We start from the raw sequence: 72,089 nt of genomic DNA on the forward strand, positions 1-72,089 counted from the left end.
AACTCTTAAATGACACAGGTTGTTTGGGCACCAAAGTTTCCTCCACTCCTATGGAGCCAAATACAAAACTCAGTAAGGATGAAGGTCCTCTCTTATCTGATCCGACAACTTATAGACATCTTATTGGTAAATTAATTTACTTAACTATAACTCATCCTGACATCTCCTTTGTTGTGAATCATTTAAGTCGGTTTTTAACTTCTCCTAGAATCCCTCATATGCAAGCTGCCCAATGCATCCTTCAATACTTAAAGGGTACCTCGGGCCAAGGAATTTTCTTTCACTCTTCATCTACATCCCACTTAAGTGCTCATGCTCAATCTAATTATACTTCAGATTTCAGTCTTAAATTTTTTTCAGATGCCGATTGGGGATCTTGTCTTGATACCAGGCGCTCGGTCTCGGGCTACTGCATATTCCTTGGCCAATCTCTCATTTCATGGAAGTCCAAGAAGCAAAGCACAGTGTCTCGCTCTTCCGCTGAAGCTGAATACCGTGCTACGGCTAATGCTACTTGTGAAGTAACGTGGTTGATTGCCCTACTCAAAGACTTCCACATCATTCACAACAATCCAACTATCTTATATTATGACAGTACAGCTGTAATCCATATATCAGAAAATCCTGTTTTTCATGAGAGAACAAAACACATTGACATAGGCTACCACATTGTTTGCGACAAAATACAAGAGGGCTGCATCAAACTCATTCATGTCCCTACAAAGCACAATATCGCTGACTTGCTCACCAAACCTTTATTTCCATCTCAATTTAAGGACTTAATCTCCAAGATGAAAGTTAAAAACTTGTAGATTTCATCTTGAGGGGGTCTATTAGAATTAAGATTATGGTTGGTTAGTTAGGCTTGGATTATGTTAGCTTTCCTTTTAACCAATTCTGTTTTGGTTAGTTCAGTTGGTTACTTTTTCGGTTTTGGCCCTTCTCAGCCTTTATTTACTCTGAGTTGGCCCTCTTGTACAGACACTTTTTTGCATCTGTTTTGACTGAATGATAAGACGACTTCTTTTTCTAATACATCTAAACACAACATTGGCATATATATATATATATTTACATGGCTACATGACATATATATAATTACAATAATATTTAAAAAGAAATTAATAATAGAAATAAAATAAGAATACAAAAAGTCATAGTGTAGACAATAGTATACATGCATAAACTATTTTTAGTTTCTAATGTATCTCGCAATGTCCTTTGGTGAATTTGATGAAGAAAAAGATGTCCAATCACTTGATATAAAACAAACTACCACACAAATTTATAAGATAAAAAAATGATATGTATGTCTTTATTATTGTTAAATAAATATGATTTAATTATTTAAATCATCATAAAATATCTAAACAATATCATATTTTAATTAATTAATTAATTAGTTTTTATCTAAGTTTATGTTTTTTCTAATTTTTTAATTTGTCAGTGACAACAAAATATTATATATTATATGTTTAATATAATATTAATATTATACGTGGATTTTAAATTTAAGTTTATTGCTAGTTGAAAGTAAATTATATTATATTATATGTTTAATATGATATTATTCTAATACATAAAGTTTAAGTTTAATTAAATTTTATTTAAGTTATAAATGTACAGTTTCATTATTTTTAAATAATTATCATTGCAAAATATCTCAAAAATATCTTATTTTAATTTGTTTAATTATTTATTTTTATCTAAGTTTAAGTCATGTTTACAATCTACCATTAAATATAAGAATATTCTGTTAAATATAAAAATATTTCGTTAAAGTTAACGGAAAAAAAATAAAAAAATTGTTAAAACAATAAATTTTCGTTATCTACATACTTTTTATATAGAAGAGATATACTAGTTAGTGGGTACATGCTTATAAACATGTGTCTATGAAAAAATAAATCCTTTCAAATTTTAAAATATAATTGAAATGAAAATAGATTAGACATTTTTCATGCTAATAGTTCATTTTAAAATTATATATGGTAGAGTTATTTTTTATTAGCAAGTTATTTATATGATATTTGATAGTTTTCTTATAATAACTAAAACAATTTATCTAAATCATAAATCCAATTATATTGTTAAAAAAAAAGAATAATATTTTTTTTGTCTTAAAAAAAGTTATAGAAACAGATATATAAGTTAAAAATACATATACAAGTAAAAATTAAAATAAAGAAGTTGAAAACTATTTGTAAAAAAAAAAAAAAAACTTAAAACTTAAAACTATAAAATGAAAAAAGAAAGAAAAAGATAAGATTAAACTTATATAAAAATTATATAAATGGGATCTAATGACCCACAAAATAAATTATTTTTAAATACTAAATAACCTACTCAATTAATACAGATGAAATATATATTAGATAAAAAAAATGGGTATAACAAATACTAATCTTAAAAAATAACTAAAATAAAAGTAAGAAACAAAATGATATATAGATATGGGAGCTAAAAAAATAATAATTCATGAAAAATACTATTACACTCAAATTTATTATGTACATTAATGATAGTAAGATGACAATAGTATAAATAACATAAACTAGCATAAATATGTTATTTTTGTTTATTTGTGTTCACCTCAACATAATTCAAGAAATAAACTTCAAAAAACATAACAGATTAAATTGAAAATGAGGGATTTTATTTTTACAAGACTTAAAAATATGAATAAATGAATAAACATGAATGATTAAAACTATATAAATTTATAATGCAGAAAATTAGGTTTTTTCTTTGTGAAATTTATAGTAAACCTGATGAGCCAAGTAATTAAATAGATTTGTCTTTTATGAAGTAAAAAAAATAGGCTTTGTTTATATTTTTATATCAATTAGATTTGTGAGAAAACAAATATATAAATATATATATATATATTAATACATAAAGAGAATAGGAATAAGTCTTTTATATAAAAAAATGTATAGATAACGGAAATTTTTTGTTTTAACGGTTTTTTTTTCGTTAATTTTAACGAAATATTCTTATATTTAACAGTAGATTGTAAACCTGACTTAAACTTAAATAAAATTAAATAAATAAATAATTAAACAAATTAAAATATGATATTTTTGAGATATTTTACAATGATAATTATTTAAAAATAATAAAATCATATATTTAATAACTTAAATAAAATTTAAACTTAATATTATATTAAACATATAATATATAATATTTTGTTGTTACTGCCAAATTCAAAAACTAGAACAAACATAAATTTAAACAAAAACAAATAAATTAATTAATTAACTAATTAAAATATAATATATTTAAGATATTTTATGATAATTTAAATAATTAAATCATATTTATTTAAAAATAATAATGATATATATATCATTTTTTTATCTTATAAATTTGTGTGATAGTTTGTTTTTTATCAAGTGAATTTAGCTCTTTTTTTTCATCAAATTTACTAAATAACATTGTGAGATACATTTGAAAATGACTTTTTCTATTCTTATTTTTTTCTACTATTAATTTCTTTTTAAATATTATTGTATTTTATATACATATATCATATATTCATGTAAATATATATATTTATGTCAACGTTGTGTTTAAATGTCATATATACTATAGAATTATAATTCATTATATTATGTATATTTAAAAAAAAAACATTGAATCAATTTTTATTAAAATTATAGACAATATTTATAATTTTAAAATTAAATAAATATATTGGACATTGCTTCTACCTCTCTCTATGTATATAAATGTAAATATAGAATAGGAAAGAGTAATGAAAATTATTTAAAAAAAACAACAGTAATAACAAAAATAGTATCATAAATAAATAAAAGCATAATAATAAAAAAAAAAAGTAACGAAAAGATATAAAAAGAAAGAAACACTGATTTTTTATTTTTTTTTTTATAAATTTATTACATTAAAATATTATTAAATAAAAAATGATAAAAGGAAAAGAAGTATATATATATATATATATATGAAAGATTTCTCAATGGTTACTACTTATAGATGGGTACTAATAATTATGATGATTTGGCAACATAGTGACTTGGTATAGCAAGTCACAAACAAGTAGATATTTTTTTCTACATTAATTTCGAATTTAATTAATTTTTTTTGTTATAATTAATGGTATTTCGAACTAATGAGAAATAATAGCTATATTTTGAAATTGACATGTATTTTAAAAATGAAAAGCTTACAATATTATATTTTCATAATAAATACACGTTTTTCATCAAGTAATATTTCTAAAAATTTGAAAAAAATCAAAATTTACTTTTAGAAATATTAATTAACAACTATAAAAATAGATCATTGATCTTAATCCAATAGTTAACATTAAAGTAACCATGGTAGTAATGCACTTTTATATATATATATATATAAAAGTAATGAGATAAAAGACAAAAATAAATGAAAAAGAAGAATAAATTGTTCACAGTTTACAAAGGTAATCATTAGATTTTGGTAAGTTTTATATACAATGAATGGTTGAGACTTAGTAAGAATTTATGTAATACCAATGGATGGAGAGAGAGAGCCGGCACAAGTGTATGGAGAATCTAAGAGCAATAGAAATTAAGTGGAGGTAACAAATCAGTCCCTATTATCAATTAAATTAAAATCAAACGTGCAATGTTAATTTCTTTATCAATATGGAATGAAATGTATATATATATTTATATATATACTAGGTATATAATACGTGCAATGCACGTTATATTTTGGTGAAGTAAAATATAGAACACGATGTTTCCATTTGGTGCATTGTTATGTGCACGTACAAAGCACGTGCTATAGTATTATAAAATCATCATCATTATAAAATTATCATAATCATATATAAAATCCAACGAAATCTTTAATAATTTTGGGCACGATCGAAATTCTACTGCTGTTTGACAATATCATAAGTCGTCTGAAATCGTTCATTGGGACGTACTTTCTCCATGTCAGTGAAGAATTGAATCAGGTCATTCTTCAATGGATTTTCATTGCTAAACACCCCTGCCTCTTTCTGTGTTATATATAACACATATAATTAATTATTATCTTGTTAAAAATATATAAACAATTAAATAAAAACAAGAAATGGTGGCGAGGATTGTTTTACCATCTTAGTTACCGAAAAATCGATTTCAGTGTGAAACCTATCCCAGACCTGAAAAGTAAAAGAAAAAAAAACATCAACACTTAAAAAATAAAAAATCAAATAATTTTTCTTTTTCTTTTTCTTTTTCTTTTAAGATAATTGGAACATATATATATATATACCCTGTCACAGAATTGGGTTTTACAAATATCAATCAATGAATGATTTTCTAGATGTAAATGCGCTGCAACTTTCTCCACATGAGCAAATATTATCTGAAGATATCTTTTGTATTGTTCTAGCTCTGTCCATTGTATCACAATTTCAATCATGAACTCTTCGCCGTACATATCTTCCAATGAAGGAATCACCTACACCAACACACAAACTTAATAATATCATGTTTTTAATAAAGAATCTATATGATTTCATTTTTATTCTAGGTAAAAAAAAAAACCTATGAATTAAATCACGGAGCTTACATAGTTTGAAATCCTTTGTGTCAAAATGCTCTCATATTTATCATAAAACTCACGAATTACATAATGCCAAAAACCATGTATGTCTTTCGTACAAAAAACGTTGTAAATAGCTCTGTATAACATGGAAATGGGTAATATGTTAAAATATAATTAACGCAATCTATTATTAATATATGTTTAAACTTTGAAAATCAAAAGGGAATATTATATTTACTTATATATATATATATACTTACGTGTATGCATTCATTCTGTCCTCCATATTCCATTCGTCTCTAACATCTTCATCAAGTTTCATATGTATTTTACGAATTGATGCATTCACAACCACCATTGTATCTCTTATAATTTTCTTAACCACTTCTTCACGATTGTTTCTTCTAGTCTCTTCATCATCAACAGTAGTAAATATCAATAACTTGGCCATACTTCTTGATTTTGATGAATTGAGTACTTCTTGCTAATCACCAAATATTTATATGAAAACAAAATTAGGGAAATTTTTTATAGTTGTGTACTCTTGAAAGGATGTGTACTTCTGAAGGGTTGTGTACTCTTGAAAGGATGTGTACTTCTGAAGTGTTGTATTGTTTAATTTTTTTAACATTAATTATTTGATTGTATAAAGAACCAATTATTGTATTTTTTGGGAATAGAAGCAATTGTTCAGTTTGGATGACTTATCTAAATTTAACTTTTTTTTTTAGCATATTCTGTTAAATTCGTAACAAATTCTGTTAAACCATACCAAAATCCGTTAAATAACAAACACCAGTAGATAGCCATTTATATAATAAATAGGTAAGGTAAGATGTGTGTGTAGATATTTAAAAGTCAGATGGTATATACAAGAAGATTCTTTTCTCTGCAATTGCCAATAGGTTTCATGCTGATTGTATCAACAGCGACTGACAGGTTTACCTTCACAAGTTATGTAAGCACACGTTTCATGATTATCTTGTAGAGAAAAGATTTCCACGAGGTGGGAACTCTTGACATAGAATACTACGTTCTTTTTCAGTTGACTATTGGATCAAATTTCCATTGTTAAACTTAAAATCCGAAACAAGTAGATTCTGTCCGGTAGGTAAAAGACAGCCTAGCCTTTTGGTTCGGCTTTTATTCTTATGATCTAGCCTTTAGAGTCAATGCTAAGTTGGCATAACGTAACTTTACAAAAACATTGTAACTAAAAAAACTACAGCTAAAGTAGCTAAAAATTCAGCCTTCCCTATTTTATCATTTCGGTTTCCCTCTTTTGTGTATAGAAACAGAAGACAAGAAAGCTTATCCAATCTCCTTCATAGTATTAAAATATTAATCACCAGCAATGTTGATGACATCGTTGGCTGATGTTGCAGAAACAATTTTAATGAAGGCAAGAGCACTGTCCTCTAATCCATCAACAATGGCAATATCTTCTCAGCTGTTATCCCAAATAGTGAAGAGCATAAACATCTAAGAGCATGTTATTAGTTGATCACAAGCGAAATAGTAAAATCATGTTGTATCTAGTTGTAAGGGTGCACTCACTAACATGAAATCTCCATTATCCACTTTGTACTGCGAGCGTTAGATAAGGCTCTATATCCAAGATGAGGGTCTGGACGATAGAAAAACCATAGGTAGACATGGCCTGTAGTATGAATTGGTTAGGATATAAGGTCTTAAAAGAAACTACACAACTATGTTCAAGTTAAACTGCCTTCTCAAGCTCATCTTTAACAGCTTTTGCTAAGTGGCTTTTCTGCTCAAAGACAGCATCCAGTTCCAGTTTCAGTGCACTTGCTCTGATAACTGAAAGAATAACACGAGTAAGCTAAGCTAGTCAAGCAACAAGTCTAGATAAAGATGATGAACCACAAGGATGAATTCAATAGGTCGTAATCTTGTACCAATAATATCAAGTCTTCAATCCACAAAAGCAAGGGTTTTTTTTTCCTTTCCCTCTATTGTTTTTTTGCGTAATTATATTTTTGGATTTACAATCATATAGCACTAGAGAGACCCATATAGGCTTGGATCTATCAATATGCATTTGCGACAGACTAGCATAATCTTGAAACATAAAGCTCCAAGAATCAATAAGTCCAATTACAACCATGTCATAATGATGTATACGGAATAAGATTTCCACACACTTATTGGAAATATAAGTCAAGTTTCAATCAATATATGTAAATAGTTAAGTTTCAATTAGGGGAACAGAAATTTTTTAAAAAAAATCCGCGAACCTTGATCTTTGTCTCACGTGGAACATCAAGTTGACTGACCGCAAAGAATTTCCACCGGCAACTTGGTACTCAAGACACCAAGTTAAGCAGTGACACCCGGGCTCAAGCACATTGTCAAGCTTCCCAAAAATGTACTGTCACAACTGCCTTCGACAGCTTCACTAGAATGCAACCAGGTTCTATAACTCCAACCTAAGATGGTATTTTTAGTACCACAGCTTATAAAAAGCAAAGGACTTACCAATATCTTGGCAACTAATCACATATTTGTGTGTTTATTGCCATGGCATGCTGCTTGTTCTGCTCTCTCTTGCAACTTATACTTATCCAAAATGATATATCTTCTGACACTTATAAGTAAACCAAGTAAGCAAGAGAGTATGGATCTTCGAAAGGACTTACCCTGCTGTGTAAAACGAAAGAAAAATTCAGTCACAGAGAAAGGCAAGGTTTGTCTCTTCTGCTATGGTGGGGAACCAAACATGAACAAGCAGTTTACTTTGACTTGAGAGCTTAGAAGCTCAGCTCAAAGCTCCACGTCATTTCAATTTATAAAATGAATAATTTTTTAAAACAAACATTTTAAATATATATACACACATCATATTATAAAATGGTTTTATGTTCCACGTTCTTAGAGCTGTACAAAAAGATGGCATACTGCTCAAGAAAATAGATCATTTTTTTTTCCTGAGAACGGACCTGACCGCTTCAGAATATAGCATGAGAAGTGTTGCAGCTCACTTTTAAATCCGGAAAATGTTTCGATTGCAGCTTGAAATCGTTGTTAAGTTGGATTAGATTTATACAGAGAAAAGTAGGATTAATCTCAAGTCTGTCAAAGTAAACAGATATAGTAGCATAAAGAAGCATTATTTTTAAGCAACGAATTTCCATAAAACATTATGTTACACAAACTGACACTCCCATATAATAGCTAATCTCTTTACCCAACCACTGTTAACTTAAAGTCTCAACTCCCTCAACTAGACCAGACCAATTGTGTGGTGCAACATCATGCATGCACCCGCTGTTGAGGCTGAGGCTAGCTTGTTTTGGCAGTAGTTTAAGCTGTGGTTGAAGATGTAGTTTTAAGAAGCTACATACAAAATGGTAGTTGAGACAATAGAGATGCAGAAAAAATGGCTGCAATTATTTTTATTTCCTAATCTGAGGAAGTGGTGATAGGCCAGGAAGATGATGGGGAGAAGCTTGAGCACTACTTTGGCTGGACAAGGTTCTCGCTGGCGTTCCTTTCCTTGGTGGGAATCCTACTTGCATCCTATTGCCATTCTTGGCATTCGGCATGGACCTGGACCGTGCAGCTTGCATAGATTGAAAATAATAGGATGAGCTTGCCATGTCCTTGAGTTTTGGCAAAGGTTTTAGGGACTCAACAACTTCACTCATCAAAGGTCTAGCTTTTGGGTCACGGCTAAGGCAGTGAGCAGCAATCTCGATAGCTTTTTGTGCACCTTTGATTGAAAAATGACCTTCAAAACGAGGATCCATCAACCGATAGAACCTTCTCTTGTCTCCAAGAAGTGGCCGTGCCCATTGCACAAGATTGTGCTCTCCGTTTGGTCTATTTTTATCCATGGACCTTCGGCCAGTTAGCATTTCTAGCAAGACTACTCCAAAACTGTAGACATCATTTTTGGATGTCAGATGCCCTGCACCAAAAAAAAAATTGTAAGAATAGAAGCTAAATCAAGTCATAATTAAAGATACATTGATGACACGAGTCTACAAGAGTAATAGAAACGAATAAATACATAAAAGCTTGGCAGAACGAATCTTCCACCCAATGTATTGCTACGAAAAGATATGAATTGATAATAAAGAAACTAGTAGAGCAATACCCATTTAGCTATTTCAATTTCCTGGCAGGGTAAAGAAAGCAGCAAATGAGTAATCCAGAGTCAAGATAGATGATTATTTATAACCAAACTCACCAGTCATTACATACTCTGGTGCCGCATAACCATAGGTACCCAGAACTCGTGTTGAGACATGAGTGTCATTTCCCTCAGGACCATCCTTTGCCAGTCCAAAATCTGAGAGTTTGGCGTTGTAATCCTAAAAAATAAATTCACCGTTTAGAATTGTAGACAAAGAGAGGAAGTAAAGAGTTGTAGCTGTCATTCACTTATAATCACTTACTGCATCTAGGAGGATATTGGATGTTTTAAAATCACGATATATTACAGGCCTTTGAACTTCTTCATGCAAAAAAGCAAGACCCTTTGCAGCACCAAGTGCAATTCTCATTCTGATCGACCAAGGGAGAGGCACCGACCCTCCTTCAAAAAACAAGGCCATTTCATGGTAATGCTAGAGCAATTTAAGATCATGAGCATTTTACTAATTATATCCCAAGCATATAAATGTATTAGCATACCCAAAATGTTAAGATTCATTTTATAAAAAAGATATGAACATTGGTGCAATCATTTAAAATTTACAATGTTTATTCATATTGACTAAATTCTAAATCTTGGTAGACTTCTGTAAAATGGGATATTTTTTTTTCAACAGAACAAAAGAAAAAAGTAACATACAGCAATAGCATGATGCAGTTTAAATTATGGAAACTGTAAGGTTCGGTTAAATACTTCTGAAGAGGTGGTTCTCCAAACTTCCCCGAGGCATGAACTCATAAACTAGTAATCTATGATCCTCCTCGATGCAGAAACCAATCAGTTTAACCAAATTAGGATGGCTAAGGTCACCAAGAAAATTAATTTCAGCCTGAAATACAAGGCACATAAATCATGATAAGAATGAAAGTGGATAAAAGAAACAATAAAAAGACAAAGCAAAGATGAGTAAATAGAAACCGTACAAGCCATTCTTTATGACCCTGAAGTCCATCATGGTTAAGTGTTTTGACAGCAACAGTGAGTCCAGTGCCAGGTTTAACAGGAGCAGTTCCATTCTCTTCAATCCAACCTTTAAACACACAGCCAAATCCACCCTCACCAAGAAGACTCTCAGGTCTGAAATTCCTAGTTGCTAACTTAAGATCATTAAATGTGAACTTTCGGAGCTGAGAAGCAACCCTCAGTTCTTCACTGAAATTAGGTGTAGATAAAGTACTTTCGATATTACTGGTGCTTGTTGATGACCCCACTGGAGCAACTTGTTGATCTCTGTTCTTCTCATTAGTAGATTTACCTACCACAGAACAAAATTACACAAAAGCAATTCATTGAGTAAATGAACAAACAAATTTTTCATTATATATCACGCGCACATTTATAACATCCAGTTCAATGAGCATTCATAATAAATGCTACAACATTTCTCATTTATGCAAGTCCATTAAGTATATTTGAAAACTACAAAGATATTAGGAGTCAGTTCAACACACTCCAGAAAGCCCCACATGTCATAAAATTAATATACGACCGTGCAGTTAATTATGAGAAGAAGTGCCATATTAAGAATGTTAAGCATTAGGAGGCTCCCTTGTATAGGGCATTCGGTGAAATTTTATGATGCGAAACTACCTGAGTTTTACAAATCTTTGGCCACTATCTCAAACAAAAATCCATAGCAACTACAAGAAAACAACTAGTTCTTGTCGTATTAAACTCTATCAAGTTGAGAAAACGAAGGAAAATTTGGGAAATTTGGATAGTTTCCTCAATAATATTCTCTAGGCCCAAAAACGTTCACAAAAAGACGAGACCGTATTCACACAAACTTACTTCCATCTCTATGTAAAAGCCCGTGAATTTATCAGGCATCTTGACTTGGATTAGCTACTCCAATACTTACAAAAACAAAAGAAATAAAGAAAAACCCATTCACAAAAATAGAAATGGGAAAACGACATAAAATAAATTACCACAAGAAGCGGTAGTTCCACTCATGAAGCTATCAACTTTCGATCTCGAAGGCATGCAATTCCTAAAACTGAACCTAACCCAACACCCAGTTTCCTCCACTTCCCCATTTTTCTTCACCTTCTTCTTCCCTACCCTTGATTTCCTCGCATCCCAAGTCTCCACCTTTGAAGCATCAGGCCCCAATCCCATCTTCTCAAAGCTCTCACAATCAAATTTCAAGGACTCACAAGCACAATAATCTCACACATCCCTTAGTTCCCATTTCAGACCACCTAACACCGAATGCTTTAAACAAATAAAAGGCATCAAACAGGTACTAAAAGCTCATGTAAAAAAAGATTGTACTACATGAATAAAAAGAGGAACTTTTTACTTGTATGATGAAAAAATGAGAAATTTTGATCAGACCCAATTGGGCATAACGGGTTCAGAGTGAGATTCGGAAGAGAGAAGCCGAGAAAGAAAGCAAGAAGGCGTGGAAAAAGAGAGCGCTTGAGAAAAAGAGAGAAGGAAAGTTTTGCATCATTCAGGGGCAGGGCAGGTCGGGGTGTTTGAAACAGAGGAGCTGGGCAGGTCGGGCAAGAGAGAGAAAGAGGCTCTCAACAGTGACCTTTAGGCTTTAGCTTTAGCATATTCTCAACCCAAACATCAAATCAGACTAAATGTGTATTTATTACTAATTATGTAAATATTCCCAAAGATATCTTTATTTAGTCTGATTTATTTATTTATTATGGTCCATTCAATATTACTATATTTATTTGTTTTATTCTGATTTCCATACATGGAAATCTTTCTCTATTCACCTTCAATAATTAATAAACATGGCGTTATCTTTTTTTTTTTTAAGTGTAATAATAGTAATATTCTTCAAAAGAAAAAGTAATTTTTTTTAATAATTTAGTATATACTACTAATTATGAAATGAAACATAGATTTTCAATTCGGTAATTCCAATTAAAAAAATTACATCTTTAATAAGAAAGAATAATGGCTCTGCCTACACTTTATCTTGGTGGAACCAATGTAAATTGGTCCTTGATTATTAATCCAAACGTATAATTTAGTTTATGATTCAGCTAAAATGTTCGTTATTTTAGTTTTTAAATTTAAAAGAGAGAAAGAGAGAAGCTGTTATTGGATTTTATCAATAGAGTTTTGTGTACTAATACTAACATTAGCAGGTCAGGTGGCATGTGCGCCAGCATGTTATGGTGATTTAAAATATGTTATATTCACATTTTTTTAAGTGAATTTTTTTTTATTTTTTTTATGATAATATTAATCAATTAGTTATATATTCTTAGTATTCGTTATAAAACAATTTCTGTGGCAGAAGAATCATTATTGTTTTCTTTTGATTTGATTTGATTGAACATTGTTCAGGACATTTCTATTAGTGGATATTTTACAAATTGTATTAGAAATTTTATCAAACGTATGAACTACATACACTACAGATTTTTTTTTTGGGAAAAAAATATACATATTCATATTTATTTTTCAATAATATAAAGTAGCTTTTAATGATATTAAAAAACAAATAGATAAGAATAGTGCTGAAAAAAACAACCAAAAAGGCATATCTGATGGCAGCTGGCAATGGCATAAATTGTCAATTTATTTAACTAAAAAATGGAGATTATTTTCACTTTGTGAACTTATTTCCCAGCCCTATAATCACATGTTACATTAATTTACATGTTATGATTCCCAGCAGAGGAAAAGTTATCTTTTTTTTTTTTGGACAAAAAAAGGTTATCAAATTATTAGTTTAAAAAATAAAATAAAAAAGTATGAGACAAGATCCAATAGTTTGTCTATTCCAAAAAAAAAAAAAAAATCCAATGGTTTGGATGGTTAATTTCGATTTTGACCTCATTTCGATCTTTATCTTTAAATTTAGCTATTTTACCATCCTAAACTACATTACTATTATAAAGTTAGTCATTATCTATCAAAAAATAAAAAAAGAGAAAATTGAGATAACACATCATGATTTATTATTAAATATTAGAAGGGTGTTTTAATTAAAATGAATTATTTAAACAAAACAGAACAAAAATTTCATCCCTAACGTGCAAAAGGACATGTAATAGCAATACAATTTTGAGTTACTTAGGTTTCTATCCTAAAATTCATATATAATCTACATATAAAATGTGTTTCTTTTACAATTTTTATTGACTTTAATGATCTCTTTTTTAACTTTAAACAGAATATACTTTTAAAATTAATTAAAAAATAAGATAGAATGAATATTTAGTAATTATATTAATATAAATTACATTATTATAATAATATTTAATACAAAACTAAATATTTAATAATTATATTAATATAAATTCAAAAATGTATAATACATAATCTTAATTTTTATAAAATTTGGTAGAATAAATATTTAGTAATTATATTAATATAAATTCAAATAGTATAAAATATCATTATTATAATAATATTTAATTCAATACAAGATATTTAATAATTATAATAATATAAAATTAAATATTATAAATACATTATATATATGTATGATTGTACAACTACACAAACTACACAAAGAAAGTAGAATAACATTTCTCTTTTATCAATAATAAAGAAGTTTATCCTCAAATCATTGAGGTGTGCTTTGAATAATATAATGAATATTTTATACATTGAATATAATAGTTTGTGAGTTGTGATCTAAAATGTTATCATATTATTATTATTTTAAAAAACCATAGACAATTTTTTGGTTTAATTTTTCTTTTAATATATTTTTGTCATTCTTTTATATATAATATTGTTTATTTTTTAAAATTTATATGCCAATCATAAAAAACATAATAATAAAAAAAATTAATAAATTTTCTAAATAAAATTAAGCAAACATGCATTGAACTGTTGCTTGCACCTGGTATATATATATTTGTAATTGTAAATAGGATAAAACTCATTTAGTACCCTCTTACAAACTTCATATCCTATGTTTCCAATAATAGTGTTGTTATTTGGCACCTTAAGGTGTCCAACACCACATGAGGTGGCACCTTATAGTTGGTTAGCAATACTTCATAATTATTATTAAAGTCAAATGTATGAGACCCTATATTGGATTGCACCAATAACACTATGTCACCTCCTTGTGGTGTTGAGTACTAGTAGTGCCCCTTAGCAATTCTCTTTCAATAATGATTATCTAGTACCTACTTTGTAATTTCAAACGATACTCATTTGGTAGAAATACATACTTTGGTATGTTGATTTCAAATTTAGTCAACAATTTTTTTAATATGATCAAATTATCCTCAATTAATAATTAAATAATCAAAATAGATTTTAAAAAATAACTTTGACACATATTATATTTTTATTAGTCCAACTTATAAATTTTTTAAAATTACAAAAATAATTAAAAATATATTTTAATTAATAAAAACAAATTAAAATAATTAAAAAATAATAATTAACTGTAACGTCCCAAATTTCATAATAAGACTTAGGGCTTTGATTAGGGGGCTAGGAAGACAAATTATGGAATTATGTGTATTATTATGTGATTATGTGAGTTATATTATAATATGACTTGATATGCATGTTTAGGTGTATTGAATATGCATGTGGGCCAATTTCTGTTTAATTGGGTAATTTTCATAATTTGGCACGTTATGGGTATATTTGGCATATATGTGGTATGTGTGTGGTACTACATTACTATGTGGGTATGTTTGGGTTACTCAGCACGAGACGATCTTAGGGAGCAAGCTAGTTGGAAAGTCACAAACAGATTCATACTTGACTCAGAGTGAGTCAATGGGTATTTTGGGTATTTAGCACATTACTGGGATATTGGGTAATGAGAATGATTATTTGATGATAAATTGAGAGTTAGTGAGATCATTAAGGAATTCTGGGAATTTTGACTATTTTACCCCCGGGGGCATTTTTGGGACTCAGAGCATTAGGATTTGCTTAAGATTACTTAAACTTGAAGTAACATGTCACAAATAAAAAGAACGTTCATAACGTTCTCTCTCTTTCCCGTTCCCTTTTTGACACCGTTCGCATTTTTGAAGGAAACTCAAGTTCTAGGACTCGGATTCAAGCAATGATCGATGCATAGCGATTTTAGGAAAGATTAGAAGTTTATTAGCCATAGGATTTCGTTGGGAAACGACTTAATCAGAGGTAATCCAAGTTTTAAGTTTTCAAGTTTTTAAGCTTTGATTGAATTTTATGTTTTGATGATTTAAGACTTGGGTTTTAATAGTTTTGGATAATTCAGATGTTTGGGAACTTTGATTTTGGGATTTGGATATGTTTGGATAGGTTTTTGGAATGTTTTAAGTGGGAGAATACGCAGGTTATGGCTGGGTTCGTGGTCGGGCCGCGGCCCAGGCTTGACGGAAATGGTGAAGTTGGCTGATGGGCAGTTAGGGTCGCGGCGTTAGGCACAGGCAGAGAAGGGGCTCGTCCCTATTTGGAGGTGGGTCGCGACTCAAAGATTAGGGGGGGGGGGGGGGGGGGGGACACGCTTAAGGGAAATTTTGGCCATTTTGGGTTTTTAATCATGGGAACTTAATTCTAAGGGCTTGGGATCAATCCTACTAGCTAGTTGAATAGGATTCGACGTCCCAAATTCACTAATAAGGCTTAAGGGCCTTGATTAGTGTGCCTGGAGGGCATAATGAGAATTATGTGTGACTTTAATGATTAAGATGCATGATTATGATTTAAAGCATGTTATATGACTAATTGAATATTTGAGATGCATGACTATGTGTATTAGTATGCATGTAGGCCCTGATTAGGTTAGAAGGGCATAATCGTAATTTTGTCCATTATGGGCATAATTGTTTTGATATATGTGATAATTGTCAAGACCACATTATTATTTGGATATATCTGTGATTTGTGACTCGAGACGATCCTAGTGAGCAAGGTAGCGGAAAAGTCATGGCGGGGATTTATACCCGGCTCGGGATGAGCTTAGGGGTATAAATGGGAATGTAGCGAATATACTGGAGTCTATTTGGACATTGAGGAATATTATTGGTGGTTAATTAGGTATCGAGAATTAAGCGGGAAATATTAGAGACACTTGAGGAGTTAGCGGAAATTGGGTAAAATGACTAAAATGCCCCTAAGTGGATTAAAGGGTTTAGAATTAATAGGGAGGGTATTAAGGTCATTTGGCTTTTAAAGATGGGTATTACTGAGGCTTTATGTTAGTGAGATTTGTAGAATATTACAGAAGTCTGAAAAGAAAGAAAAAGGAAAGGAAAAGAAAGGAAGGAAAACAGAGTGGTTCTCCTTGGGTCGGTTTGTGGTTCTCTTACCACTTTTCTCCATTATTTTTGAAGCAAAATTCAGAGGAGAGCTAGTTCAATTAAGCCACAAGGTTACTAAGCTAAGATTGAGGATTTGACAAGGGTTTAGCAAGGTTAGGCCATCACTTGAGGTAAGGTTCTGTAATTTCTTCAGTTGTTGGTTTGGTTTCTGAACTATGGTGTATAAGTGAGTTTGATGGGGAACTTTGGGGAAATTCAGGGCAAAGGTTAAGGAAAAGCAAGCCAAGGAGGTCTAGAGACAGCTTGTGGTCGAAATCCTATCAAAGGTATAAAGCCTAAATTATAACTTTGTTGTTCAATTGGTTTCTGCTGAGTTTTAGTGTTTAGGAGTGGCTATGGTGAATTCTGAGTTTGTGGATGAATGTGCTTGAGTTCTAGGTGTTTGGAGTGCTTGGGATGAGTGGAGTTTGGTCATAAGGTTATTTTTGAGGTTGGGAAAGGTTTGGAAGAGTTTTGGTTGAGGTTGGTTCGGGGAAAGTCGCAGAAGGGAAAAATTGGTGTTGGCCAGTCTGTGACTAGCGCTACAGCGCTAGGCCATGATGCTGAGGGGATTTTGGCTTCTGTTTGTAGCGTTGTAGCGCCCTCCCATGAGCGCTGTAGCGCTACCCTGCCTTCTGAAGGGGATTTTAGGGTTGTTTGCAAGGGCTTTTGACCTAGGGTTTGGGGTTTGTGTAATATCCAACATTTTCATTATACATTTTTTTTATTATAAATCAGAGTTTTAATACATAAAATATACAAGTTTACAAATTTAAGAAATAGTAATGGAAAAATAGTATTTAAAATATCATTTTATGTTTTTAATGAGATTAAAGAGAGAGAAACTTGAATAGTCAAGTATTGGACCCGAATGTCATATAATTTTAATTGGGGATTTTTATAAAATTAAGAAAGTTTTGCTAAAGGGCTTATTTGAAAAGAATTTTAGTATTTTGGGTCCAAGTGTAATTTTTAAAAATAATAAAAAATAAAAAATAAAAAAAAAAGAAAAGAAAAGGCTTCAGCCTTTCTTTTTACCCGAACCCTCTCTCTCTCTCCTCAGAAAACCTCTCTCTCTCTCTCTCTCTCTCTCTCTCTCTCCTCTGCGTATTACTGTTGCCGACGACGCAGGAGTACTTTCCGGCCACCATTTTTAGCCACGCGCCGGACCGTTGGATTCAGAGGCCTCCGAACTATCGACCCACGCGGGAATCTAGAGCTCACTCGCCGATTAAACGCCTCAACCACTCGATTTAAGTTCGGCCACCCCGCGACTTCAAAGTTGCGATTCGGCCACCTCGGGCATCCGTTTGTCGATCCGTCACCACCATCGTGCTCCTCGTGTTGTGGGCTTCAAAACCCAATAACTTGTTCCTACATCTACCATAGTTGGGTGGTGGGCCCACCACGAGCCACCGCGATCCACCGTAGACCGACGGTCGAAACTTAGTGTTCGAGGTTCCGAAGTACGTTTTGAGTCTCAGAAAATCATCGTTTGACTTGTTGTGGAACCCGATCATTTTGGTATAATTTCTTTAACCTATATATTGTGATTTAATTGTGATTGATTAGAGTAATTGTTATTATGTGTATTTATATTATATAATTATATATTATTGATATATGGAATATTTTCTGTAAATTACTGGCTGTCTGGGATTATATATATTTTTGATACAGGTTTTGATTTTGGAATTGTCCACTTTATAGCCGTTGTGCTGTCCAATTTTCTAGAAAATATTAGATATTAAATAAAGTATAAAAATACATATTTAATTGATTTTTCCATTAATATGGAAATTATTATGATTAATTAATTTTAATTATTATTGTTATTGTTTTGTTAAGTAAATCAAGAATACAGTTTTATGTATATATATATCTATGAAAAGTGTGATTTATAGTAAACGTATTATTTAACAATTATTCTTATATGTTAATATTTTGTTAATATTTGAATATTAAAATAATATCAAATATTAGTTTCTTACAGTTATTGATATTTGTAAGACCAGTGAATTTTGGAGAAAGTATATTTATTATATCACTGGAATTGATATTATGACTATTTAATAATAATAGAAATATTTATATTTATATTATTATCATTATATTGATTATTACAACTTTATGTTAAAAATATGATTTCTTTTATAAAATGATTATTTGAATATATACATTCATATACGTATTGCTATTAAAGTATTTTGTTATTAATATCGAAATAAGTTTAATTATAGACGATAATTATTATTTTGTTGGGATTATTATTATTATTATCATAAGAGTACATTATCTTATGAGCAAGGTTTAAAGCATTGTTTTATATGAAGAGTTATTTGCATTACGTTGATAATAATTTATTATTATCATTTATATAGTTTCTGGTATTATTAATATACACTATCAATAGTGTATATTTATGATTTTGATAGAATTTAATAAATGATGTGCATTGAATAGGATTTGTATGGATTTGATTGATTGACTCTTGGTGAGGAATTTTAAAATAAGCTAAGGACCTAAGGTAAGTAAATCTCACCTTTTGTGCTTAAGTGTAAGATGCATGACTACATTGATTGTGTACATCTGATGAGTTAAGTATGGTATGATGATGATGCATATGATAAGTATGTGAAGAATGGTTATATGAACACCATAAGGGTGTTGTGTGATATGTAATTGATGAATTCTGTGATATGTGAAAGATGTCTTACTTGGTTAAGAATGATATGAATTATGTGCAAGTATGTGTTCTTATGTTGATGGATATGTGGATTACTCTATGTTCATGATTTGTTATATGTTATGATATATGAAGCGTTTAAGTTTTTAGGCTGGAAACCTTAGACCTGAGCCATAGCTCTACGTTAAGGTATAACAACGCCACCAACCCAAAGCTTCATGTATTATGACTAAAGATGTTTTGAGTTATATGAGATGTGATACAATGCCTTGATTGAATACCATCAACATCAGTCATGAACACGAACATTGGCATTTCAGCATCAGCATGTATGCATGGCATGTACATTTATGTGATATAAGACCATGCATATGGATATGAGAAAAGTTATGAAATGTCTTGAAAAGTCTTATGTAAAGTTAAACATTTTAATGACACAAGGCTTAAGCAAAGTGATAATAAGATGTTTAAAAAGGGTGCCACTGTTTTGATGAAGCAATCAAGTAAGTTCAGTAAAGAAGACGGAAGTCTATAAGACTTATAGTGGCTGCCCACTAGTGTGGGCTAGGTCAGAGTTGACCATTCAGATATGTTTGCCATGTTTCCGTCTTTCTCCTCCATATGTGTAATAAGTATGGCAGCTATGGCAACGATGAAATGAGTGTTATGATGAGCCTAGCTGAGATGATGGCTAGCCGGAGGAGAACCCATGGGATTCTATATGATATGTGTAACAAGCCCTGCAGGCATTGGCTGAATCAAACAGTGTGCACAAGTGATATTGGGCCCATAAAAATGTGAAACTAAAAGAAATAGCATAAAAGTAAAGTTTGAAAGTGCATGAGCAATAAATGAAATGCATAAGTATATAAGTCAGCATATTAGTATATGTGCACTACAAACTCACGACATTCATGTGTATGTGTATGCATGAGATTTGCTTACTGAGCGTTAGCTCATTATGTTATTTTCCAACATTTTTCCAGGTGTGGCTTTAGCTGTTGAGCAACTTGTGGAGCACGGACTCAGTAGCAATGCAATAATGGTTTAGAGTTTTCATATGGCTGCCTTAAATTTAAAGTATTCATACGTGTAATAATTTCTTCTAATAAGTTTATATAAAAGTTTTAAATTTTTCTGTATTTCTTCGTATCATTTTATTTAATTCTTTTGGTCAAGTGCCTTACATACTCGTAAACCCTAGAATTACGAGTATGTGGCAGACGTACCCTACCTTAGGGACGTTACAAATGGTATCAGAGCTTTGAGTTTGTAGATGTCGTATACTCGTTATGTTATTAGATTTTGGGATCTGAAATGCTACTGAGTTCCGCCACAAGACAAGCCACACGTTAATGGTTAGTATAATTTATCCATATTTTAGTTAATGTATGTTAATGATGTTGTATAATTGTATTAGAAACTCATTGTGTGTTTGAGTTTCCATGATATAAGTATGAGCTTGGATTAAATGAATATTCTCATGCACGGTAGAGAAATTGAAGTTTGTTATTTATCTGAATGCATGGCTTTATTATTGATGTGATAAATAATTGATGATTTATCGATGTCAATGTTTGGATTGTTAATTGATATTCTCAAGCTTTGAAAGTGATCTATCAGTTCAGTTAGTGTGTTAAGGGTTAATATGTCAGGTTAGTGTTTTGGAGAGCAAAGTTTTAGGTTGTTGCTGAGAGCACACACAATAAGAGACTTTAGTGAAACAGTAGTAATATATAGATAAAAAAAAAAAAAAAAATACATAATCTATTAAGGATTGGGGTTTTGGACACGTTCTACCTCGTCAATCAACTTTTGTTGTTCAACTCTAAGGGTCTCCCCAGTAGTTTGCAGTGTCTGAAATTTTTCCTTCATATCGACTGAGTAGTTAGCAAGAAGTGTAGTTAAAGTCCCATTCTCCTTAACCAACTTCTCCTTCTCTCGAGTCAATGCCTTGTTGGCATTTCTAATGGTTATCATCTCTTGTTTTTGTGTTTCTATATACCTTTTCAAGTGGTCAACCTCTTGTTCTCTTGCAAGAACCCGTTGGCCTAGGTTTGAGACCGATGCTGCCGCCTGAGTGGTAAGAACTAAGGAATCTTTTACAGCTTGTAGGTCTGACCTATGGGATAAAATTATTTGGTCTTTAGGGGTGAGTATGCTTTGACCTATACTAATGGCCACCTTTTTATCGAGCATAGCTGAATCCTCCACCGTGACAAGGCCAGTATCAGAATAAAATTTGGGAAGCCAAACTCTGGGAAATTGAGTATTTCGTTCTGGGATGTGTACCGTAGGATACACCATTAGTTGTGGTAGGGGTGCAGAAATTTGTGGTGAAGATTCGATAGTGGGAAGATTTGGCTCAGGTAAAGCTAAAGTTAGGTCTAAGTTCAGCTGAGATGATGAGGATGCCATGGGTTGCTTAGCTTGAGTAATGGATGGAAGTAATAATGACTTGGTTTTCAAAAGCTTGAGATTGATTGTGTTTTAGTGTGTATGTGATGAATTTTATTTATAGAAAAATGTGTTGAACTGTTGGGTCATTGGATCCTTGAATTTGTTTGTTTTCAAGATAGATATCACAGATTTTATCTTGTTCAATGTGTTACGCTATCCTCTCTGATGATGAAAGTCAAACTTATTAAATTTTGTCGACATGGAAATCACTTCTATTGATTTTGCGATCTGATTTGAACATGGAAACAATTTATAAATTGTTGAATGAATCGAGGTGATAAATGTTATTTACTGAATTACTCTGTAGTGTGAATTACTTTCGGCGATTAAATTATAGTATATTAGCTGTTTTATTCCGAAAGTAAGATAATGTATTACTTGTGTGAAGTGATGACTGAGTATTATTGGTATAGGTGTTGAAATGAGACATGTCTAACTTATTAGACATGTGAGAATTATTCGTTTTAGTAGATGAAGTGGTGGATTGGTCAGTCAAGACTTATCCCATGTTTTATTCAATGAAGGGATACTAAGCTAAGTGTGTGAATTTCCGAGTGGCCACGGTTATTTGCATTCTAGCATAGTATCAATATGCCCTTTATTATTTTATACATTTGGAAACAATTTTGATTTTTAAATGTTTTCTTAGAGAAAGAATGAGAGTCAGGCTTTTCTGAACTGGTACCTAATGAATGGCCTATCTCACTATTTCTCATTCAGGGCAAGAAGTCGGTTTTGACAACGAAAGGGTTTCATAAAGACTTGGTTTTAAAGAATAATCTTCATCGGCTATATAATTGTTTTCTAGTTATCTAATTTTATGCAAAAAAAAAAAAAAAAAAAAAAATTGACTGTAAGACATGAAGATCAAGGATGTTTTCATGATGATGGTCATTTTCTCTTCCTACGTTATGTGGTTTGTGTTCAAAAGTATGGATGATGAGGATTCGTTTGTATTTTCGTATACATTCATTGTAATTTATACTATTGTTATAGCTTATTTCCTTTCTTTCTATATTGTAGTCCTCATGTGAGGTGTTTACACATCCTCGCCTTTTTATATATGATAAGGATTACAAGTCAGGAATAAGTTTTGTTTTCGGGGTGAAAGTAAGTGTTGTGTATAAAATCTTATGCTGTGAAATGTTGTTCTGTTTATTTGTAATGGTAGTTCTTGTCTCTGATTATCAAATTTAGTTTGAAATTTCGAGGACGAAATTATTTTAACGGGGGAAGGATTGTAATATCCAACATTTTCATTATACATTTTTTTTATTATAAATCAGAGTTTTAATACATAAAATATACAAGTTTACAAATTTAAGAAATAGTAATGGAAAAATAGTATTTAAAATATCATTTTATGTTTTTAATGAGATTAAAGAGAGAGAAACTTGAATAGTCAAGTATTGGACCCGAATGTCATATAATTTTAATTGGGGATTTTTATAAAATTAAGAAAGTTTTGCTAAAGGGCTTATTTGAAAAGAATTTTAGTATTTTGGGTCCAAGTGTAATTTTTAAAAATAATAAAAAATAAAAAATAAAAAAAAAAGAAAAGAAAAGGCTTCAGCCTTTCTTTTTACCCGAACCCTCTCTCTCTCTCCTCAGAAAACCTCTCTCTCTCTCTCTCTCTCTCTCTCTCTCTCTCTCTCTCTCTCTCTCTCTCTCCTCTGCGTATTACTGTTGCCGACGACGCAGGAGTACTTTCCGGCCACCATTTTTAGCCACGCGCCGGACCGTTGGATTCAGAGGCCTCCGAACTATCGACCCACGCGGGAATCTAGAGCTCACTCGCCGATTAAACGCCTCAACCACTCGATTTAAGTTCGGCCACCCCGCGACTTCAAAGTTGCGATTCGGCCACCTCGGGCATCCGTTTGTCGATCCGTCACCACCATCGTGCTCCTCGTGTTGTGGGCTTCAAAACCCAATAACTTGTTCCTACATCTACCATAGTTGGGTGGTGGGCCCACCACGAGCCACCGCGATCCACCGTAGACCGACGGTCGAAACTTAGTGTTCGAGGTTCCGAAGTACGTTTTGAGTCTCAGAAAATCATCGTTTGACTTGTTGTGGAACCCGATCATTTTGGTATAATTTCTTTAACCTATATATTGTGATTTAATTGTGATTGATTAGAGTAATTGTTATTATGTGTATTTATAGTATATAATTATATATTATTGATATATGGAATATTTTCTGTAAATTACTGGCTGTCTGGGATTATATATATTTTTGATACAGGTTTTGATTTTGGAATTGTCCACTTTATAGCCGTTGTGCTGTCCAATTTTCTAGAAAATATTAGATATTAAATAAAGTATAAAAATACATATTTAATTGATTTTTCCATTAATATGGAAATTATTATGATTAATTAATTTTAATTATTATTGTTATTGTTTTGTTAAGTAAATCAAGAATACAGTTTTATGTATATATATATATCTATGAAAAGTGTGATTTATAGTAAACGTATTATTTAACAATTATTCTTATATGTTAATATTTTGTTAATATTTGAATATTAAAATAATATCAAATATTAGTTTCTTACAGTTATTGATATTTGTAAGACCAGTGAATTTTGGAGAAAGTATATTTATTATATCACTGGAATTGATATTATGACTATTTAATAATAATAGAAATATTTATATTTATATTATTATCATTATATTGATTATTACAACTTTATGTTAAAAATATGATTTCTTTTATAAAATGATTATTTGAATATATACATTCATATACGTATTGCTATTAAAGTATTTTGTTATTAATATCGAAATAAGTTTAATTATAGACGATAATTATTATTTTGTTGGGATTATTATTATTATTATCATAAGAGTACATTATCTTATGAGCAAGGTTTAAAGCATTGTTTTATATGAAGAGTTATTTGCATTACGTTGATAATAATTTATTATTATCATTTATATAGTTTCTGGTATTATTAATATACACTATCAATAGTGTATATTTATGATTTTGATAGAATTTAATAAATGATGTGCATTGAATAGGATTTGTATGGATTTGATTGATTGACTCTTGGTGAGGAATTTTAAAATAAGCTAAGGACCTAAGGTAAGTAAATCTCACCTTTTGTGCTTAAGTGTAAGATGCATGACTACATTGATTGTGTACATCTGATGAGTTAAGTATGGTATGATGATGATGCATATGATAAGTATGTGAAGAATGGTTATATGAACACCATAAGGGTGTTGTGTGATATGTAATTGATGAATTCTGTGATATGTGAAAGATGTCTTACTTGGTTAAGAATGATATGAATTATGTGCAAGTATGTGTTCTTATGTTGATGGATATGTGGATTACTCTATGTTCATGATTTGTTATATGTTATGATATATGAAGCGTTTAAGTTTTTAGGCTGGAAACCTTAGACCTGAGCCATAGCTCTACGTTAAGGTATAACAACGCCACCAACCCAAAGCTTCATGTATTATGACTAAAGATGTTTTGAGTTATATGAGATGTGATACAATGCCTTGATTGAATACCATCAACATCAGTCATGAACACGAACATTGGCATTTCAGCATCAGCATGTATGCATGGCATGTACATTTATGTGATATAAGACCATGCATATGGATATGAGAAAAGTTATGAAATGTCTTGAAAAGTCTTATGTAAAGTTAAACATTTTAATGACACAAGGCTTAAGCAAAGTGATAATAAGATGTTTAAAAAGGGTGCCACTGTTTTGATGAAGCAATCAAGTAAGTTCAGTAAAGAAGACGGAAGTCTATAAGACTTATAGTGGCTGCCCACTAGTGTGGGCTAGGTCAGAGTTGACCATTCAGATATGTTTGCCATGTTTCCGTCTTTCTCCTCCATATGTGTAATAAGTATGGCAGCTATGGCAACGATGAAATGAGTGTTATGATGAGCCTAGCTGAGATGATGGCTAGCCGGAGGAGAACCCATGGGATTCTATATGATATGTGTAACAAGCCCTGCAGGCATTGGCTGAATCAAACAGTGTGCACAAGTGATATTGGGCCCATAAAAATGTGAAACTAAAAGAAATAGCATAAAAGTAAAGTTTGAAAGTGCATGAGCAATAAATGAAATGCATAAGTATATAAGTCAGCATATTAGTATATGTGCACTACAAACTCACGACATTCATGTGTATGTGTATGCATGAGATTTGCTTACTGAGCGTTAGCTCATTATGTTATTTTCCAACATTTTTCCAGGTGTGGCTTTAGCTGTTGAGCAACTTGTGGAGCACGGACTCAGTAACAATGCAATAATGGTTTAGAGTTTTCATATGGCTGCCTTAAATTTAAAGTATTCATACGTGTAATAATTTCTTCTAATAAGTTTATATAAAAGTTTTAAATTTTTCTGTATTTCTTCGTATCATTTTATTTAATTCTTTTGGTCAAGTGCCTTACATACTCGTAAACCCTAGAATTACGAGTATGTGGCAGACGTACCCTACCTTAGGGACGTTACAGTTTGATTCCACCACCTTGTTTGGTGGAACTAGGACTTCCCGGGGGCTCGGGATTGGCCCCGAGGCTAGGTTTTGAACTTGAGGGTTGATGATAACTTTGGTCCATGATTGTGTTTAGGTGAGCGCTAGGGCTCGAGGGGGATCGTGCTCAAGGAGTCGAGGGATCAAAGCTAGTAAATTGAAAGGTAAGAAAACTGCACCCGATTATATGATTATGATAGGACTAAGTGCTCCTGATACTTGTATCGTGTCAATGATGGTATTACGCCATGGGACATGTAAAAGCTGCCTAAGAGTGCCGTACATAGTATTTGCGCACAAGGCGCAGCTTGGCCACTGGTAGCCGAGAATATTCACTGAGCTCAGCCTAAGCGTGCCGGAGTCAGTGGGATAACGGAGGGAGCAGCCTGAGAGCGCTAGCCCTAGTTATCATTTGTGCAGTGATATATGATATGAATTGATATGTTTAACGTGTTGGATACTTGATTATACTGAATGACTATATGGCTGAGATCATGTGATGCAGTGTGAGATATTGATTTTTCTATTGATTGCTTATGCTATGTTGTTGTGTTTTCTTGCTGGGCATTGGCTCACGGGTGCTACGTGGTGCGGGTAAAGGCAAAGGCAAGCTGGACCAACCCTGAGATGGAGGGCCGCGGGGTGGAGTGTACATAGCCAGCTGTTCGATCGCCATGATCCAGGAGTGGATCAGGACAGGGATTACCTAATTACCTGTTTTGCCTTAATATGGCCTGATATTGTATATAAACCTTGTGTCTTTTGTAAACGATCTCTAAACTTGTATTTTTAGGATCCCGTGTAAACAAATAATATTTCTTAATGAAAATGCGGCTTTTGAGACCAAAACATTTTAAACCCTAGTTCCTTAATAGTCTCAGTAACACGACTTTATTTAATTGACTTGGTTAGCAAGTCTGGCACTTTATAAACACACAGTGTAACAGTCTTGGCTATCCAGGGCGTTACAAGGATGGTGCTTGAGGGTCGTTTATTGGTAACCTGTGCTTGGGTCAAAGATAAGAAAACTGTACCCAATATGTGATGCATGCGATACATGTGATTATGACATGGCATGAATGTGAAATATAGAATTGATCAGGGCTTGAGTCTCTGTAAATGTGCAGGATTATGATTACGTTTGTGATCATTGAGTAAGCATGTTGAATGCCTTATATTTGGATATTTGATATATGATATATGTCTAGTTGCGTTGCTTACTTGTGAATGGCACTGACTCATTAGTCAAAAACGACATTGGTGTTAGTATTGGTCATGAAGTCTTGACTTATCAATCATGATCAGCAATAGTACTGAACGCTGGTCATATGGAATTGACCTACGAGTCAAGAGCAGCATTAGCATATTGAATGCAGAGCCAAAATGATTAGATCTAATCAACATGAGCATTAAATGCTTGACCAACCCTAAGGTCAAAGAAAACTAAAAGCGCTTGTCTAGTCTAAAGGCTAGTTACTTCGAGCCAGGACCAAAAGGCTCAGGTGACTGAAACGTCACAGGGCTTAGGGCGCAGAGCCCCAAAGAGTGACTCATTAGTCACCTACCCAGAGATAGACTCATAAGTCATCTATTTAGGGCGCGGGTCCCCATAGATAGACTCATTAGTCATCTATTTAGGGCGCGGGTACCCAGAGATAGACTCACGGGTACCCAGAGATAGACTCATTAGTCATCTATTTAGGGCGCGAGTCCCCAGAGATAGACTCATTAGTCATTTAATTAGGGTGCGGGTCCCCATATATAGACTCATTAGTCATCTATTCAGGGCACAAGACCTCATAATCATTTATTTGGACTTGTCTACATGCATGAATAGAGCTATTACTGCTAGGCATGCTTATTATGATTTAGTGACATATTATTATCTGTTTATGAGCATGTTGAGTTTTCTTGCTGAGCCTCGGCTCACGGGTGTTATGTGGTGCAGGTAAAGGTAAAAGAAAGCTGGACCATCCTTGAGTTGGAGAGCTTAGGTGATGATGCATACATATGCGGCTGTTCAACCACCACGGCCGAGGGTTTAAAGAAGAACTAGAGTTAAACCTTATTTTGCCGCTTAGGTCGACTGGTTGTAAATTTTTTATTGTAATTAACCTTTAAAATATATTTCGGGATCACAATATATATAGTAAACATTTTAGTGAAATGTTGTATTTTTTACTAAAATTTTTAATCCTAAATCTTTAATCACACTTAGTTACACGATTATGACCAAATGACTCATTTAGCAGGTTTACACTATTTGAAATACATAGTGTAACGGTCCCTAAATAGTAGGCCGTTACATTAACTTTCGAGGAAACTAGATTTTAATTTTTGAGTGCATGGTTCGCTTTTTCTCCTTTTTAGTCCAAATTTTGTATAAACAATGACAAAAAGATTGAATCTCCATAATTATCATCTAGACTAGAGTAGTAAAATAAAAATAAATAAAACTAAATATAAAAAGCTATGGGCCAAAAGTGAGAAAAAATAAAACTAAGTGCAAAGATGACTCCAATCCTATTTTTAAATAGTTTGTTCACAATGTTGGAGTCTTTTCAATGTACCCTTTTTCAATTGCATTGCACTGTTTTCCTCTTTCTGTAGGAATTTTTAATTTTATTTCAAAAGGATGATAACAACAACCTAATTGGTATCAGAAAGTAGCGTAACGCTGTAAAGCGAGAAAGGAAACACTGCCATGTTTCATTCACCGCTCCTAATTCAGTGGCCTAATTATTTGCAATTGACTAACTTGCTTTGTATTTACTTCCAGCCCATTATATTTGATTTCAACCAAATTTTCCACAACTACATTGACCAACTTTTCTAAGCATTTTTTTTTTAAAAAACACTGGCCAACTTTTTTTTTAGCCCCACTTTACAAATATAAATAAAATATTAAAAAAAAATTAACATCATTAATTTCCAGCCGGCAAGGCCAACCAACCAACAATGATATTACTGCTTTGTAACTTTGTATACCAAAAGATAACAACGTTCCCGTCATTTGCAGATATTTGTTCTAACAATCTTACCAAACTAAGCCTCTTCATAGTTAAATATAAGTAATCAACTAATCCAGGAAGTGTTAATTGGGATATTCCCTTCTCCACCATCAGAACAGACAGAATCAAGAGTTTGCTATACAGAAAATTATAGAACCACTAAACTAAACTTTCTGTGCTAAAGACATCACTACACTAAACAAAGACTCAGATTATAACATGAAAATCTAATGTCAGAGACATTTGATACATTTTTCTCCTCCATTCCTTGAGCAAATTAGGAGAAGTAATGTACAACTGCAGAGAACTATTAATGATCAACCTTTATCAACTATGATTATGAGGAGCGAGTCAAGAATTCAGTGTCTTTACCATTACGTTTCGAGCCATGTCAAGGTTCCCACAATCAGATATTTGCTCGGGAGATCACCAGCGGATGGTGCAAGATATGTGATCTTCTTCCTGCAATGTCAGATATGGATAAACCAGTCAAAACCAAGACTCAGTTTATTGGTGTTTATAAAAACTATTGAAACTCAAAATATAAACCTCTGAATGTCAATGTCTGTGATGTATATAAACCCTGCAACGTTACTGCAAGAAAAATAAATAAGCAAATAAGTGATCAGCAATCTCAGTAACGCTGCATAAAATTCTACAAGCCACCAATGTTCTTTGTTGTATTAGTATTTATAATTTTGTGAGCAGTATTATAATGGTAATTTGTAGAAGAAAGGAAGGGACCTTGAAAGAATTTCCTCAGGTTCTTTGGCAAATGAAACAGCAAGTACTAGATGGAGCAAATCCTGGTTGATATTCACAGGGACTAATCTTGTAGGATCTGCTGCAGGCTCTGCACCAATTGGCAGGGCTGACCGCGGTGCCTGAGGCCCCCCGCCAATTCGATAGACCAATAAATCACTAAAACTTGCAATATTAGAATGCGGGGAGAGATCGTTTATACGGCCATAAAAATATTCCTGGTGAAAAAAATAGCATTAGCTTGTCAATTGGAAAGAGAACCCCAAACTAGATTATAGAATCTATCAAATTGTGTAACATGTAACAACATTGACCATAAAACTGTTACCCTTATCCTCAAACTCCTGGCCTTCTGACGATATTTTACATTCCTTGATACAACCCCTCCAGATTTTTGAAGTTTTACAACATCCACATCAGGTTTGTTTTTCAGAACATCTCTGAGCATACTGCAAAGTTTTTCCTGAATGAAAATTAAAAGGAAAATTAATAATTTTGTAAAGTTCTAAATAAATGAATCTATCAGTCTCAAATCCATAAATAATTCAGGAGCAATAGTAGCACTTAGGACCTAAATTGATAGCAACAATATAACACTTGCAGTTGAGAATTCTGCAGATCCTCAGACTGAATTTAAAACAAAGTTTTGCTTACAAATTAAAAATATTAATATTATGACTATTTGAAAACATCAAATTTTCAGATAGCATACATATGAATGATCGTATTAATTTTGCTAACAAATTAGAAAAATTAATATCATGTGATGACTATTTGAAAACATCAAACTATCAGATAACATACATATTAATATTTAATCAATATTTGCACATGATGAAAGCAAACGAACAATATTGTTTCTCAGAAATTTTCACAAGTTCATAACAATTTATTTATGTATCAATCATCTACCATAAAAGGTATGGACAAATTATAATCATAAATAGTCATTGAAACCATAACCGGACACATAAATATATAAACAAGGGCATCTACCTGACCCAGAACCAACACAACGTTGATATTGAATGTGTCAATTGCATGAAGAAGCAACTGCAGAAAGAATCAAGTTCAAAAAATAAAAATCTGAGCAAAAAGAAAAAAAGTTCAGGAAGTATAAAATCCATATTTCTGAAACTTGCATACCTCATATCCTATTCCTTCTATCCATCCCATGGTATTGATCACCATGCCAGCAGCTCGAGATTCAACATTTCCCACAAATTGTCTCTCAAGCATTTGAGAAAGCTCCCTTACAAGGATTTTGTATAGTTCCACATTGTTACTGGAAAAAAACAGTTCTTAATAAAATCACAAAACATCGAAATTTCGAAAGGGGGAATTTCTACTAAACAGCACGACTTGGAGAATCTCAGAAGTTAAAATTGCATTTAGCGCGGCAGATCACCTGATCAGTTGTTACCTTGGAGTGGTGTGCCCATAGAAGTAAACCAAAGGCATCTCAAGAGGAATTCCTTCAACTGGGTCAATAGGCATTTCAATAGGAGTGGCAGCAATACATCCCGGAAGAGTTATAGATCCTTGACCAATATCCAAGTCTACAAAAGTAGGTTTCCAACCCTGTTTAGCTGCCCAACTAAGAAGCATTCTTGACAATGTACTTTTCCCAGAATCTGTAGGTCCCACAACAATGACCCGAGGCCCCTGGACCATGAAGGAGCAGGAGAGGTTGAAATGAAAATGTGCAGACACTAAAGAACACAAGAAGAGTTTTAACTCAATCCCATAACCCATTTGAGAATTGAATAGCAAACACTTTTCCTAAAACACAAGTATACAATTTCACAAGAGTAATACATACTCTTTTGTAGAAAACATATAAACATAACTCCGGTTTGATGACACGAATAGAAACCATTAACAAGAAGTACCTGAACTGTGCTGGAACCATCAGAGGACGAAGCTTTAGCACGGTTTCTTCGACCATCCAATATGGCATGCACATTCACGTAGCTAATCATGGGTGTCTGGGCAAATCAAGCACTTACAGTGACTATTATACGAACTAGTTAATAATCCATAATGAAATTAGAAAATTAAGAAGAAGAAAATACCTCATCTGCAGTGTAGTCAGTTTCAGTACTACCGTCCATTTCAATTGTGGCTCCATACCAAGTGAAAACCTTTCAAATAATTAATATTCAAAATTCAAAATCTATAAAAATAAAAAATGATAATGAAAATGCTTTGAATTAAAGAAAAATACGGCAAATTTGAGCCTGGGAGGGAAAGTGAGCCAGATTTCAGGTGGGAGCTCGGTGCCGAAAATCTCAGCCGTCCCATTGAGAAGGCGGAGCCTGAGAGAGGATTCGTATCCAACTTCGATTCGAAGCTCGCTCTCTCGCTCCAACTTCACCTGGCGAACAGTGGAAGCTGATGATGAAGCAGCCATTGCTGGCGGACCCACTGCTGCACCTCCATAAGCCATTTTTGTCAAGCTCCGCGCTTAGTGGCTTCCAAGTTCGAATCCTCACTTAATAGGACTTCTTCTACTGCCAAGTGATGGACTCTGCTTGAGAAGCTCAATAGTCACCAACTACCTAGGCCCACAGGCCATATGTTCTGCTCCCTTTAGTATGTTCTGCTCCCTTTAATTAATACCCCCATTTTTTTTAGTTAAGGTTTTATACATTTTAGGTTACAAATGAAAATATTTTGTAATTTTTAAAAAAAAAATGACCTTTGTATTCTAATGTATTGTAAATTTAAAAAAAAAAATTATCATCAGCTCAAATTTAGTTAACAAAAATGAGTTTTTTCATAAATATATATATATATATATTGTTGTTTTAGATTTTTACTGTCCTTATTTAAAAAAGATAAGATTTTAAAAAAAAATAATTACAAAGAGAGGAAATTACATGTTTTATGACTTTTTTTTAACAAGTTTACAAAATTATGGAATTAAAAAAAAAAATTATGACTTTTTTTAAAAAATTTCAATTTTATGGATTTAATTTCCCATTGTTTTTTATAAAAATTAGTTTATGTCATAGTTTTACTCTTAATTAAGTTTATTTAAATTAGGAGATTATTTCAATTATTTAAGTGTTTTTTATTTTATTATTTTTATATTAGTTCATTGTACAATATTGGCTTAGTATTTTAAAAATGGAACTTAATCTATTTTATTATTTTTATATTGTTTAATATTTATTTTTCATAATTTAATTTTACAATTGAAAATCATAAATATATTTTCACTTTACTATTAATTTTTATCTCTTGAACTTCTCTTCTTAGTGGCGTCTTATTTCTCCTTCATTCAACTCAAAACATTTTATTATTTATTATATTTTTTTATTACTGTACTTATTTTTTTAATACACATAAAAAAAATCAAATCAATTTTTTTGTTCTAGTTTTTTTTTACAAGTTTTTTAAAGATCATGATTTTTTTTCTTCATTGTTTGAGTTAAGTAACTGATTACAATCACGTTTTCATATATGATTTTTTTTCAAATTTGGATGTTCTCATCAGGGTAACCGGGTACTCATTCACATTTTCATATCAGGTTTTTTTTCTTTTAAAATGTGAATGTTTACATCAAGATAACTAGTTACCCATTCACGTTTTTTATATCTATTTTTTTCTTTCCAAATTTGGATGTTCCTATTAGGGTCACTGGTCGTTGTACCCTAAAAGTACAAGCTCGATTATTGCTGGCAAGCAATAAATGAAGGAAATTGGACTTTGGAGACATTTCAATAACTCCAGATCAAATAGCTCGAGGTTGTGCCACCAAGTTTGGGACAGCTTGAGATCCTCCAGATCACCTCAAATGCCAGTGATAGAGATAGAGATATACGATGTCCAGATCACCCTCATCAAGCTCTGAGCGTGATCTAAGTCAGATCGTCATGCCCTCATAACATCCAGTTCGAGTAGCGAATCCAGCTCGTAAGTCCAATGACGCACATAAGGAAGAATCCCAATAGACTCGGAGATTCTGCATGCATAATAAATTATTATAATCGTTAGGTATCCAATGCCCGATATGACAGCCATAGGTTTAATAAGGGCATTTATGTATTCAATTATTTGGGAAGTGATCCAATCATGTAAGTTGCATTTTATTGTACGGTTACTCAATATTGTCCACCGCAATTCCCTATAAATATTGTCCACCGCAATTGACAGTAAAAGGGATCAACTTTTTGTATGCTAAAACTCTACAGAAATTGTCATAAACAATTTCTCTAAGAGCTCCAAAACTGAAATAAGAGTGACTCATGGACTAGGTGGATTTTAACCACTGAACCACATAAAATCTTGTGTGTTCATACTTTCGGTTTATTATAAGTCTAATCTCTCTATTTCAGATTTCTTAATCCCTGTTGGCGAAAAAACCACGTCAACAAATTAGTGCTTTCATTGAGAGCTGATTAGGCATGAAGTTTTTCAGAAAATATTCAACCCTAACAATCATCATGGTGGTAACATGTTCTATGTGTGACAACGAATCAGAAAGACCTGGTGATCATGGTGATTACTGTGCAGCTTACCCTACTGGAGAGGGCACCTCCTGTAACTCCTTGGTTAGCCAAGAACATTACACCGTGTGTTTAAAATGGTGCCTAGCCCGTTAAGTGAGTCATTTGGACTTAAATGTGTAATTAAAACTAAACAAGGGTTATGTATTAAAAATTTTGGTCAACAAAGTAATCATTTTCCATTAAAAGTGTTTAGTTTATACACGAGATCACAAAAAGCTTTTAAAGATTCATAAAAGAAAATTAAAATACAAACTAGCCGTCCTAAGTGGCAAAACATGGTTCAACCCTAATCCCTCCCAAGCAATCGTGGTTGTGCCGGTCAAGCAGGCTGCATATGTACACACCGCCTTTGAAGCTCTCCAACTCATGGCTAGTCCAACTCACTCTTTGCCCTTACTTGCACCACAAGGCACCCGTGAGCCAAGACCCATCAAGAAAACTTAGCCTGTAACGTCCCAAAATTACCTAATAAGGCTTAGGGCCTTGATTAGGGGGCTAGGATGACAATATATGGAATTATGTGCTTAATTGTTATATTTATTGTAAATATGTGAATTATATGATAATATGATTAGTTGTGCATATTTAGGGGTATTAAATATGCATGTGGGCCCGTTTCTTATTGGAAGGGCGATTTTGGTAATTTGGCCTGTTACGGGCATAATTGTATATTTATGTGCATATATGTGTTATATGTGGGAGACCACATTATTATGTGGGTTTATCTAGGTTACTCGGCACGAGGCGATCCTAGGAAGCAAGGTAGCGGGAAAGTCACAACAGGACCCAATACCCGACTCGGGGAGAGTCAGGGGTATTTTGGGTATTAGATATTTAATTGGGTTATCGGGTTATGGAAATAAATAGTTGAAGATATATTTGAAGTTAGAGAGTTTAGGAGGGAATATTGGGGAAATTTACCATTTTGCCCTCGGGGACGTTTTTGGTACCCCGAGCCTCGAGATTAACTTAAGTCGGTTAGCTTAAGGAGATAAAGTACAAAAACACCAAAAGGAACACACTTAGAAGCTGTGGACCGACTCTTTCTCTCTCTTTCTTTCAAGAAGCTTTTCCAAGCTAACCATTGAAGCTAAGGGGATTTAGTGACTAGAAGCCATAGAATTGAATCTTGGGATTGGGTTTCAGATTTCTTGAGGCGAGAAGGACTTCATCTATAGCTAAGGTAAACATCTGAACTCTCTTTTATGGTTTAATTTCTGTAGAATCCATAGTTTCTTGAGGTGTTTTTAAACCTCTTAACTCAAGGATTGAATTGAAGATTTAATGGGTTTTAGGACTGAATTCCTGTCGGGTTTTGCTGCTGGGAAGGTGTTAGAGTTATTGTGATGATTGAATTATGGTATTGGGGTGATTTTGAGTTAGTTTGGTTTGGATTTGGCTACTAAAAGTGAAGGGATTTCTAGGTTCAAGGGGCCAAGTCGTGACTTTGTTCTTGATAAGTTGCAACTCAGCCTGAGCTGAGGTGCCTTGGGAGGTCTCTACCTGGGGGGCGCTCCGCGACCTGTTAGGGCAAGTCACGGCCCGTGCCTCTGGGCAAAGGCAAGGAGGCTCTTTGGTTGGAGGGGCGTGCCGCGACCTGTTAGGGCAAGTCGCGGCTCGCCTGGGCATTTTTTCCTTGGGGAGTTTGATTTAAATTGAAACCTTTTCCTTAGGGCTCGAGATCGATTCCACTGTCCCATTTAGTGGAACTCAAGGCCCCGAAGGCTAGGACTTGGTCCAAAAGCCTTCACCCCCTCGTTATTAATAGACTGGGGTATCTCCAGGGGCTCGGAACCGGGATCGTGGTCGAGGGTTGTTCTTATTTATGCTTACTCGGACCTGAGGTAAGAAACTGCACCCAATACCCTTTATATGTGATTAGGGTTGGCCCGACTGTGATCTATTATCATGAATAGAGCTTGGGCCCCGAGAACGTTATGCTTAGGCTGTTGTTTTACATATTAATTGATAATTGCTTATGTGCTTTTATGACTGTTGTATGGATTCCGTAATTAGAGCATGAGTTCTCGTTACATCAGTATGAATAGTGTTATGAGAATGATAAATCATGGTTTTGTGTGGTTAACATGCATATGTGCGTATTATGTTGGGATATGCTTATCTATATATGTTTCTGTGTTGAGGTCTGTTATCCTGGATCAGGGCTTGACTTATTAGTCAAGGACGGCAATAGCGCGCTGGTCGAAAGGCTTAGGCCTAACTTAGTAACGTACTATTACGTTGGTCGACTTAAGGGTTGAGGGTGAACCAAGGGGTTGGTCTAGCTCTATGGCTAGGGAGACAGAGCAAAGGGCGAGGGGCCCAGGTGACTCTATGGTCACGTAGCTAGGGCCAACTGGTTAGGGCAGCGACCCCAAGTTGATCCAATGATCATTCGCTTGAATCTAAATGATAGTATCTATGAGTTGATATTACTAATTATGTTGAATGGGTATGTCAAGGTTTATATTCTATATTCACGAATATGTTGAGTTTTCTTGTTGGGCCTCGGCTCACGGGTGCTTTGTGGTGCAGGTAAGGGAAAGGGAAAGCTTGACCAGCCATGAGTTGGAGAGCTTCCATGGCGGCGTGTACATATGCGACTGCTCGACCACCACAGCCAGGGTTATCTAAAAGGAACTAGGGTTGAAGCCCTGTTTTGTCACTTAGGTCGGCTAAATGTAATTTTGATGTATACATACCTTTTTGACAATTTAGTTGTAATATTTTGGAATCCCATGTTTATATGAAACTTTTTAAATAAAAGTCAATGGTTCTTTGACCAATATATTTAACCCTAACCCTTGTCACTAACTTTAGTTACACATTTTAAACCAAATGACCGGATTAGCAGGTCTGACACAATTTTATGTACACAGTGTAACGATCCTGGATTAGGAGGACGTTACATAACCAAATAAGAAAGATATTCAGATAAGCATTCCTATCAAATACTTGTTTTATAAATCATAACCATATATATACGTGGATAATTCGACAAGTATAATGACTCATGCCAAATAGATGCACACCGCTTTCCTATAGTGGTCCCACCACTACGGCCTGGCCCCACCACAACAGCCTGGCCCTGCCACTACGGCCTACATTATACATGTAGTGTCGATAACAACCTCAAGGCCGATAAGGCCCTGCCACTATGGCCTACATTACACATATAGTGCTGATAACGACCCCAGGGACGATAACGATCTCCCGACCGAACAATCAGTACAAACAAGTATATCAACATAGATTCAAACACAACATACATTCAACCATAAATGAGTTCATGACACAGTCATTCCCGTGCCCTATAATCAAGAGCTCAAGCCCTACACTCGGTGCATGAGACTGTTTTCTTACCTCAAGTCCTGAGCGATAAGGTAAAGCAACAACGAGCACGATCCTTTCCTCCCGAGTCTTGCAATACCCCTAGTCACCACATAATAATGGATATCCATCAAGCACTAAACTATTTAAAAGCTTCGAGATTAATTCCTAGCCTTCGAGACCTTGAATTCTACTAAACCGAGTAGTAGAATCCTTCTCGAACCTTTAGGTTTGAGTTTTTGTGCTTAAAAAAAATATTTGGCCAAAATCCCTAATTTGAGTTGCGACGCCCCTCACAAGCGCCGCGACCCTCTACAAGTCACAGTGCCTATACACTTGTTTCCCCAGACGTGCGTTGTGGCACAGCCCACCCAACACCGCGACACTAAGGCGATTCAGAGGATCGCCCTAGCCCCTGAGTTCATGCAGGCCGCGGTGCTCCAAGAATAGCGCCGCGACGCGACCCCGCGAACCCAGATTTTTCCAACATTTTCCAGTTATTTCCTTCAAAGCAAAATTCCTAAAATCAGTCCCAAAGTTGAAAATAAATCCCAATTGAGTCTAGGACTCTTAATAACACAACCTAAGCGTCATAAACATCCCACAAACTAAACCAATTCCTTACCAAAATTCAAAGTAAAAAAACTAAAGTTTAAACCTCAACAAAATTTAAACCATAACAGAATTTCATAAAAAAAAACAGAGTACAGATCTTACCTCTGCAGAGATTTACGACCCCCAAGCTGCCTCCTAATCCAAATCATTGCCCAAACCCTCAATTCCCTAGCAATCCTTCTCCAAGAAATTCAAAAATCTCTAAGTGCCTCAAGGGAGAGAGAGAAACGAGATAGACAGAGAGAGAGAAGGCGACTGAGTGTTGTGTTTATGATTTTCTAAAGGCTTCTAGGGATTAAGGTAATCCAAGGCTAGGGAAAAGACCAAAATACCCCTAGCCTTTACCTTGGTTCTATAATGTCCTCAAGGGAAAAATCGTCCTTTGCCACATTTCCCACTAAACCTCAAATAACACAATAAATTCCCGATTAACCCCGACATACCCAAATAATTTCCCATTACCCGATAAACCCCCAACAATATACTAAATTACCAAAATACCCCAAGTGTAATGACCCAAATTTCATAATAAGGCTTAGGACCTTGATTAGGAGGCCGGGAGGGCCATAATTGATTTATTATGCCATTAAATGATTATATTCATGATTATGTGAGTTATATTATTATATGATGATAAATGCATGCATGTGGGTCCACTTTTCATTATAAGGGGATTTTGGTAATTTGGCCCGTTGAGGGTATATTTGTATATTTTCAGGCATGTTGGTGAATTATGAATGAGGCCACATTATAATGTGGATTTTTCCGAGCTATTCGGCATGAGACGATCTTTGAATGTAAGTTAGCGGTTTGGTCATAACGGGGTTACTTTCAAGGCTCAGGGTGAGTCTCGGGGTAATTTGATGATTAGTACATTACCGGAATTAAAGGGTAATGGGATATGATTTATTAGCATTTGAGAATATTGGGAATAACGTGAATTGGAGGACCTCAATTATAATTAACGAGATAGACAGGAAATGACAATTTTGCCCTTGGGGGCTGTTAAGAAAAGAAGATAGGCTTGGGGGAATTTTGGTCTTTTGACCTTAGGATATGTTTAAAATCAGAAAAATGTGGATTAAAGGAACCAAAAATAGAGCTTCTCTCCAGTTCCTCCCGATCATCTTTTTTCTCTTTCTTCCTTTGAAATTTTGAAGTTTATTTTGAGGATTCAAGCTAGGGAATCAAGCCTTGAGGGTTTAGGATTGTGTTCAGCCATTGAAGAGGGTTTAAAATTGAGCTTGAGGTAAGATTTCAACCATGGAAACTCTAGTTTTTGCTCTGTTTTTCATTGTTTTTCAGCTGGAACTTTGGATTGGATAGTTGAGAATTCATGGAAGTTTTTGCCAAAGTTTGGTTGGGTTTTGATGGCAAGGACTTGTAGAATGGGTTTTTGGGTTACTTTGTGAGTTTGGTTGAGGTTTGGAATCAATTCTTGAAGATTGGAAATTGGAGAAGTCGAAGGGGAAAAATCAGGGCTGAATCACCCTGGTTCTAGCGCTACAGCGCCCAAGGATGGGCACTACAGCACTGTCCAGGGCATGTCAGCCCTGCTTGTAACGCCATGGCGCCAGGGGGGCAGGGTTGTAGCGCTACCCTATTTTTCCAGGGTACTTTTGAGGGTTTTTGGCTCGAGGTTTCAATTCCTAAGACTTGGGATCGAATCTACTAACTGTTTGAGTACGATTCGAGGTCCCAGGAGTGAGGTTTAGACCATGAACCTTTTATTATTGATTTTATTAATGGAGTTCCATATTTGGTTATGACTAGGTGATCGCTAAGGGATCAAATGATTGATCATTCTCAAGGGTAGTTCTTTTATTGTTTCACGCTCGAACCAGAGGTAAGAAAACTGCACCCAGTATGTGACATGCATGGTTATTGATGAGGCATGTTGAGTGTTCTAAATGTGGACATTGTTTGCATATTAAATGCTTAGCAATCTTGCTTACTTGTGAGTGGCACTGACTTATTAGTCAGAATCGGCAATGGTTCCATTATTGACTGTGAAGCTGTGACTCATTCATCAAGTTTGGCAGTAATACTGAGCACTGGTCATATGGTATTGGCTTATGAGTCAAGAACGATATTAGCGTGTTTAAGGCAAGCCGAAGAGATTAGATCTAATCGACATAAGCATTATCATCATAAGCATGAAATGCTTAACCGACCTTAAGTTTGATGAAAACAAAAGTGCTTGTCTAGTCTAAAGGCTAGTTACTTAGAGCCAGGGCCAAAAGGCTCAGGTGGCTGTAACGTCACATGGCTGTGGGTGCTGAGCCTAAGTTCGTGACTCATTCATTAGTCACTTATCTGATTAGGGTGCATACCCCATAGTGTGACTCATTAGACACCTATTTAGAGTATGACTCATTAGTCACCTATCGAGAGTGTGACTCATTAGTCACCTATTCAAAGTGTGACTCATTAGTCACCTGTAACGCCCTACTTCCTTAGAGCCGTTACTAAGTGAGTTTAAAAAAACGTGCATTTAACTTGCTAATCGAGGTTTTAAGACAAACGTGTAATTAAACCATAAACAGGGTCATAAACTTTGAAAATAATTCCATTCATTGAAAATCATAAAGCGTTTAACATTTGGGATCCCAAGACACTGTTTAGAAATGTTTACAACACATAAATACAAGCAGAGTCAACTAGACGACAAAATCTAAGTTTGGTACAACCATCTCCCAAAATACCCCTGGCCGTGGCAGCCAGGCAGGCCAAACATGTACGCACCGCTTCACGCTCTCCGTACTCATGGTTGGTCGACTTTTCCCTTGCCCTTTCCTGCACCACAGAGCACCCGTGAGCCGAAGCCGAGCAAGAAAACCCTCATAAGTAGATAACATATACATATCAAACACTTAGCATATAAACAGGCCATCAATAGGCCATACACATACGACCATGCCGTCCCAGGCGCTTTACCAGGCCCTGGGTTCGCGGTCCACACCGTAAGGATATCCCAGGTATCTTTTAGGGTCTCGCCCTGGAAACTCGCACTCCGCGTGCTAAACATTGCTCCCGGCCCCTTGCCGCACTCGGCCTTGCACTCCACGTGCCTAACGCCTTTCTTGGCCCCTTGTCATTCCAGGCCTTGCCGACCTTGGCCTGCGCCGTTCACGGCCTTGCCGACCTTGGCCTACGCCGTTCCCAGCTCTTGCCGAGCATTCACACATATGCATACATAGCATAATAAAACAAATACCAAACATGAATAAACTCAATCAAAGGGCTACGCCCTGAAACACAATCATATAGGGCCCTGCCCTGCATACAAGCTCTACGGGAACAGTAGTTTTCTTACCTGTGTCCCGAGCTTTCCAAGCACCGATGTCCCGAGCACAGTCCCCTAATCTGAGCCTCGCCAAAACCCTAGTCACAACGCATTAACAATATTCATCCACCAAGTTCTAATCCATTAAATAACTTCGAGCCATATTTTTAATCTCCAGGACCTTGAATTCTATCAATCCGGGTGATATAATCCATCCCGAGCATAAACCTTTAAGTTCCCAAGCCTAAACACACTTTAAAGCTCAAAATTGCACTAAGAGTCACAGCCCCATAAGGCCATGCCGCGGCCTGCCCCTAAAACAGAGAGCAACCCCAAATCAGGGCAGGCACACCACGACCCTAACTAGGGCATGTCGCGGCCTGCCCTTCTTCCTGGCCACCAATGTGCTTCAGAGGGTCGTGGCTCAACAAGAACAATGCCGCGGCCCGACCCTTCGAACCTAGAAAAATCCTCCATTTTTGCCACGAAAACCCAGCCAATTTATCCCAAAGTCAACCCAACAATCCCATTCAACCATCACAACATTTCCAGAGTGATCCCAGCAACAAAACCCAACAAAAACTAACCCCAAAAACTCACCCAAACAATCAAGAGCAATTCACCAGTTTACTCACATGCAACACTAAAATATCAGCAGCAAAACAACATAATACATCTAGTTAAAGGCTTACTTTTGCTTAATTAAATCTCTGAGCTAACCTTCTTAGTTCCAAGCTTCAATCCCCCAATGCTCCAGCCCTGAATCCTTAGTTTCCTAGCTTAATCTCCTCAAAGTTTCCCTTAGCATGGTTTAGAGAAAAAGAGAGAAAAAGAAGAAGAGGCTTGGGTCGGTTTCTCCAAGTTTCTAAGTGTTTCTTGATTTCTGTTTTATTTAACTTAGGTCTTTAAGGTTACCTCAAGGCTCGGGGTACCGAAAACGTCCCCGAGGGAAAAATAGTAAATTCCCCCAATATTCCCTCCTAAACATTCTAACCTCAAATATATCTCCAAATATTTATTTCTATAACCCGATAACCCCATAAAACATCTAATACCCGAAATACCCCTCGACTCGCCCCGAGTCAGATTCTCAACCCCGTTGTGAATTTCTGGCTAACAGCTCCCAAGGACTGTCTCGGATCGTGCTACACAGATATATCACAAGTATATCCAATTTATCTCAATTATCACATTTATGCCCTCAACGAGCTAAAATTACAAACATGCCCCTAATATCCAAACGGGACTCACATGAATATTTAATTCAACTAAACATGCATCTCTAATTACATATTCACATATTATAGCAATAATTCACTTATTGCCCTCCAGGCACGCTAATCAAGGCCCTAAGCCCTATTAGCAAATTAGGGTCATTACATCACCTATCCAGAGTGTGACTCATTAGTCACCTATACAGAGTGTGACTCATTAGTCACCTATCTCAGAGAGTGACTTATTAGTCAACTATTCAGAGATAGACTTATCAGTCATCTACATAGAGATAGACTTATTAGTCATCTATACAGAGATAGACTTATCAGTCATCTACATAAGGGTAGACTTATTTGTCATTTATACAAAGAGACTTATTAGTCATCTACCTCAAAGATAGACTTATCAATCATCTAACAGAGATAGACTCATTAGTCATCTATACAGAGTGTGACTCATTAGTCACCTATACAGGGTGTGACTCATTAGTCACCCACACAGAGATTGACTCATTAGTCATCTATTCAATAAGCAGGTCCCCAGAGATTGACTCAATATTCATCTATTCAGAGGCAGGACCCCATAATCATTTATTTGGACTTGCTTGCATGCATGAGTAGGGATATTACTGCTAGGCATGCATATTCTGATTTAGTAACATGTTATTACCTGTTCATGAGCATATTAAGTTTTCTTGCTGAGCTTCGGCTCACTGGTGCTATGTGGTGCAGGTAAAGGCAAAAGAAAATTGGACCATCCTTGAGTTGGAGAGCTTAGGTGATGATGTGTACATATGCGGCTGCTCGACCACCACGGCTGAGGGTTTAAAGAGGAACTAGGGTTAAACCCTATTTTGCCACTTAGGTCGACTGGTTGTAAATATTTTATTGTAATTAACCTTTAAATTATATTTTGGGATCCCAATGTATATAGTAAACGTTTTAGTGAAACGTTGTCTCTTAACCAAAAAATTTACCCCTCAACTGTTAATCATACTTAGTTACACGATTATGGCCAAATGACTCAATTAGCGAGTATAGCACTATTTAAAATGCACATCGTAACAGTCACTGTTTAAAATGACTCGATTACAAATTGCTGAGCACCCGTGAGCCGAACCTCAGCAAGAAAACTCAATATGCTCATGAACAGGTAATAACATATTACTAAATCATAATAGGCATGCCTAGCGATAATAGCCATATTCATGCATGCAAATAAGTCCAAATAATGATTGTGGGCTCTGCCCTTTGTATAGCTGACTTATGGGCCCTGCCCTTTGTATAGATGACTTATGGGCCCTGCCCTTTATATAGATGACTATCAAGTCATAATGAGAATAGATGGCTAATGTGTCCATCTAAAATAAGTGACTTAGATAAGTGACAATTAAGTCACGCACTTGGGCTCTGCACCCTAATCAGATGAGTGAATAACACTTAATAATTTTGGTAATCATATTGGGGCTTGTAGCCCTAATCAGATGAGCGAGTCACACTTTGGGCTCCGCACCCTAATCAGATGAGTGAGTCACACTTTGGGCTCCGCACCCTAATCAGATGAGTGAGTCACACTTTGGGTAATAAGATAGGTGACTAAAGAGTCACACTTTGGGCTCCACACCCTAATCAGATAAGTGACGAAATAGTCACACTTTGGGCTCCACACCCTAATCAAATAAGTGACTAAAGAGTCACACTTTGGGCTCCGCACCTTAATCAGAAAAGTGACTGATGAGTGAGTCACGAACTTGGGCTCAGCACCCATAGCCATGTGACGTTGCAGTCACCTGAGCCTTTTGCCCCTGGCTCTAAGTAACTAGCCTTTAGACTAGACAAGCACTTTTAGTTTTCATCAAACTTGAGGTCGCTCAAGCGTTAAAGCTCATGATGATTCATACTATGCTTATGTTGATTAGATATAATCTTTTCGGCTCTGCGTTCATTACGCTTATGCCGCTCTTGACTCATAGGTCAATTCCATATGACCAGTGCTCAATACTACTGCCAAACTTGACTAATGAGTCACAGCTTCACAGTCAATACTAACACCATTGCTGATTCTAACTATGGAGTTAGTTCCATTCACAAGTAAGCAATGCAACCAGGCATATATCGTATGTCAAATATCCAAATACAGGGCATTCAACATGCTTACTCAACATTCACTAGCATAATTATGATCATGCACATTTACAGAGACTCAAGCTCCGATCAATCTTATATTCAACATTCATGGCATGCCCTAATCACATGTATCTTATGCATCACATACTGGGTGCAGTTTCTTACCTTTGGTTCAAGCACAGGTTACCAATGAACAACCCTCGAGCACGATCCTATTTCCAAGCCCCTAGCGATAACCTAGTCACAACCATAAACGACGTTTCAATGAGTTCAAGTTCCAAAACCCAAATCCCAGGACCAATCTCGCGCTCTCGAGACCTCCAATCCCACCAAACAGGGTGGTGAATTCATCCCCCAAGCCCTCGGGTCAAAACCTCAAAAAGTACCAAAAAAACCCCATTCTGAAGACTGTGTAGCGCTACAACGCTACCTATGGGCGCTACAGCACTACAAGCAGAGTCAAAACCCCCAAAACAGAGCACTTAGCACTGTAGCGCTACCAACCTAGCGCTACAGCGCCCAAACCAGAACTTCGAATTTCTGGGCTTCTCTCTCTGTGTTCTTCGAGCTTCAAAGCTCCAAATCCAACCCCAACATATCCAAATCTCAAAATTAAAGTTCCCAAACATCCTAATCTCCCAAAACCAATAAAACACAAGCTTCAATTCATCCAAAAACTCATCAAAACATAATATCCAATCAAAGCTTAAAAACTTTAAAAATTAAGAACTTAAAACTTGGATTACCTTTGATTATGTCATTTCTCGCTAAATCCTTCGGATAATAAGCTTCTAATCTTCCCTAGAATTGTTATGCCTTGATCCTCGCTTGAATCCGAGTCCTAAAACTCAAGTTTCCTTCGAAAATACGATCGGCTGACGAAAAGGGAACGGGAGGAAGAGAGAATGTTCTGAACGTTCTTTTTATGTTTCTGATAGGTTACTTCAAGCTTAAGTAGCCTCAAGCAAATCCTAATGCTCGGGGTCTCGAAAACACCTCCGGGGGTAAAATAGTCAAAATTCCCAGAATTTCCCCCTGATCTCACTAACTCCCAATTTATCATCAAATATTTATTCCCATTACCCAATATCACAGTAATGTGCTAAATACCCAAAATACCCATTGACTCACTCCGATTCAAGAATGAATCCTGTTGTGATTTCCCACTAGCTTGCCTCCTAGGATCGTTTCGTGCTAAGTAACCCTAGCATAACCAAATAATAATGAAGAACCACACACATACCACATATATGCCAAATATGCCCAAAATGGGCCAAAATATGAAACTTGCCCAATTAATCAGAATTGGGCCCACATGCATATTTAATACACCTAAACATGAATATCAAGTCATATTATAATATTATTCACATAATGATACACATATATATCATATATTCACATAATTCCAAGATTTTCCATCCTGGCCCCCTAATCAAGGCCCTAAGCCTTATTAGGAAATTTGGGTCGTTATAGTAACCTTACCTATAATCCCCGCTTCCTCGGCCTCTACAATATCAACAAAAATATTACTCGTGTTCTGGTTCTAACTAGAAGTAGTCCAGAACATTCTTGATTGATCCAAATACGATGTGTCCAAATCATCCATGTACTCTCTATTTTTTGGATTTACGCGGGCCGCTGGAGCATTGGTCAACTCAAAAGCCTTCTCTGAAAACATCATACCTGGTGTGAGAGGTAATTCTTGAAATGTCACTGTAACGCCCTACTTCCTTAGAGCCGTTACTAAGTGAGTTTTAAAACGAAAAAGGTGCAATGAACTCGATAACCGAGGTTTTTTTAAAATAAAAGTGTGACTAAGCAAAAGTTAAGGCTGTAATCTTTGAAAAATGCGTTGTTTCATTGAAAACTTCTAGTATTAAACATTTGGGATCCCAAAATAAGGTTTGAAAACCATTTACAACTTAAAATAAGTTTACAGTTGGTCCGTTATTAAAATCACAGGTTAATACAGCCATTTCTCGAAAATACCCCCAACCAAAGCAGTCGGGCAGGCCAAACATGTACGCGTCGCTTCACGCTCTCCGTACTCATGGCTGGTTGACTCAATCTTTATCCTTACCTGCAACACAGAGCACCCGTGAGCCGAAGCCCAACAAGAAAACTCATACAGTACAAACATATGCAAATTATACCAGCATATAATCCATTGATTTACAGGAAAACCATCAGGCTGAACAAACACGACCATGCCGCCCCAGAGGCCTAACCCAAGCCTGGGGTCTTGGTCCTTACCGTAAGGATAACTCATGTATCCATTGGGTCCCACCCTGACTATAAGCATCCCATGTGCTAGGTGTTACTTCCGGCCCCAAGGCCGTTCTCGGCCCTAGCCGTTTATTCGGCCCTTGCCGTTCTCTCTACTATAAATGCAAATAGTATAACTCAAGTAGCATTCAAACATATATCAATTCAATTAAGTCTGCACCCTAACATGTAATGCAATATAGGGTCGTGCCCTGCAATCATCTCAGCATGCAATGTAGGGCCGAGCCCTGCAATCACATCATGGGCCCATGCCCTGTCCTACGGGTGCTATAGTTTTCTTACCTGTCAATTTGATAGCTTCAACACTTGACTCCTTGAGAACGATCCCACTCGAGCCTTAGCGCACACCTAAGCATAAACATGGGTCAAAGTCAACACCAAGCCTCGAGTCCAAAACCTCGCCTCGGGACCAATCCCGAGCCCCCCGGGAAGTCCTAGATCCACAAAACAAGGTGGGGGAATCGAGCCCCGAACCCTAGGTTAAAATCCCTCAACAAAAGCCCAAAAACCCCTTTCTGTGAACAGTGCAGCGCTACAAGCAGAACCACACATCCCCAGAAACAGGGCCTAGCGCTTCAGCGCCCAAAGACTAGCGCTGTAGCGCTAGTCGCAGGCAGGCAAAACCCAAATTCCATTTCTGGGATTTCTTTGAGCCCATCTCAACCCAAACTTCCCCAAATCTTTACCAAACTAAAAATCAAGCTTATAAACACTCTCCACTCATCCCAAGCATCCCAAATCCTCAAAACCCAAGCACATTCAACCCAAATCTCAAAATTCACCATGATCAACCCTAAACTCATAAATTCAGTCAAACAACAAAGTTAAAGACTTAGAAATCATACCGTGGATGGAAATTCGACCTTGATTTCAACCCTAGGCCTCCTTAGCTTGCTCTTCCTCAAAGATTGCCCAGAAATTCCCTAAAGTTCCCATCAACTCAGCTCAAAACACAGCTCAAACCAGCCAAACCCTTAAAACTGAAATCTCTAAAATCTTACCTCAAAAGTTGATGTGTTCTTGCTAATCCTTGCCAAATCTTCAAGTATAACCTTAAGATCCTTGATGCTCAGCCTATCCTAGCTCTCCACTGAGCTTTGCCCCAAGAAATTTGAAGAGAGACGGTGCTAGAATCCTCAAACCGCCCCTTTGGAAAACCCTCTGCTTTTCTCTCTTTTATTTTCTTCCTTTTTCTTTCCTTTCCTTCAGATTTCTCACACTCTCTAACAATCCCACTCACTATATAAAGCCTCATATAATCTATCTCTAAAAATCCAATTGACCAAAATGCCCTCCCTATTAGTTCTAATCCCTTTTTTGTCCAAGTAGGGTCATTTTAGTCATTTTACCCAATTCCCGCTAATCCTCAAGTGTCTCTAATATTTTCCCGCTTGCTTCCCAATACCTGAAAAGTCACCAAATAATATTCCTCGATATCAAAACAAACCCCAATATACTCATTAACTTCCTATTTATACCTCCAGGCTTGCCCCGAGCCGGGTATAAATCTCCGCCTCGACTTTCCGCTAGTCTGCTCACTGGGATCGTCTCGAGTCACAACTCACAGATACATCCACATCACAATGTGGTCTCAACAATCATCACATATTAATACAGTTATGCCCAACATGGCTAAGATTACAATTATGTCCTCCTAACACAATCAGGGTCTACATGCATACTAATACACATAGTCATGCATCTCAATTAGTCCAATAGTCATATAACATGCTTTAAATCATAATCATGCATTTCACTTATTAAAATCAAACATAAATTCCATTATGCCCTCCAGACACACTAATCAAGGCCCTTAAGCCTTATTAGCGATTTTGGGTCGTTACAGTCACTTTCCTTGATCCTTAGCTGGTAATAACTAGATCGAGGTTCAATTCCTAAGAGCAATGTCTTATCTTGCAACCAGCCAAATGAATCATCCACCCTTGGCAATGGATACCTATTCTTGACCATTACTTTATTCGACTATCCATATATATCACACGTTCTCATAGACTCATCCTTCTTCTTAACAAATGGTGTTGACATATCCCATGGCGAGAAGCTCCGTCTAATCAATCCCCAGTCGAGGAACTCCTTCGACTGAACCTTTAACTCTTTCCACTCAACTGGTGCCATTCTGCATGATGTCTCAGATACTGGTTCTATCCCTGCATTAGTCCTGTAGAAAAATCAATCCCTAGACGCGACAACAATCCCAGCAAATCCTTGGGACACCCATCTGAAACTTCACTAGCCAATCTAGTTTCCCTTTGGTCTAACTGATATGACCCTAGTGGTTCCCACCACAATAGCTAGGAATCTTGTGAACGCAAATGGGTTATTTCCTTTTAAACTCAGAAGTCACCATCTTTTCTTACAGTCCATGGTTGTCCCTTACTTGGAAAACTAGGCTATACTCAAATTCATACCAAATTCTCCTACAACAGGCTCAATCAATTTTCTGCTAACTCTGTACTAGTAGTACTTTGACCCATCTTCTGGAAATTACCGATTTCCCCCGGCAATCACTAAAATCTCAAGCACTGCAGCATAATAATTACATAATATGCACAACATATATATGCCTATACTAAGAGATACGTAGTACTAGAATCAATCACATAGTATAAAAGATCGAGAACTAGAAAGCCAACTTGTCGCCACTAAGGGACCAGCCTCAGGCTCTGACTGCGTCGAGCTGGAAACTTCGAGTTGAAGTTGAGCTATTTGCACTCCTTGGTTCTTCCTTCTTCGATCTCGGGCAATCCATCTTGAATTGCCCAACTATTCCACATAGAAAACATGCCTTCGCTTGGAATTCTCCCAGATGGCGTCTCCTTCACCTGGCGCATACTGGATAACTTCTCTAGGCCCCGTTGCCACCTTGGCGATCACCTTGAGTACCATGACCCTCATATCAGGACCACAAGTATTAGAACTATCAGGGATCTTTCTCTTTTGGTTACTAGGGCCTCTGCCCCTACCAGATCCCGCAAATTGGGGTACCATTGTTTGAGCTTCTTGACCTACGACGCTCTCGCTCCATTTCTCATCCCATACGTTCTTGATAGCAAGTGTCTTCCCTATTGCCTGAGCGTAGGTAGAAATTGTTAGGATTAATGCCCTAAAATCATGTAAAGACATTTTATTGGTTTTAAATAAAAGTAAAATTTTATTATATTTGAATGTTATAATTATTGTTTGAATTAATTATATAATAATATCAAGAAAATTCCCTATTCATTCATGAGAATATGATCTTGTATTAGTACGAGAGAATTAAGATCATATATGTTATCCAAAAAATAGGTACGGATGACATGGCAAGAGATTTTTGAACACGTGGCTGACACCTGGCAGAGTTCTGTTAGAGTATCGACCAGTAAGACATTACAGGCGCGGCGGTTGAGTTTTTCTTACGACCAGCATGGTCGTACACTCTGCATATTTCAAAATGATCTTGGGTGAATCAAAGTCAATCCCGAGATTATCTCCTATGATTCCTGATTATCCGATTAATTAGGAGAGAATATCTGTAACAAATTCATGTAATCCTCCTTGAGCCTATAAATAGAAAAAGATAGCTCAAGGAAGGGACTTTTGGCTATTAGATTAACGATTGTACTGTTTATCTCTCTCAGGTTTGTGAAACTCGGAGAACCCTAGTTCTTTGATCACTCCTTTGAGATCTCATATCAATAATAACTCAACTGGACGTAGGTTATTACTAGTTTCTGGGGCCGAACCACTATAAATTCTTGTGTGCTTTACTATTTTTGTCATTATATTCATTCCAACATATCCATCCACATCAAGCATTTTGACTCCGTGTCAGTTGACCAAAACAAGGGTCAACATTCTGGTGCTTTCATTGAGAGCTTGATACGATATTGTTGAAGCATAAATGGTGAAAACAACAAAGAAGATTGGGCAGGCGACTGGCGCTGCACCATCTCATCTGCCTCATCCTCCAAATGTGACCGAAGATGAGCCACATTTGGAATTTGATGAGGAAGAACTGGATTCTGAGATGCTAAGGAATACCCTGGGGGTATTGCAAGATGAACTGGCCAATCTGAGGGCCAGCCAAGAAAGTGTTGCTGAGGTTATGGCGCGGCAGCAACAAGAGATTGAGCGACAGCGCCAGGAATTGAGTGAAAGACAGCCGGAGATGGACCGTCGTCAGAGGGAGGCCATGGCAGCCCTCGAAGTAGCCCTAAAGTTGGCTAGGAATCAGGTTGCACCTGCCTCACAGCCTGATCAACCTTCAAATGGGCCACCCTAAAGGGGTCCCAATCCTAGCCCGCCGATCCAGCCCTCGAGCCCCCAGAGGCCCGAGCAGCCACCAATGCCTCAGGAGGATGTCCCACCAAGGGATCCTGAAGCGTAGCCTCCATCCCAAGCTAGTCGAGACATTCCCCCGCAACCAAGGCAGAATAGGGCCGAGCAGCAGCCCCGCAGTCCTAGACACCATAGGGTCGAAGAGCCAAACCCCCCGAGTAGAGGGCAGCGTCCTTCTGGCAACAGAAGGAGCTCAGAGATAAGCTCTGCGGTCCGGGGCCCCCCACGGCATGATAATGCACAAGGACCTACCGACCAATGTAGGATACCCTCTAACACTCGGGAAGTTCCAGCCCGAGGAGGCAACCGAGGGGACAGTCGATCCCACCATAGCCAGTCGAGGTTCAGAGATGGCCATGGATGCAATGAGGCTGACCCAGGCAGAGGAAATTCCGGTCGGAGAAATGGAGAGAGAGGTGGGGGCAGAAGCCCACCACCTAGGGAAGACCAATCTGAGAGGCGTGACGCTGGGGGGCAACCTAGGAAAAATAACGTCTTTAACCGGCTCGGAGCAAGCGAGCAGCGGCGAAGAGACAAGGATTTAAGAGATGTACTCAACGATCGCTGGGAACGGCATGACGAGTAGGTTCCCCCAGCACCAGAGGCCCCGGCGATTCCCGACGCCGTGCAAGCCCAAATAGATGCCCTGAACCAGGCAGTACAACAGCTGGTCGGGGGAAGAACGTCTCATATCGAGTACGACAGGATAAGAGGCACTCCTTTCGTTCAGAGGATAGCTGTGGCAGAAACCCCCAACAAGTTTAAGATGCCCACGCTTCTGAACTTTGACGGGTATGGTGACCCGGTATCTCACGTCAACAAGTTTGAGATACAGATGGACATTCAGAAAGTGTCCGAAGATGCTCAGAGCAGGATCTTTCCTGCAACACTTTCTGATGCTGCACAAGAGTGGTTTTTCAAATTCCCTCCTGCAAGTATTGTTTCTTGGGAGATGTTCGTAAAAGAATTTTACAGGAAATTCTATACGGGTCGTGTGCAACCAACTGAGGCGAATCAGCTAGTGGAGATACGCCAGCAAGAAGGAGAGCCACTGAAGGATTACGTCCAGCACTTCATGCGAGCAGCGGCTGGAGCCAAAACAGTAGGTGATGAGGGCGAGATGATGGCCCTAACTGCGGGAGTTAGGCGCTGCACGCCTTTGTGGAGTAGCCTCATAAATCATGGAGTTAAAACTACTCAAGAATTTTTTGATAGAGCTGATCAGTACATCAAGCTCGAAGATGCCATCGCCAGTGAAGGAAAACCCCCAGGCATGGATAAGGGAACTGCCAATCCCGCCAAAGCCACCAATGGGTCGAAACCCAACTGGAACGGCAAAGGCAACGGGAACGACAATGGCAATGGCAAGAATGGGGGGAAACGACCTCATAATGAGCCTTCCACCTCTGAGAATAAACGCGCCAAGGGCAATCGTTATGAACCGCGGTTCACTAACTACACTGCCCTTATTGAGTCTCGGGGAGAGGTGTATCAGGCCACGAGTTCTAGTGTGCCTTATAAAAAATTCGCTCCCATTCGAAAAGATATTTCAAAGAGAGATACTACCAAGTTCTGTCGTTATCATAACGACTACGGACATGATACAAATGAATGCAACCAGCTGAAGGATGAAATCGAGTTCCTTATCAAACAAGGACACTTGAGAAGATACGTACGGGCCTCGAGAAATTCCCAATGAGAGGCTCCAGGTGGCAACGAGCAGGTGCCCACACGCCAACGCTCGCCCCCTTTGCAGCCTGACCCTGTAGCTGGCACTTTACTCACCATCTGTGGAGGCCCGTACCTCGCGGGAAATAGTGGAAAGGCGAGGGAACGATACGCTCGGACCCTACGTCATGACTAGGACATCGAGATGATGACTGTGGAGGACAGGGCATCAAAGAAGGCTCGATCAGAGGATGGTGAGATAACCTTCTCTGATAGAGACGCCCAGCATGTCCGGTTCCCACATTCTGATCCGCTGGTCGTGGACGTTTAAATCGCCAACATGATGGTGAAGAGAGTACTAGTTGATACAGGGAGTTTGATAAACATCCTGTATAAGTCTTCACTGGAACGCATGAAGTTGTCCGTCAAAGACTTGGAGCCCTGCAACCAAACGATTTACGGCTTCTCCGATGAGGGACTAGCCCCGGCAGGGTCAATCAGACTTCCGGTAACAGCAGGTACAATGTCTGCTACCAGGACATTACTCACTACTTTCATAGTAGTCGATTGTCCTTCGGCATACAATGCTGTAATCGGAAGGCCCATACTGGTTGACCTTCGAGCCGTCACCTCAGTATGGCACCTGGCCATGACATTCCCAACAAGCGCAGGGGTAGGAATCGTATTGGGGAATCAGAGAGAAGCAAGGGAGTGCTACAACGCCTCGATCACGAAGGCGAAGAAGGGAACAATGAAGAGCACTCCCCCAGAGAGGTTGCAGATGGCCATGGATACATAAGCCCAATCTGGTGATGGAGTCACCAAATAGGGTGTTGCCCAAAGTGAGGATAGAGATTTAGATCCTCACTTTGGGGAATTTGAGGAAGATGGTGGACCCGTCGAGGACCTTGAAAAGGTCCAACTTGACGAAAAAAACCCGACCAGAGTTGTAAAGGTCGGGAAAAATTTAGAAGCAACAATGAAGCATGCACTGGTGGAATTTTTGAGAAAGAACCAGGAAGTTTTTTCCTGGTCACACAAAGACATGGCTGGGATAGATCCTGCAGTTATCAGCCATGTCCTGAACATTGACAAGAGTTTTCCACCCGTGCAACAGAAAAGAAGGCTGCTCGATAAGGATAGATCGAAAGCCTTAAAAGAGGAAGTTGGAAGACTGAAGGAGAATGGGTTCATCAGGGTGGCTTTTTATCCATCGTGGGTCTCTAATCCAAAACTGGTTCCCAATCCTAACAGCAAATGGCGAACCTGTGTGGATTTCACAAACCTTAATAAAGTCTGCCCAAAAGATTGCTTCCCACTCCCAAGGATCGACCAACTAGTTGATGCAACTGCAGGACATGAGATCCTCTCTTTCATGGATGCATACTCAGGGTACAATCAGATCAATATGCATCCCCCTGACGAGGATCACACTAGCTTTCGGACCGATACAAGGTTATACTGTTATAAAGTAATGCCCTTCGGACTGAAAAACGCTGGTACGACTTACCAGTGATTGGTTAACCACATGTTTAAGGAGTTGATCGGTGTAAACATGGAGGTGTACGTAGATGACATGCTGGTAAAGTCAAAAAAGGCAGAAGGACATGTAAAGGATTTGCAAGAGTGTTTCAACGTTTGGAACAAATATAAGATGAAGTTAAATCCTCTCAAATGTTCCTTCGGAGTAGGATCAGGGAAATTCTTGGGGTTCATTGTTAATTCAAGAGGAATCGAGGCCAACCCCGACAATATCAAAGCTCTGATCGACATGAAATCGCCGATGAAAATCAAGGATGTGCAAAGTTTAACTGGAAGAATTGCCGCACTAAGTAGATTCATTTCCAAGTCGACAGATAAATGCGTCGCTTTCTTTAATCTACTTAGAGGCAACAAGAAGTTCGAATGGACAGGAGACTGCGAACAGGCTTTCCAGGCCTTAAAGGCCCACATGGCACAGCCTCATGTTTTATCAAAACCCATAGACGGAGAAACTTTGTTCATTTACTTGGCGATCACCGAATTTGCTGCTAGTGCGGTACTAGTATGTGAAGAAGAAGGCGTACAAAAGGCGGTTTACTATGTAAGCAAGAGGTTAATCGGGGCCAAGTTGAGGTATCCTCCAATCGAAAGATTAGCCTATTGCTTAATATTGGCCTCAAGGAAGTTACGTCCTTACTTCCAAGCCCATCCCATCACAGTCTTAACTGACTAGCCCCTCTGGCAAGTTCTGCAAAAGCCAGTGGCAGCTGGACGCTTATTAAAATGGGCGGTCGAACTCAGGCAGTTCGATATCACATATTCACCACGAGCAGCAGTAAAAGGACAAGTCTTGGCTGACCTTATCGCTGAATTCACGGAGCTCCCAAACGACGAGCAGTGCGAAAAACCTAGTGCGCCTGAGCCCCAAGTCGAAGTGCCTTCGTGGAAGTTATTCACGGATGGATCGTCCAACGAATCTCACGCAGGAGCAAGAGTGATATTGATAACGCCAGAAGGGCATCGATTTTACTGCGCTATTAGGTTCGATTTCACCGCATCAAACAATGAGACCGAATATGAAGCACTCCTCGCAGGACTAAGGTTAGCCAAAGACATGAGTATAAAAGTGCTTGATATCTACAGTGATTCACACCTGGTAGTGAATCAGGTCTTAGGGGAGTATCAAGCACGGGGCCTCAAAATGGTGGCCTACTTAAACAAAACTAGAGATTTGTTGGCGCAATTCGAGAAGTATACCCTCCAACAAATCCCTCGAGATCAGAATTCAAACACAGATGCTTTAGCCAAACTCGCAAGTGCAAAAGACGCTGACACTTTAGATATAGTGCCAGTAGAGAGATTATGCGAGCCGAGCATACGAGCAGACGAAACCAATATGGAAATCTGGATGGAGGATACATGGATGGCACCATACTTGGAGTATCTCACGAATGGTGTACTACCAGCAGATAGAAACAAAGCCAGAACTCTTCAAAGACAGGCTGCTAGGTATATACTAGTCGATGGTGTTCTTTACCGAAGAGGATACTCCAGGCCACTACTCAGATTTATTACACCAGAAAAGGCTAAAGAGTTAATGAGGGAAGTACATGAAGAATTTTGTGGGGATCACGCTGGGGGGCAGAGCTTGTCGAAAAAGATTCTGAGGCAGGGTTATTTCTGGCAGACTATGAACGAAGACTCAATGGAGTTTGTGCGAAAATGCAATAAGTGTTAGAGATTTTCCAAGATCCCACGCGCAGCTCCCAACGAGTTAAAGCGAATGCAAAGTCCATGGCCCTTCGCAGTGTGGGGTATCGATTTAATTGGATCCTTGCCAACAGGAAAGGGTGGAGTAAAATACGCAGTTGTAGCAGTCGACTACTTCACCAAATGGGCCGAAGCTGAGCCACTTGCTACCATAACGACAAAAAAGGTTCTTGACTTTGTCATCAAGAACATTGTTTGCCGATATGGTTTGCCTTGAAAAATTATCTCAGACAACGGCACCCAGTTTGATAGTGACTTATTCACAGACTTTTGCGAAAGGCATGGAATCGTCAAAAGCTTTTCTTCAGTTGCGCATCCACAAGCAAATGGGCAAGTCGAAGCAGTGAATAAAACACTTAAAGATACCCTGAAGAAAAGGCTCAAAGACGCTAAAGGAGCATGGCCAGAATAGCTGCCTGAAGTACTCTAGTCGTATAGAACTTCTCATCGAACAGCGACAGGTCATACCCCGTTTTCCTTAGCATACGGGTATGAAGCTATGTTTCCAGTTGAGTTAGATCTGCCCTCACATCGAAGAATCACATACGACCAAGACCAGAATAGCCAACTGTTGATGGAGTCCCTAGACTCGCTTGAGGAGAAACGAGAAAAAGCCCAACTCCGAGTAGCTGCGTACCAGCAAAAATTCGCCCGGTATTTTAACTCAAAAGTGAAAGAAATAAAGTTCAACGTCGGAGACCTAGTACTTCGACGAGTTTTCTTAAACACCCGTGACCCAACTGCTGGAGTACTCGGACCAAACTGGGAAGGACCCTACCAGATTGAAGAAGTCCTTCATCCAGGCACCTACAAACTTGCACGCTTAAATGGAGATCTCGTTCCACGCTATTGGAACAGAGAACACCTGCGCAAGTATTACCAATAAACAGTCATTTTTAAAGGACTGGCTTGTATTAATTTTTACTTTTTACAAGTTTTGAAAAGGGGTTAGCCATGTTATATGGCTAATCGCATATAAGTGTAAGATCTTTTTAAGATCACTCGTAAAGACATGTTTAGTCCATTTTAATACGAGAATTATAAAGGACTGTGCGCAGCCAGTCATTCTTGCCAACCTTTGTAAAAAAAAAATTACAAGTATTTGTTCATTACGTGTGTTGTTTTACGGTATTATAAGTGTTGCATTTCCTACCGAGCAGTATTGTTTGTACAGGTCGTGGTCAAGGCAAGTGACCAAGGACCTAAAGCTCCTCAGTCACTTGGGGGGCATATAAGGTACATCGATAGCAAAGCATACCAAGAGGTATGTAAACACATGAACAAAATAAGTGAAAGCATGCTACGGTACTTAGAGTATTTTTCAAAATTTATATTTTGTTAAATCAAGCCAAAGTACTATGCTAAGTTCGGTCATGCGAATAGATGTTATAATAAGCAGAAATATTATAATATCAAAAGGAATTCTCTTACACCGTAAGTAGTACTGCTTGGATGTAATTGTTCAAAGAAAAAGGAAAATATTCTTCCCATGCAGCAAAATTAAAAATAAAATTTAGTCTTTACATCACGACCCGTGGGTCGTGTAATTAAAGAAAAGTAAAAGAATAAAAACTTCAAGGAGCATTAGGAGCAGGAGGATCTTGTTCAGCACTCTGGTTGACTACGTCCCTGGCAGCTTCTCCTCCCTCCGCTCTGGCAGCTGGCTGAATGCTTGGGGAAGCAGGAACTCTAGCTCTCTCTTCAGCAGCCAACCGAGCAGTACAGTGGGCTAGCTCGGCATTCCTGGCGTCTTCTGGGAGGTAACTGAAATCGGCACTTTGGTTGTGTTTCCAAAAATCGTAGAAACACCGAAGTGTCGCGTTCTTATACCTCTCTAGGTCTTTGGCATTAGTGAGCTTAAGCTGTTCCACCTGGCTTTTGAGAACAGCAATGGTCGCGTCCTTAGCGAGATGCTCCTCCTTAAGTTTATTGACTTCACGCCATTGGATTCGGCTGGATTCCAGGTAGTCATCCCTCTGCTTCCTTAGAGTTTCCTGAGAAGCTTGCTTCTCAGCCAGTTCTGCCACCCAAGCATCCTTCTGCTGGGTGACCACCTCCAACTCCCCAGCATGCTTAGCCTCTATGGCCCGAAGCTCCTCGATGACCTTCGCCCAAGACTGCTTGATGCTAGCGCTAGCACGATTACGAGCAGCGGTCATTGTCAGCATGGCCTGCAGTCAAAGAGTAAAAGTTAGGCTATACTACAAGAAGGAAAGATAAAAACCAAGAGAAAAAGTACTTACACTAGCTACTTCGTTAAGAGCCATGTTGAGGATTTGATCGACCCCCATGTTCTTAGCCTCAGCCATTGCCTCCCTGCAACAATCATGCTTCAGGATGTGAGCAAGGCGATCTTTAGCTGATTGCAGGGAACGGCTCGAGAGTCTGGTCCTAGGAAGTTCGGCTTGTTGGGCCTGTTCTTTTTGAGCCGTAGGCGGAGGGTTGGTGGCGGCAGGTGGGACCTCCTTCTCAGCAGAGGCAGGTGTTTGAGCAGAAGGTTGGCCAGAGGGCCCATCCTTGGGAGGATCAGCTGCTCGACCCTTCCTGGCCGAGGGTGCTTGGCTAGATTCGCCATCGTGTCTCCTAGCCGATTTATTCCGTCGGATCAGGGGGACCTCCTCTTCCTCTTGAGTCTGGTATAAGTCGAAAACATTGGGGGAAGCCATCTCTGCAGAAAAAGATAAGCATGCAGACAGTAAGACAAAAATAGAAACACAGAGGCATGCACGGCAAAGATAAAACAGCATAAAGGTTCTAAAACTTACCAAAGCAAAGGTCGTGGAGATTTGGAAGAGCTTCAAGCAAAGACAAACGGACGGCTGGTTCTTGAAACGCTGAAAGATGGCCTTCGGAGAGATTGAAGGTTCTGGTTTAGGAGTTTCTTGAAGGAGAATAACTTGCGTGAAAAGAAAAAAAAAAGACTATGAGAAGGCTATATATATTTTTTGTCTCTGGCATGAAAGAGGAAGTAATCATCAGTTTCCTCTTTTTGTAGCGTGGGGAAGGGTGATAGCCGTCAATAGGTTGCTTTGGAACCGAAAACCCGTGATTGGACAGGGGTAGGTTACTTTTCCCAAGGATGCACGAACTCCTCTGACAGATCTGGTGGGGTAATCGAAGGGTCGTTTCCTTAAAAGTTTATTTATTGTTGGTCATAATAAATAAACTTGGGGGGCAAATGTTATCCAAAAAATAGGTACGGATGACGTGGCAAGCGATTTCTGAACACGTGGCTGACACCTGGCAGAGTTCTATTAGAGTATCGACCAGTAAGACATTACAGGCGTGGCGGTTGAGTTTTTTTACGACCAGCATGGTCGTACACTTCGCATATTTCAAAATGATCTTGGGTGAATCAAAGTCAATCCCGAGACTATCTCTTATGATTCCTGATTATCCGATTAATTAAGAGAGAATATCTGTAACAAATTCATGTAATCCTCCTTGAGCCTATAAATAGAAAAAAATAGCTCAAGGAAGGGACTTTTGGCTATTAGATTAACGATTGTACTGTTTATCTCTCTCAGGTTTGTGAAACTCAAAGAACCCTAGTTCTTTGATCACTCCTTTGAGATCTCATATCAATAATAGCTCAAGTGGACGTAGGTTATTACCAGTTTCTAGGGCCGAACCACTATAAATTCTTGTGTGCTTTACTGTTTTTGTCATTATATTCATTCCAACATATCCATCCACATCAAGCATTTTGACTCCATGTCAGTTGACCAAAACAAGGGTCAACAATATATAATGAATAAAATGTTAGGAAAAATAGTTTTTACCTCAATGGAAATGGTAAGATAATACAACTCTATGCAATAATATTACAAATAAATATTGATTGATTAAAAAAAAATGTTACAACTCTATAACTGAAAATACAAATAAAAGGAGAAGGAGATGTAAGATGATAGAGATAGAAAGTACAACTCTATTACAAAAGATACAAATAAACTAGAAGTGTTTGAACAAAGGAAATAAAAGGATTACAACTCTTAAACAAAAGTACAAGTGAATAGAACAAGAAGAAAAAGAAAGAAAATCAATAGAAGAAAATAAGAACAAGAAACAAAAGATAAACAACTCTCACTCACACTACCAAAGTGAAGAGTGTTGGGGATCACCAACTTGAACAAGGTTTGAAACCTTTGTCCAAAAGCTTATTTCCCCCTAACTCAACCACTAAGGGATCTCTCACAAATTATAGGAAATTCTTTCTGGAATTATCAAGCCTCAAGGTGTTTCTAGCCAAGTGCTCTAATGGATACAAATGTTGTGTCTTTCAAGTGAGCTATAGGCTCCTATTTATAGAGTTTAGAGATACCCTTTGAATTTCAAATTCCACCAACCCACATGGCTATTACCAATGATTAATTGGATTATTATGGAATAAAAATTGAGATTTGGGAGTTATTTGGATTTTTGGAGCCGTTCAACAAAGATTGAAAAAACTGAAAAAATGGCCTGTAATGCACCTGTGGTCGCGGCCACTGCTTTCTGTCCCCTAGGCCGCGGCCACTAACCATTTTCAGCACACATTATTGTGCTGTTTTTCCAAACGGTTCCAAACCCTCCCAATTGATTTTGTAACCCCCAAAACACATTATTGGGGTTAAAATCATATATCTAACAACCATTTCTCATATGGCTTTATGAAATTCATCTCAATATTGTGTAACACCAAATTTACACAATAAAGGATAATATTTGGAAGTTACAAATTTGTAACACCAAATATGTTACATATTTGGATATATCTCATATATCTAAAGATTGTAACTCTCTATTACATGTTACAATATGTGATACTCTTTGTCACATTTATTTCATCTAAAACATTATATTATAAAATAATATAACATAAAATAGTCAGTAATATATTAAAGTAAGGAATATTTAATGAATGGTTACTAGTACGGTTTGCTAAGCATACGAGATACAAGTAATCTAGATTCGAATTACTGATGTGGATAGACATCTTAGTAAAGATGTTGTATATAATAGAGACCATATATGATAGGACAGATGAGAATTAATTGTCTTTATAAACTTGTCGTTTGACATAAAGATTTAATTCTTGTCATAATAGATGATCATTTGTAGATCAATCTAAATCATGAGTATTCATGAACTCCCGTTTATGTTTATTGGATCTTTTGATTCACTCGTTAAGGTTTCTTAGAATAATGAGGCTAATGACTTTTGTTTTGGAGATTCAATATCATGAATGGCTAGGAACATGAATTACAATATTAGAATCCATGCTTTCTTAATGGATCGAATATTGGTTCCCTTAAAGGTTGATTCTGGAACTGAATAGTTATTGAGCTCAAATCTATAATTAGATTATAGATTAATTATTTGCTAGTGAATTATATTATTAGATTAGATTATTAATTAATCTATAATTAGATTATTCGCTCCTTATGTCACCGACCCTAGGGACCCATTTTAATAAATATTAAAACTAGCCAGGATCATATACATATATAAATATTAAATCTCATACAAATAGTTCAGGGATTACCTCTTGTATCCTATCAAGTGTCCTTGAGTATTTTTGTATAAATCAATGATCTTACTATCCAGTGTTCTGAGATCTCACACCCTGATCTTCCAGACCAATCCTCAAACACACAAGGACATGTGTGGGCACGTAGGATTCAAAAAGTTGATTTATGTGACTCCCTAGATGTAGTCAACACATGAAATCTAGAGAGTTTTGACTGAGAGAAGATTTAGAATAGTTTTCAGGTTTAGAGAAAACTATCGCTTTTTTTAGGGAGAGAGTCTGATTATCCGTCATTTTCTTAATATCACGTATATCAGATTTATAAAGATATTTAATCTAATTAAACAATATTTGTTTAATTAAAATTAAAATTGATTAGATATTTTCATTTAATTATTTATTTAAATAATATTTAAAAAAGAATAATTCAATAACTGATTAAACAAATTTATTTGAAATTCAAAATTCAAATCCCAGGGATAAAAACCCTGATACTAGGCACCACACACTATACAGTACAGTATGTGTTGCCCAGCCCTATTAGGGTTTCCCTAATTTTCTCATTTGTTTATTTAATCAACTTTTAAGACAAAGATATTTATTCTAACATAAATATCAGTTAATTTAAAATGAACTTTATCTTAAAATATAAGTTTTAAATTAAATAAATCAGATATTTACTATTTTCTCTTTTTATATTAATCTAAACAAGATTAATATTAATTTTAACCTATAGTTTTTCAAAATAAAAACTATATAGTTAATTAATTAATTAATCAATTACCCATAATTATCAAATAATTATTTCCTTGCCCTGGAAAATTAATTCCTTTGCAATTTAGTCATTTCTCTTAACAAATCTTTTTTTTGACATCCTTACCATCGACAGTGTAGGACAGAGGTGATCTGGGGACCATGGGCCTATAATATGAAGCTCCAATAAACCAGATTATTAATTAAACTCTTTAATCTAATAATCTTATTTATTAATCCATGATTACTCTACTATAAATATAGAATTGCACTCTAAGTATTTATAGAATTATATTTACAGATTTTTCTCTAGTACTCCATTGATATAATCAATATATGTAGTTTTGTCCTCCATTAATTGGTTCGTTAATTAGAGCTCGTCAAAATTACCGTTTTACCCTTCTAATTACCTCTTGATCCTTAAGTACTATTAATTTACTAGTGAATAATTAATCTATAATCTAATTATAGATTTGAGCTCAATAACTATTCAGTTCCAAAATCAACCCTAAAGGGATCGAAGACCAATATTCGATCTAATAGGAAAGCATGGATTCCAATATTGTAATTCCTGTTCCCAGCCATCCATGATATTGAATCTCCAAAACAAAATTCATTAGCCTCATTATTCTAAGAGACCCTAACGAGTGAATCAAAATATCCAATAAACATAAACAGGAGTTCATGAATACTCAGGATTTAGACTGATCTACAAATGATCATCTATTATGACAAGAATTAAATCTTTACGTCAAATGGAAAGTTTATAAAGATAAATAATTCTCATCGGTCCTGCCATATATAATCTCTATAATATACAACACCTTTACTAAGATGTCTATTTACATCAGTAATTTGAATCTAGATTACTTGCATCTCATATGCTTAGCAAACCGTACTAGTAACCATTCATTAAAGATTCCTTATTTTAATATGTTACTGACTATTTTATTCATTATATATGATCTTAATTCTCTCGTACTAATACAAGATCATATTCTCATGAATGAATAGGGAATTTTCTTGATATTATTATATAATTAATTCAAACAATAATTATAACATTCAAATATAATAAAATTGTACTTTTACTTAATACCAATAAAATGTCTTTACATGCTTTTAGGGCATTGCTCGATCTAAAGATTCAAAGAATTCATTGTTTGATCTAAAGTTTATGTAGGCTGAATGCATACTTTAAACCCTAATATGTGTGCCCGCGAGTGTCCCTAAGTTACACACCCTAATCTCGGGAAGGTACGTGAACCTCGTGATTGGTGTGTCAGACTAGTGGTTTTGATGAACGGTTTAATGCAATACTGCGTCAATATTGTGTCTCTTAAGCTACCTATATTTGAGCCTAAAACCCTTCACCTTTCAGGCTAAAAACTCATTTTTGTACATTTAACTTAAACATCTCTAGTCCTATATTAATAAAACCCATACTAAACCTATACATAACCAAAATGAGGCAAAAACACACTGGAAAATTTCATAAACTTGTTAAAAACAAGTAAACAGAAATTCAAACCAGAGAAAAAATGTACTTACGGATTGGTTCTTGATCGAGGTTGTAGAAAGACGAGGAATGGTGAAGATTGCAGAAAATATAGGAAGTAATCGTCGAAGGAATACAGGGGGGTCTTGAGAGTTTCTGGGAGGAGAGAAGAAAAGGGAAACCTCGAATGAAAATGCGGTGAAAATCAAAATTTGCTATCTTATTTATACATAAAAATCGAGGGAAGATCTAGGCCACACATTTAAAGCAATTTGAGATCCGAGGGTCAGAATTAAAAGAACCAAACATCGACAAAAGGTTGACAAGACATATGTCACCATACTCAAAACCCGAACATACACCTTTAACAAGCGGACACATAACCCGTACTCGAGTTAATAGGTGGACACATTTTCCCACAACAGAAGCATAAAAGCCCCTACTATGTGTGTTAGAAGTGATGTCATACACGAGCAAGAGCTTGGGGGGAAATGTTGTACCCTAAAAATACGAGCTCAGTTATCTTGCTCAGGTTACAGCTGGCAAGCAATAAAAGAAGGAAATTGGACTCCGGAGACATTTTAGTAACTTTAGATATAATAGCTCGAGGTTGTGCCACCAAGTTTGAGACAACTTGAGATCCTCCAGATCGCCTCAAATGCCAGTGACAGAGATAGAGATATATGGTGTCCAGATCTCCCTCATCAAGCTCCGAGCATGATCCAAGTCAGATCGTCATGACCCCATGACATCTAGTTCGAGTAGCACATCCAACTTGCATAATTCCATTGATGTGCATAAGGAAGAATCCAAATAGACTCGAAGATTCTGCATGCATAATAAATTATTATATTCTTTATGTATCCAATGCCCGATATAACGATCATAGGTTTAATTAGGGCATTTATGTATTCAATTATTTGGGAAGTTACTCAATCATGTAAGTTACCTTTTATTGTACGCTTATCCAATATTTTCCACCACAATTCCATATAAATATATAGGGAATTGACAGTAAAAGGGATCGACTTTTTCTATGCTAAAACTCTACAAAATTGTCATAAAACAATTTCTCTAAGAGCTCCCAAACAGAAATAAGAGTGACTCGTGGACTAGGTGGATTTTAACCACTGAACCACATAAAATCTTGTTTGTTCATACTTTCAGTTTATTATAAGTCTATTATCTTTATTTCAAATTTCTTAATCCCCTATTGGCGAAAAACTGTGTCAACATTGGTTACCCATTCAAGTTTTTGTTAGGAAAACTTATACATGATCTTTATTTATTTTCATGTAGATCTAATATTAAACAAATTAATATGAGATAACCTAGAACATGTTTCTAAAATTGAATTCAAAGAGAAACAAAGACAAGAATACTTACAGTATACACATCGGAATAAATGAGTCATTCCTTCAATTTCTCTAACCCTTGTATCTTTTCTGTCGTAGAGTATTATCAAGAAACTGAACCGTTCTTCTAATTTCTTCACAGTCTTCCAATGTATCCTTAGAATCACCTAAACTAGAGTGGGCAATTCTCAACACATGAGATAGATATAGAGAGAAGAAGAGAAAATAACAAAGAGGCTTAGAAAATGACTTGTGTTTAGAGAGAATCTAAAACTATCAGAAAATCTAACTTGTGACTTATCAAGCTTATCTTTCTGACTTCTCTCTAAGCACTCCTTTTATAGACTCAATTAGGTCATTTAATTTAATTAAAAAATCAATAAAATAATAGCCACTTTAAAGCCCTAGGTCGAAATTATCATAGGCTTTAGGCCCGTGAAATTTCTCATTTGATTATAAGCCCATTGGACTTAAAATCAAGGCATGTATTATTTTCTATTGATTTAATTAATTAAATAACCATTTAAATCCTTTATCAAATTAATTATTTATAATTTGAATCTTGATTTAAAATTATTTATTAATTTAGATACCAATTTATCTTAATTAATAAATCTGCCATAATTTCTCTTTTCTCCTCAAAAATACATAACTCTGTGAAACTATCCAAAATTGATCTGGTCAACTTTGATAATTCTAATTAATAATTAAATCAATTAATTGAGACTATCTAGATGATTTTATCCAAGGTACAATAGGGACCATGGGCCTATGAAATCATGCTCCAATAAGTTATCATAAATCTAACAAATAAATTTACTAACTTATTAATTCCTCGTGACTCCACTATAGACTCAGAATTGAACTCTTGAATTCATAGAACACTCTATAAAAAATATAGATACGCTATTAATTATCCATTTTTACAACCACAATTGTCACTCAATCCTCTATAGACAGTCTACAATGAGATATGACTAAAATACTGTTTTACCCCTTGTTGACGCCGTTTTTCGTCAACAGTGAAAAGAGATCACGTAAACAATAACTAATAATGGACACTTAAAATATGACAATACAAACACACAATTTTTACGTGGTTCAGCAGTTAAATCTGCCTAGTCCACGAGTCTCTGTTATTAAACTCAAGATTATTTCTAAAAATTCTTAAGCATGAATTCTTCAGAGTTTTCTCTCAAGGTTCAGAATTTCAGTCCATTACAATGGCGCATGACCCCTCTATTTATAGAGAAGGCTGCAGAATACTATCCCACATATTTTGGGTAGTTACTCTTTTTGTGTAAATAAAATAAATGGCTTTAAATGCCTATAATCAGATATAAAAGGAAACGTCCCCTGAAGACCAGGGGGCGTATAACTAACCAAATAATATCCCATGATATTATGAGATTTACAACAATAAATGCAGACTGCATCTCTTGTGGATAACACTTGTGGATACTCAACGTCATAATCATGTCTCTCTAAGGCCTTAGTCCCTTAGATTTCTCATCAGCTCTCGGGCTAATGACATCTCCCGAGGTCACATGTCTTTCGAGATCGTATGCACGTCAGGGCTCGGAACCCCTGATCCGAGGTCATTCCTGAAGACAGATGCGTCTCGGAAACTACCTTTCGAGATCGTAAATATTTTGAGGTCACCATAATCGAGATCGTCTCAGTTTTGCAAGCTCGATATTTAATCTTGGAGCATACTTCAAACTGTACGAGTTCATTCGCCGCAAATCCAGCTTTCGAGGTCACATTTAACATGGATCAAAAACTGGGTACAACATCTTGCCCCCTCAAAAGTATTTGTTCGAATCCTAAGAGAAGGAAACTTTTGAACTACTTTCCTCGGGAACCATACCGTCATACACTTTTTGAAAATGGACACGCGTCAGCCAGGTATTGCTCATTTTTGGTACTCGAGTACCTTGGAAACATGCCCACGATCATCCGTCTGCCACCTTTTCGGTGCCATCTTGTCATTGATCCCCATCCGTTGGATCTAGCAAGGATTTCATTCAACGCCCCGGATTAATCCCCCTTTTTCCATCTATATATACAAGACCCCACTCACCATCTTCTTTTTTATTTTCGTTCACCAGAAGCAAGAAAAGAAGAAAAAATGAAACCAGAGACCTTCCTATAAAGTTTCTATCCTGTGCATGTTTTCTCAGCCAAAGAAACAAAGAAACCCTGGTTTGTTCGAGTCTGTGAGTTCTTATTTGCAACCTCTCCTTCAATCGACAATCTCTCTGCATTCGCCATTATTGTGTAAGTATGCAATCTTTGTTTTCCATTTTGTTAGTTTTTGTTCATGATGTTCTTGCTGTGTCTGTGTATGTACTAGTTTACATCCTTAGCATAATATGATAGGAGGTTTCTATCCGATAGGCTCTTGTGCTTTTTTAGACTCCCAACACAGAATTTACATCACTGGTTCATATCCAGTTTTGATGTTTGAGCAAGATTCCTGTTTTCTGGGTTTTAAAATTTTAAGAGACGTTTCTTGTACACCAAGATTTCGGGTAAAAAACATTGGCCTTGACAAATGCACGAAACCCAAGGCTGCCTTTTCTGGTTAACCGCCACTCTTTTTTCCCTTGATTTTCAGGATTTTCAAAAAATTATCCACTCTCCTTCCTTTCTTGTGGAACGCACGTCCTGACTCTTTAATAAGGGCCTTAATATATAGCTTGTTTTGTTCCTAAACCCCGAGCTCGTAACTTCGAGCTCGCAACTCTTGCATGCATGGCCCTCACCATTTTTTCTTTCTCGTTAGATGTCACAGAATCTGGAAAGACGGTGGGGGTCATTGCTGGCAATCCCTTACGAGCCAAAAACCCCGAGCCCAGAATCGCTGTTCGCCCGGAATCAACGTCGGATAAGGGAGTACGAGCTTGCGCGCGAGCAGGAGGATATTCGAGCTCATTACCGCCGCCAGATAGACGAGGTCATAGAGGGGAAGAGGAGAGTTCTTCGGGAGGCCCTCTATCCGGAATCCAATTCAGGACCTAGGCCGATTCCCCTCGACCCTGCACTAAAGGTCACTGTCGCATACCATCCAGGAGAGCTCCAATTTTCACTAATGGGGGAACCTCCTTCCTCGCAGCCGAGGAGAGAAATGTTTGAGGCTGAGCACTATTGGAGCTCGGTTACCACAACTAGTCAGATAACTGAAATCCTGGCTTTCCACGGCCTCAGCCTGTCAGGATCCTTGAAGTGTCGAGCTCCGGCCGACCATGAACGAAGCTGTTTCGCCCCTGAGGGCCATGACGTCGGGTTGAAGTACGCGGTGTGGAGCCAGGAACACATGAGGGCGGGAGCACTGTTGCCCTTGAAGTCTTTTTTCAAGGACTTCACGGATTTCGTTGGGTTGGCCCCGTTCCAACTCAACACCAATTCTTACAGGGTGATGTCTGCCCTGAGGTCCTTATACCACAAGATGGGGTGGAAAGGACCTTCGCCTCAAGAGATTTTGTATCTCTTTTGTCTGAAAAGTAACCCCTCCCGAGCTCGGGGAGGGGATGGCTTTTATTTTCTCTCGAGCTATCCCAAGGAGAAGAAGGTCTTTGAAGATCTTCCCAATCATCCGCCTGATTTCAAAAGGGCCTTCTTCTGGACAGACGGTCTGTCCCCGTCTCGACACTACTCGTTCAGGCGGATTCGTAAGTATTCTCGTTATCTTTATTTCTGTGCTCGAGATTTTAGCTCTTAGATCCGTACTTAGTAGAAATATGTCTTGTCTTTCAGCCAATTTTCAGTGTCCCACTCCTGACGAGACAATGAAGGAGCATAGAGAGACCCTGCTCCAACTCCCCCATGGCAGGAGGTCTCTCTTATACCTTTTACACGAGGATAGGCTCCGAAAGTGCGGACTTTTGGGGGAGGGCCAGTCCACCTCTAACTGGTCCAATAAAAAGTATGAACTTTGGGAGCAGGTGCCTCTGCCCACAGGCGTCCTCCCTCCGAGGAGAGAGGCAAGGCCCCTACTTCCAGTCCGTAGGAGGAGTCCGCCGTCGGGGAACGAGGCCAATGACGAAGCCTCGAGCCCAGATTCGGATGAAGGTAAAGCCCTCCATACCTCGAGAATGTGGTCCCCCACTCTACTAAAGCATAAGCCCAATAGGTTAGTCTCATGCCCACAGGATAGATACCACTTCTACATATGGAGTTGGGTAGACGACTGTGTTCATAGGTTTGATAGTGGGCTCGGGAAGTACGACATCATGTATACTACGGACAAGGTGTGGAACGGGATAGCTGTTCAGTACAGGACCAACGATTATAGGGACCTTTCGAGGTTATCACCCACCTATAGGGAAGGTCCTCCCCCTGCTTCTTCTGAAGATGGGGGAATTTCATGGTCCCCGAGCTCTAGTTTGGGGAAGAGTTCCAGTTAGGTCTTTTCTTTACCTAGTTTTCTTTTCTCTTTCCAAACTTATTATCATTGTCTAACTTAGATTGGAATTGCGCAGGTGCCATGGATCCCGATCTCGACGCTGTGCTTTTTAGCGATGGGGGAGCCGAAGCTCAAACATCCGAGAATACCGCGGAGGTCCGACCGACCATCCAAGATCCCCAGACGCCACGAGCGACCCCAACGGCCCAGACTACTACGAGCACAACCGCGAAACCGACTGTCCAGGTTGATGCGTCTGGCTCGACCGCGCCCCTCTCGCTTCCTCCGACCGATACTCAAATAACAGTCGGTCGGCCCTCGAAGAAACCTTCTGTCTCCAAGGTCCAGCTGCCGACGGCCCGACCTCATATTGAGGAGTTCGTGCTTGATGGCACTGCTGGGACCCAAGGGGCTATGCTCAGCTCGGATGTCCTCTCTCGAGTGGGTCAAAGCTTTTCAGGCTTCGGCGCCGACCATTGGGAACTCGTGCACAAGGCCTCGGACTGCAATACTCTTTATGATAAGAGTAACGAACTTACTGCCGCGGTAACCTTCGCAACTCTCCTTTAAATGTTTGTATCTCAGCTCGCGATCTAATTTATTCTTCGTATTTCAGGCCCTTGTCGTCTCAGCACAACTTAACTATAAGCTGACCAACGAGGTGCACACGAGCATGTCTCTGGCCCAAAAGTCGAAGGATCTCGAGCTTAAAATGGCTGACGAACTCAAGGACTCGAAGTCTGAACTTGAAAAAATGAAAACCCATCTCGAGGAGCTGGAGAAGACGAATGCCGAGCTTGAACAGGCGAAGACTCGTCTTGAGAAGGCCAATGCCAAGCACGAAGAGGAGAAATCTGCCACCTTCGACATCATGGAGAGCGAGAAGGCCCGCCTGCTGGACGAGTATAAGGAGCAGAAGGAGAAAGCGGTCGACCAAGCCATGTACAAACTTTGGGCTGATAATGATGACCTCGATACCAGCTTCCTAGGCCCTCTCGAGGCCAAATATGTTGAGTGGTGGAATGCCCGTCTTGAGGCAAGTGAAGCTGCTCGAGAGGCTGCTCAGAAGGATAGTCATGCTATTCGTCCTGGGGGGTCCGGTGCTACTAATGCTGAGAAGGCCAAGGAGACTCCTCTTCCTTAAATCTGATCTCGGGGAAATCATTTATTGGGGCTGCGTCCCCCTATTTTTGTAACTATTTTAATTTATGCCCATGGGGCTGATACAATTTCTTTAAATATTACTTATATATGCTTTACATTTCTTGGCTCAAAATATTTTGCACATTTTTTATGGATGAATCATTTATGTTTATTTATTCATACAAACATATTGTGGATTTAGGTTCGAAGCTCAATGCATTCATGCACAGTTTGTTCAAATCATCCGCTTCCGACCTCGTTATTTTTCAAAGTCGGATATTACTTTAACCATGAACCCAAAAGTACTTATATGGTATGTAATGTGAATGATTTGGTTATATATTTTTTGCTTAGTCACTTTTCCT

General features: G+C 37.0%; 2 protein-coding genes across 2 annotated transcripts; both read right to left on the reverse strand.

Moving 5' to 3' along the window:
• Positions 1–8,656: 8,656 nt before the first annotated feature.
• LOC133818030 (serine/threonine-protein kinase PBL34-like) lies at positions 8,657–12,192 on the reverse strand. Its single transcript, XM_062250713.1, has 6 exons — positions 11,656–12,192; positions 10,648–10,979; positions 10,418–10,553; positions 9,966–10,105; positions 9,758–9,881; positions 8,657–9,475 (listed from the first exon to the last, which is right to left on the reverse strand). Exons 1-6 carry the CDS (start codon positions 11,843–11,845, stop codon positions 8,961–8,963), a joined length of 1,437 nt encoding a protein of 478 aa, XP_062106697.1. The 5' UTR covers positions 11,846–12,192; the 3' UTR covers positions 8,657–8,960.
• A 17,374-nt stretch (positions 12,193–29,566) lies between these two features.
• LOC133818031 (protein CLP1 homolog) lies at positions 29,567–32,961 on the reverse strand. Its single transcript, XM_062250714.1, has 10 exons — positions 32,643–32,961; positions 32,491–32,559; positions 32,308–32,403; positions 31,839–32,080; positions 31,562–31,700; positions 31,412–31,468; positions 30,744–30,878; positions 30,398–30,633; positions 30,203–30,247; positions 29,567–30,115 (listed from the first exon to the last, which is right to left on the reverse strand). Exons 1-10 carry the CDS (start codon positions 32,862–32,864, stop codon positions 30,028–30,030), a joined length of 1,329 nt encoding a protein of 442 aa, XP_062106698.1. The 5' UTR covers positions 32,865–32,961; the 3' UTR covers positions 29,567–30,027.
• Positions 32,962–72,089: the final 39,128 nt, after the last annotated feature.

Source organism: Humulus lupulus, chromosome 2, assembly GCF_963169125.1.
Source record: "Humulus lupulus chromosome 2, drHumLupu1.1, whole genome shotgun sequence".
In the NCBI taxonomy this organism is placed as follows: Eukaryota; Viridiplantae; Streptophyta; class Magnoliopsida; order Rosales; family Cannabaceae; genus Humulus; species Humulus lupulus.

Bases quoted from the DNA above. Each gene is read 5' to 3' on its own strand.
- LOC133818031 (XM_062250714.1), bottom strand. From the start codon at position 32,864: ATGGCTTATGGAGGTGCAGCAGTGGGTCCGCCAGCAATGGCTGCTTCA. The intron at 32,081-32,307 runs GTACTTCTTGTT...TTCATGGTCCAG, and splicing joins ATGGTTCCAGCACAGTTCAG to GGGCCTCGGGTCATTGTTGT. The intron at 31,701-31,838 runs GTAACAACTGAT...GTTTTTTTCCAG, and splicing joins TATGGGCACACCACTCCAAG to TAACAATGTGGAACTATACA.
- LOC133818030 (XM_062250713.1), bottom strand. From the start codon at position 11,845: ATGGGATTGGGGCCTGATGCTTCAAAGGTGGAGACTTGGGATGCGAGG. The intron at 10,106-10,417 runs GTATTTAACCGA...TGTTTTTTGAAG, and splicing joins GGAGAACCACCTCTTCAGAA to GAGGGTCGGTGCCTCTCCCT. The intron at 9,476-9,757 runs GTGAGTTTGGTT...TTTTTGGTGCAG, and splicing joins ACCAGAGTATGTAATGACTG to GGCATCTGACATCCAAAAAT.